The sequence below is a fragment of the Gossypium raimondii genome, chromosome 9 (genome assembly GCF_025698545.1).
Source record: "Gossypium raimondii isolate GPD5lz chromosome 9, ASM2569854v1, whole genome shotgun sequence".
In the NCBI taxonomy this organism is placed as follows: domain Eukaryota; kingdom Viridiplantae; phylum Streptophyta; class Magnoliopsida; order Malvales; family Malvaceae; genus Gossypium; species Gossypium raimondii.
Window position 1 is genome coordinate 46,458,000 of NC_068573.1, and position 68,578 is coordinate 46,526,577.

A 68,578-nucleotide genomic window follows, 5' to 3' on the forward strand; every position below is an offset into this window, starting at 1 on the left:
GATGAAATGAAATGTCTTTAAATTAATTTGTAAACTCAAGTAATGCTCTATAACCCTATTCTGGCAATAGATATGGGTTAGGGGTGTTACAAAAACGGCTATGGTGTTCGTTAGAATTTTTTCAAGTTCTTTAACTTATTGAATAAAAGAGAGTTATGGTAGAATTTAATTGTTCTATTTGATCCAATCACATGAACAAAAGAGAGTTTTTGTAGAATATAATTTTTCTTATTTTGATTGTTCAACAAAAATTTAAACTATTTTATTTATTATTTATCTCTTATTAATTTAATTAATTAGAAAAAATAATTATTTAATGTTATCATATAAATATTTTTATTTTAATCAGTAATAATATAATTTTTATTATTTATCTCTTAATTGATTTAAATTAATTAAGAAAAATAATTATTCTACAATTATATTATCAATAGTGTCAATATTTAGTAATATAAAGATTAATTTCATTACCGTTTGATTTCTTGGGTTATTTTATATTACCAATAATGTGAAAATTGGTTCTCACCCGCCTCCATCACGCAAATGTGCTTTTCCTGTTTTCATTTTTTGAAAATCGAGCTTCAAGGTGGAATGAATCAAGCTTTTCATTAAAAATTTTGTGGTTTATAGCAAGTAAGAAAATTCCAGAAAACTGAAAATTCATCTAAATTAAAGTGTTCAGATGATTTATGTTACTTAAATTGAACGGGATATTGTTTTTATTAATTTATCATTAATTTATTTTTACAATGTGAAAGTAATTTTTTATATTTAAAAAAATGAAAAACATATTTTTAGATACACTATAAAAGTTATTCATTTATTGTTTATTTACTTGAATTAAAAATTAAAAAAACCTTTGAAGCACTTTACCAAGTAATGTTCAAAAGGCATAGATAGAAACCATTGTTTTATGAAAACAAATCTAAAAGTTCAAAATAAAAAATAATATAGAAAAATCGAGAACCAAATTAAATTTTGATCAAATTAGGTACCTAAATTATAATTCGATAACCATTATGGGTCTTTTACCATTATATTCATTAAAAAATATTTTGTCAATTGAATCGTATATGGCATCAAGAAAAGAGATAAAGTGAATAAAAAGCCCTAGATTTTAATAAGTGTAGATATTATTTTGAAGGTAAATTTATTTTTCTATATAAAATCTAAAAATATTTACATGTAATGGAATTCAAACCCAAGACATTGAGATAATTTTAACATTATCATTTCAATCAAAATTAATTTTTATTATTATATTTATTTTTAAATTTTGTTACAGTCAGTTTTATAATTGTCTTATTACAAAATTAAATCGAATAAAATGAAGTGATTTCCTATTTGATTTTGTTCAACTAACATTGATATTTAAGTACTTAGCCAAGGCATTGAGCTCATTACAAATTCAACCTATATGTTGCAAATAGATTTTTTTTCGAATTGATAATCAAAATATACTTAAATTTAGAGTTATGTTCGTTTGGTGTAAAAATTTTAACAAAATATAATTTTGAAAATTTTGACATTTTCGATATTTGAATGATTCTGTGGAAAATTTTTTCCTTGTGTACTAAATTTTCCTAAAATCATTTTCGAAAAATGTTATCTTTTTGTGAAACACATTAAATTATGTTATCACAAAGCTTTACAATAATAGTTTAATATCTAAAAGAATATTTATTTTCTTAATTAATCTAGAAACTTAAGTTTAATTAAGTAATTTTTAAAAAAAATGTGTAATCACATTGGAGTATAATTCAAAAACATGGTTACCGATTAAGTCTTGGCTCGATTAGTATGGACATTATCATCAATACAGAAGGATATGGATTCGAGTACGCCAACGCGTATTATTTTCTTATAATGAAATTGTTAAAAAAAGAAAACAAGAATAATAGGCTGACAATAACTTAAAATTTAAAAGCTAGACCTTCGGTCAACTAAAAGCCCAGCACTAATTACTTCAAATTAGTAATTAAAACCCCACAACAGAAGACCATTATCATCTAATTATCTAAACTAAATCAAAGCACTGTCCAAACATCTAAGAATGTAACAAAATCGACCCAAGTGACTTGCAACATGAAAACACCCCCATAAATCAACAAAAAGCAATCATTATGAGGAGGAAAAAAAGGCAAAATGTTTAATTTATTTTATCATTATAACCGTTTTTAACTGTGTTATTAATACAACATAACCCATTAAATATTAAATATAACTATTATGATAATATATTATACACATTAAAAACTATTATTATAATGTTTAGTACCTATGCACATGATAAATATAATGTGTACATATTAAATAACTATTATTAAATATTATTTTAATATGTTAAAAATATTATTGTACCAGTAAACATGATAATATATTAACTCCAGATTTGTTATTATAATATTATTTTTTAAGTCATTTTAATTAACAATCTTTTAGTATAATAGAAAAAAAAATGTAAAAATTTAAGAGAGCCTCTCGCTTGGCACAAAAATAAATTATACTTAAATATGTATGATACGAAATGGTTGAAATTTAAGGTTGTGGTCAGAAATAGCCCTGCCAACTGTCACTGTTTTGAAGCTAAATCAAATATGACGCTGTTCATGTTTGGTAAAGGTTAAATAATAATGGACACGCTTCTGGAATTTGGATCATCCTATGATAATATCTCATATTGTTTCTGTTGGTATTTTTTGTTTTTCTTTCGTAATATCTTTAATCATATTGTTGAAAGTATCACTCGTGGAGTTGGTATGTGTGGTGGGCTAACACTGGCTATTGGGTTGTTGAGTGGCAACAATGTCATTTCACTCATACCAACCTCCTTCCGCCTCTCATATATACTTCTCGAGCTCGATTTCCCAAACCCATTCTCTGCCTTCCACATCTCATTTGATCCCCCCTTTTGTGAGTTTTCCTTTCCCTTTCATATTTTCCGGGAAAATTTCTTGATCACATTTATGTTGTATTTTTGCTCCATGATTTTGGGACAATGTAACTTGTTAGTATTAGCATTTCATTTATGTTTCAGCTGATCTGATCTACTTATATATGATTGATATAATGTTTTTCAATCTTTAGAAAAATTGGGTTTATCTTTGAATTATCAGTTTTTCATTCAGATTCGGGCTTGGGTTTGATGTTTTTTTCCTTGTCTATGTCTTAAAAAAAACTGGGTTTTGATTTTTAGTTATTGAATTTCACTTTTTGCAGCTGTTGCCGGTACTGAGAGTCCCAGATCCGATTAAAAAAAAATGAAGGTGATAGATAAGATCCAGTCTTTCTCACAGGACCAAGGGAAAGTGGTTTTTTCCTTTGAGTTCTTCCCTCCAAAGACTGAGGATGGAGTGGACAACCTGTTTGAGAGAATGGATCGAATGGTGGCTCATAATCCATCTTTTTGTGACATCACATGGGGTGCTGGTGGTTCCACTGCGGATCTCACTTTGGACATTGCTAACAAGATGCAAAACATGATATGTGTGGAAACAATGATGCATCTCACTTGCACCAACATGCCTGTTGAGAAAATTGACCATGCTCTTGAGACCATTAAGTCTAATGGCATTCAAAATGTTCTTGCCCTTAGAGGTGACCCTCCTCATGGTCAGGACAAGTTTGTTCAAGTCGAAGGCGGCTTCTCTTGTGCCCTCGATTTGGTAAACACCCTTGTGTTCTTTTTTACTGTGTTCTTCTTTGGTTTTTTGGATTATGTTACTAAGTTTTGTTATAATACTCTAGGTGAAACATATTAGAGCTAAATATGGTGACTTCTTTGGTATAACAGTTGCTGGTTATCCAGGTACTTTTGATCTTCTTTTAGTTGTCTGCTACAAATAGGCTTGTTTTAATGGTGTTCTCTTTATGCACAGAGGCTCACCCTGATGCTATTGGAAGTAATGGTGTAGCAACACCGGAAGCTTATCAGAGCGATCTTGCTTACTTGAAGAAGAAGGTTCTACTTTTAACTCATTGGTTAATTTGAAAGTTTTCTTCTACTTTTAATTGTTGTTCTAAAACCTCTTTAATCCGTAGGTTGATGCGGGAGCTGATCTTATTGTTACTCAACTGTTTTATGATACTGATATCTTTCTCAAATTCGTCAATGATTGTCGCCAAATTGGAATTACATGTCCCATTGTGCCTGGTATTATGCCCATTAATAACTACAAGGGTTTCGTGCGAATGACTGGCTTTTGCAAAACTAAGGTATGTGGTTATATAACCTGTTTCACTTTTCATAACAAACATTTTCATAATTATCATGCACTTGTCCTGTGTTTCCTTTTAGTTTGAGAAAATTTTGTTTGGGGACTTATCGGATCATAAATTTTATCGACAAGGTGCATGTACTAGTTGAGTATTATATTTTCCCGAATTCATTTTGCAAAGATTACTAGCTAGTTTTTCAAATAATTCTCCAATCAGTGGAGATCTTGTTGAGGTAAACCCATGCTTATGGAAAAATAATGCTAGCATTTCCTCGGTAAATTTTTCGCATAATGAAAAGGGTGTCCCATGTAATCATAATGCAATGTTTGGACTGTTTTGTTCTTTAGACTGTGATTGAATATGCTCATTATGTTTGTTTAGAAGACTGAATATGAAAGGCTATTTGGTGGTTTACTTCCTTTAATACTTTTCAAATGTAACATTGACATTTGATGGCTTATTGTAGATACCGGATGAGGTCACTGCTGCCTTAGAGCCTATCAAGGACAATGATGAAGCTGTCAAATCCTATGGAATCCACCTCGGAACAGAAATGTGCCGCAAGATTTTAGCTCATGGGATTAAGACGTTGCACCTTTATACATTAAACATGGAGAAATCTGCATTAGCTATACTAATGGTTGGTTCATATTACCATATATTTCATCATTACTTTTGCATGTTAAAGATTTTATTACTGAATATCATTTGACTTCTTGAACTTTGAAATTTTAAAAGAAAAATCTTGAATAAATATGTTGAGTTCATGGTTACTTGCTTCCTCAAATTGAATGTTCATAATTATAGGGTCAATGAAGACTTGCTAAGGTTATGTTTTTGTTCGCTTATTGAAGAAAAGAATATTGAATTATCTATTGGTCTTAGTGTCATACTTTTTCATAGATTTATTTTAAATAATTAAGTAAATATCAGTTGAAATAATGAAGGAAAGCAAAGACATGCAAGTTTGGGATTTACTTACAAATTTCATGTAGTACATTGTTATTCATTATGATTTATTTGCCCATACTAATTAAAGGCTTTTGTTGGCAGAACCTTGGACTGATTGAAGAGTCCAAAATTTCTAGGTCTTTACCTTGGAGACGCCCTGCAAATGTCTTCCGTGTTAAGGAAGATGTTCGCCCAATATTTTGGTATGTGATACATGTTGATCATCCCATTTCTTGGCCAGATACCTGCAGTTTACTAGTTTGTACTATAATGTGAACATTCCTGGATATCTGATCTTAATGGCTAATGATGGCAGGGCTAACCGTCCGAAGAGTTACTTATCTAGGACTATTGGTTGGGATCAGTACCCACAGGGGCGATGGGGTGATTCTCGAAATCCATCGTATGGTGCACTATCCGACTATCAGGTATACAAAATGGTTGAATTTTGCACTTTTCTTTTTTTCTTATTGATGACATTCAAATAATTTTTTATCCATTCAATATCTCTTGGAGGAAGTGCAACTGCAATTGCTTTCTGGTTCAATCTTGGTTTTCTCAAAAACAACCTGATGTGCCATATTCTTTCATTGATAGGAAACACCAAATTTTGATGAATTTATGACAACACCTCTATATTCATACAGATGAATTTATTTTATCCTTTTATGCTCTAGTGGTGATAATGCGAACTTTTGTTTATTGGTGAAATATCCTCTCTACTTCCTCTTTTTGATGATATAACCTGTGTATGACCAAAGTGATTTAATTTCTCTATAGTTCATGAGGCCCCGTGCACGTGACAAGAAACTTCAGGAAGAATGGGCTACTCCTTTGAAAAGCATTGATGACATTCAAGAGGTGAAATTTCTAGCTTGGAATCTATTTGGTCTTTTCTCTTCTCTTCCCTCTTTTTAATTCAACCGGATTTAATCATGATATTATTATTCTGGAATTCGGGTTTATCAGAAATTTAAAAACCATTGTCTGGGTAAGTTGAGAAGTAGCCCTTGGTCCGAGTTGGATGGTCTTCAGCCAGAGACAAAGATCATACATGAACAGCTAGGAAAGATCAATTTGAAGGGCTTCCTTACCATCAATAGCCAACCAGCCGTCAATGGGGAACGCTCTGATTCTCCATCTGTCGGTAAGTATAAGTATCTGACTGGTTGATAGATAGTTTATATATAATGTGCGTGTGTGTTCAGGTTAAGCATGGTGGTTTGCCCAACTCCTTGAGTTCTCCACCTTCTTCCCTTAGCTTTGACTTCTTGTTGTAAAAGCCGGCGCTATGTTGGCTCTAACTCATTCTCTTATGATGGCTTGCAGGTTGGGGTGGCCCAGGAGGGTACGTTTACCAGAAGGCTTACCTCGAGTTTTTCTGCTCACTGGATAAATTAGATGCACTAGTGAAAAAGTGCAATTCCTTTTCATCATTGACCTATGTTGCTGTCAACAAAAAGGGGAATTTGTTATCAAACATTGGCCTCACAGATGTGAATGCAGTAACTTGGGGAGTCTTCCCTGCTAAAGAAATAATCCAACCAACTGTGGTGGATCCTGCCAGTTTCATGGTGTGGAAGGACGAAGCATTTGAAATCTGGTCTCGATCATGGTCCGCCTTGTACCCAGATGGTGATCCTTCTAAGAATTTGCTCGAAGAGGTTTGTGTTAGCTAATGAACTTACAATAATTGGTCTACTTTGCTGCTCACTCTTGCACTTCAATTGCTACTAGGTCTAAACGTAATATTTGGACACGAGTACGGGGAGTAGGATTATTCAAATATATGCACGAGTTGGATACATACATCTCGGAATTCGAGTAAACATTGTCTAATAATGATGCTTCTTTGTTGTTGCAGATTCAGAGCAGCTACTATTTGGTGAGCTTGGTAGATAACAATTACATGGATGGTAATATTTTTGGTGTTTTTGAAGATCTTTGAAGATGAGATTTGAGATGTTATTATGCTGCAGTGCAGTGTTTTGCTTATGCTTATGATTTAATGTTTATGTTGTCTTTCTCCTTTATTATTGTCTCTTCGTGGTTGAATTTTCAATTGTAACTTTATTTGTAATAATGACTATATAAAGAGAATTTATATCTTCAGATAGAGATCGTAAAATTGGCTGCACATTAAATGTTTATGTTTATTTTCGACATTTTAGATTTAAATGCTTCTCATCTTTATAAACTAAGAAATCATATGAAAATGTGGACTAAATCGCATGAAAATTGTAGTACGATTTAAATATTATGTAAAATATTTCATGAATTCAAACATAATTATTTTTTTAAGCTAGTAACTATGCAACTTACGTAAAATAAATTAATATGCAAAATAACTGAAACATGACATTTATTCAAAAAGCACGAAATATATTTATAATATTTTAAATCTACGAGGAAACCAATAGGGGCAAAGCCAAAACAATCTTTAAGGGGGCCGAATAAAATTTTAATTTTTTGTAGTCTATGTTTTTATAAGTTTTAAAGGATTAAATCAATTTTTATAATTTTAGGGGGCAAAGTATAAATTTACCTTTACTAGTTTAAAAATTTTTAAAAAAATTTAAGTGCTTAAATAACAATTTTACATTCCGCCCCCTCTAGATTCGCCACTGTAAATCAATTGCAAGCAAATCATGAGGTCACCTACAAGTCTCCTTTCCAAAATCATCATTCGAATAAGTGTGAGTCATTTGTCATCCGAGTCTCCAAGCTTTCATTAGATTTTCTCGTCCCATCAAAGACATCCACCTCACGCGTTTCGTAATGATTATTAAATGAAAAGTTCACCTCATGCGTTTCGTAATGATTGTTAGATGATAAGTCTAACACGTTAATATCACATTATATGGGACTCCGCTTATAAATACCCTCAGCCTCAAGAACGATAAAGAACAAATCAACTCCCCTTAGATACTAAACCAATACTCTGTCAACAAACCTTAATTCTCAACCTTAGCACTCTAGTCACCACTAGTATTTACTACCTCTAGCCCTCTATCCGACTGAGTGAACCTACCTCTGCATTAACTACCACTCTCTCATTTGTATCTCCATGATGTATGTTATACCAACAACTATTATTTGAAGGCTTGATTGAGTTTAAATAATAATAAAAAACTAAAAATCGAAATTTTGGAAAAGTTTAACTCGAAAATTTGGGAAAAAAATAGAAATATTGTAGTAATTTGAAAGACTTGCCATATATATAATTTCTACAAAAATTCTTAATTCTTTCAATACTAAAATATTTTTTTGTTTATTTTGGAATATATATTTTTAATTTCAATAAACATGAATCTCGTGTGTCACATTTTAAATAGTTGGAGATTTCACATAACTCATTTTAATTGGTATTACAAGTCTATTAATTTTTCATATAATTATTATTTCAAAAATTTATAATTCTAAAAATAAATTGTGATTTTATTTTTCATGAAATGTTTTAATATTTAATTCTAAAACATGTCATCTTTCATTACCGGAGTAACAAAGTTGATGAATGAGTATTCGATATAGCTAATTAAACAATTACTTAATTTTTGAAAGTTTTAAAGTTCAATGATCAAAAATTAATTTAATCAAAATTTAGTGGTGGTTAATGGAATTTAACCAATAATAAATTAATATAATAAACTATTTAAATAATAATTACATTTTTTAACAGAAAAAATAATTATATTTAAATCATATAAATTTAACTTGTATTAATATCCAAATAAAGTTATGCTAGAGTTTATCTAAAAAAAATTTCCTTTAAAAATTCAATACCTCTTCTCATCTCTCTTAACGCATCCCCGCCGCCACCACTCTGTCCCAGCTTCCTCCAGTGGCTGATCTTAATCCCTCTCTTGCATTCAAGTTTCCGGCAGACCCAGCAAATTAAATAAGGTAAATATTGAAACCCTAAACGTATTTTGAGGATTGATTTCTACTTTAGATTTTGAGTTATTTACTCTTTGCTATGTTTTCTGTTTTCGATCCTACTTCTTGCTACTCTATCTCATCGATTTTTTTTTTAAAGCCACGGGATTAGTTGAAATAGCAGACTATTATCGCCGTTTTTTCTCCTTACAGTGCTATTTGGGGCCGCGATTTGCTGCCATTGATGTGATTTTTTCCCTCACCGCTGTTGAGGTCTTTAGCGGGTGCCACTTTTTGAAAACCCTAGTATTGATGTCAAAATGATGTATTTTTTTTTTATGAAATCTGGACTTAGTTTCACCTTTGTTGAAATGCCATTAATTTAACTCTTTAAAGTATTTATTTTTTGAATTATATCTTATCTGTGAACTTGCCTTTGCCCTGTCATTGCTATTTTTACATTAAGATCCTTTGACAATTCAGGAGCTCTGGTTGTTGCTTGGATGCCTTTGCACCTGCTTATGGTGCTTTTGAATCGAGGCAAGCTCAAGCCATAAGAAGCTTAAGTTTAAGTGAAGCTTGAGCTTAGTCGAGTTCCATTTTTAGACCTTGAACTTTTACTGTTAGAATTGATTAATCTCGCTTGAGTCTGATTCTTATGCTCAATTTCAAATCTGATTACTTACGGTTGAACTTGAATTTAAGTTAGAATTGAGATTTTTCAGTACTAATAAAGAATAGAAAAGACCCGATTAGACTCACAAGTTACTCGCCTAACGTATTTGGGTGTTCAAATTCGGCCCATACCATAACTTAAGCTAACTTGCTAATGATTGAGACAAATTCAATTTTTTGCAAATTGAACTTGAGTAGCTTGTGTTCACTGGTGTCTCATTTACATCTTACTATGAGTACATCTTAAGATCCTTGGACAACTATCCTTTTGCTTGAATTCCGTTTCAGGATCGGGTTTAGGTCAAATAATAGAGAACCCATTAATTAGTTTCTGTGTTGGAACTTTGACTTTGCAATGAAGTATGTGAACGGGTATTGCTGAAACTATTGGGGTAGGGAGAGGGTGGCAAAGTTTAAACAGTAAACCATGTATTTATCGGATTCGGATAGCATGAAAAATAACTGGGTTAGAATACGGATATCCTAATTGTTGTTATCCCTACTTTTACTTCCTTTGAATGAATATTTGTTTTTTTCTTTTCAGTGGGTTTTTATATGACTATCACTTGTTCAGGTTGTTGATTTTGATCATCATGGAAGCTAAATTCTTTCGCTTTCTTAAAATCGTCGGAGTTGGTTACAAAGCCAGAGCTGAAGCCGAGGGAAGACTCTTATTTCTGAAACTAGGATACAGTCATGAGGTTGAACTCCCCGTTCCTCCTGCCGTCCGCGTTTTCTGCTTCAAAAACAATGTTGTTTGCTGCACTGGACTCGACAAGCAAAGGGTGCATCAATTTGCCGCTACAGTTCGAAGTTGCAAGCCTCCAGAAGTTTACAAAGGCAAAGGTATAATGTACATTGATGAAGTTATCAAGAAAAAACAAGGTAAAAAATCAAAATGATTTGTTGAAGTGCTTGATTTTTACTTGCCTTTTTGTTAGTGGTATTGCAGTGTCTCATTTTGTATTAACTTGGTTGAATACCCAAACAATGTAGGCATGTTGGAACCTATAACATCTGTTCAACAAAATTTTAGGGTCATTGTCTTCAATAAACCACTTATTTTGATGTGTTTGATCGATTATTTTCTGAATCAAAATTGGATGATAAGTGATTCTAAAGCTGGTTATTTTTCCAGACTTATGGAGTTTGAGGTTATGTTTCCGATTTTTCTGGACAATTGTTCGGATATGGGCGTAGAGCATGAGACTCGAGTATATTTGTGTTAGACACATGTTCCACCGAATGTTAGTTTCTGTATTTGAAGCTAGTATACCTGAATCCGGAACACATACTCGTATATGTAGCTGCAGAATTGAAAGCATAAATAAAACAACTCCGTGCAAATAATAATACAGAGATGATTTGCAAAAGATGACCCTTTTATTTACCAATTATAAACCCAAATTTCTCGTTTATTGGTAATTAAAACCCTAAACTTTCCAGCCACAAAAACAATATATAAAATTGTTACATAGTTTTTATAGAAGCTCTCACAAGTGATGGGCTTAAAAAACTTGAAAAAAACATACCATAGATGGAAGCCTTTACTTCATTTTCTTTTCCATTTTTTTTTTCTAATTTCAACTCCTTGGAAATCAGCAGAGACAAATTTCCAGATGACACATATGCTGATAATAATAGCAATAAGCATGAATAAAACCATAAATATATATAAGATCTAATTCTTGTACTTCATTTCGGACATCTTGAAACCCGGCATGTCAAATGAGGATGCAAACTTTTCGACATCAGCCTTCAGTTTTTCGATCTCCTTGTTGTTCTCCAAACCTTTGTTGAAGTCCTTCAAGAGCTTTCCGTACTGCTTTTGGATGTCCAAGGTCATGGTCACCGCTCGGTGGAGGAACTCACCTATCTGTTCAAAGTCTTTCTCAACCAAACCTCTCGAAGTCATGGCAGGGGTACCTGTTGACAGCAATTAGCATCATCATGTATCGGCATCAAACCAAATTGGACTATTTTAGCGAAAAAATTTTACCAAGCTTGTACGAGTTAGGCCACCCCTCACTACCTAAGACGAAAACCGATAAGCAGCACTCAAGGGAAGATGCATAGAAAACAACTTCGAAGTTATCTTTCTGTTTCTAAACTATGCATAAACAAACTACACATGCAGTCGTGAACATCGAAACACACAAGATAAATCACAAGTCATTCCAAGCCACTTCTGTGTTAAACCCGATCTTTTACAAGAAATGTAAAAGCTCTAGAAAATTCGATGATCCACAGTGATTCTAGATTAGGAAATTGATTAATGCAGCAAGTCTCACCAATTCGTACTCCTCCAGGTGCCAACGCACTGCTGTCACCAAATACAGCATTCTTGTTGACAGTGATGCTGCACAGGTCACAAAGTTTCTCAACCTTGTTGCCTGTAAGAACAATGAGAAAACAATCAGAATTGAATCAAAAGGCAATTAACCAATAACCGTAAGGCCAAGTGATTCCATTGACATACCAGTCAATCCGAGAGGTCGGAGATCCCAAAGAACAAGGTGGTTCTCGGTTCCTCCTGTAACAAGCTGGTATCCTTTGCTCATAAGGTACTTTCCAATGGCAACTGCATTGGCCTTAACTTGTTTAGCGTAAGCCTTGAACCCAGGTGACATGGATTGTTTCAAGGCAACAGCCAAAGCACCAATCTGGTGATTGTGCGGACCACCCTGAAGGGATGGGAAAACCGCAAAATTGATTTTGTCTTCAAAATCATACACCGCACCTTCAGGTTGGCCCTTCTTTGGGGGCCTTGGTCCTTTGCGGTAGAAGATCATACCGGCCCTAGGACCCCTCAAGCTCTTGTGGGTGGTGGTTGTAACAAGGTCACAGAACTCAAATGGATTCGCCGCCTCCTACTCAAACAATAAAGCCAAAACGAATTCAACAACCCGTAAGAGGGAAAAATGAGGAGGCCGGAAAATCAAGAACTACTACGTAAAGTAACCAAATAATGCCGAAATACTGATCGGATAAGATGTGAAATTTTGTAATTCATGATATCTAATAAACTTCATGTCAAAACAGAGATTATAAGAGATCATATTTTACATGTGAAAAGTGTAAAAGCATGTGAATTCATGTTTAGATCCACTCACATTTTCCTCCCCTATCTCCAATTATTACTGCCATAAGATTTTCTTAGAATCCAAGCATGAAGCTAACCCGCAATAAGGATTCTTAGAGGTGATTCATGTTTAATCAAAACACTTTAAATTCATAAAATCCATTCCAATATTGGATCTCCAAACCAGAAAATGCTTATAAGCTATGATTACAGTGCAGAAAACGTCTCATAAAAATTAAAACAAGCTTTTAGATCTTGAATTATGGAAAACCAGTCTAAATATCATAAACCCGAGATCAAATTCATGAAATTTTAATATCAAAGAAAGCATTGAAATACTAACTAAAAACCCAGATCGAACACCACCAATTAACAACAAGCAAGATCAAAGAAAACCAAAATACCTGAGCAGCAACGAGGCCGCTAATGTGAGCCATATCGCACATCAAAAGAGCCCCGCATTTATCCGCAACAGCCCTGAATTTAGCGTAATCCCAGTCCCTAGGATAAGCACTGCCACCGCAAATGATAAGCTTAGGCCTAAAATCCAATGCCTTTTCTTCCAACTTATCGTAGTCGAGGTACCCATTGCTGGGGTTCACCTTATAAGGCAAACTCTCAAAGTAAATTGAAGTAGCAGAGATCTTCTTCCCACCAGAGGTATAATACCCATGAGTTAAATGACCACCGGAGGGTAAATCCAGCCCCATGATCCGATCATGCGGCTCTAAAACCGCCGTGTAAGCAGCGAAGTTAGCCGGAGAACCGGAGTACGGCTGCACATTGACACCCCACTTAGTGGGGTCGAGATGAAAAGCCTGCAAAGCGCGAGACCTGCAGAGATTCTCGATCTCGTCGATGAATTCGTTGCCACCGTAGTAACGGTTACCGGGCATGCCCTCGGAGTACTTGTTGGTGAGGGCACTGCCGAGGGCTTCGATAACGGCGAAGGAAGTGAAGTTCTCGGAAGCGATGAGCTCGATGCCGCGGCATTGACGGCGCTTCTCTTTCTCGATGAGGTCATGCATTTCTGGGTCGACGGATTCAAGGGAGGAGTTGCCCCATGTGTTAACTGGATCCATTTTTTTCGTTAAGAGAAATGGAAACGGAAGGGGGCGAAGATGGAGAAGATTGGTGGCAAAGAAGGGGCGGTTTTGTTTTGGTATTTATAGAAGTGTTTGATTGGGGTTGGTGGCAGACCGCCTCGGTTCATGCTGTGTTCGGTTCGGTTCGGTTCGGTTCAGCATGTCTCAAACTAAAATTTTAATAAATTTAATTATAAAATTTAAATACTTTACTCGATCAAAATGTGCTCTAATATACAATGTTATAGACTTGGATTGGAATTCAACATATTAAATAATAAAAAAATAAGTGGCTCATGTCTTTTATTGTTATATTACTAGTTATTATGTGATAATAACCAAAATGATAATTAAAATTTAATTTTTATAATAAAAAATTAATTGGATAAATTTAAAATAATAATATTTTAATTTAATTGTTTATGCAAACTTTTCATGTTTCTTTTCCATAAATATGATAAAAGATTGTTCTTTATATAAAATATAAAATAATAGACAATATTTTTAAATATGTTAAAATTGCCTTAAACATGATTCTATCAAAGCAAAAATATTATCCTAACACTTACAATATATAGATTTTTTATTTTAGAACTCAAATTAAGATTATTATTTAATTCATATATAATACAATTAATTTATTTATATTAATTTTCAGAGATCAAATCCACAATTCAACTTGTTATGAGTTTTATATACTTTATTAATATTTTATAATTTTTTTATTAATATTGTTCAACCTATTAAATTAAGAATCGATAGTTGATCGATTCTTCCAACATTGTTGATTTGAAGTTTTGAAGTGCTTTGGGTACATTCAACAATCATTATAAGCTTTAGATTGATGGTTCAAGTCTCATTGCATGCACGGAGCTCCATAATTATTACATGTCAATGACTCCTTAAGCTTTGCAGTCTAACAATTGAGACATTCCAAACTCTATGAACCAGACCAGCAGGCAACCACTTAGGATAAATTAACTCTTGATAAAATACAAAAGACAAAATCGTTATTCAACTATTGAAGTACGACCGACTATTTAATGAACAACACTTTAAAAACTTATATAGAAATGAAAGAGTCATTCTCCTCAACAAAGTTTATATCCTATCAGTGAATATTCCATGACAGATTATTAATAAATAATTTAATATATTATATATTTTAGCAAGTTGCATTTGGTTTACTCAACCTATGAACTTACTGCATGATGTCAATGTATCAAACATAATAGTGAACTTGGTTTATGTAACACCCCTTACCCGTATTCGACACCAAAATAGGGTACGAGGCATTACCGGAGTTTACTAATTAATTTTCAGACATTTCATTTTTATCTAGCATTCATATTTATAACCAATCAAAATCAATACATTAATGAGCTAACGTTAACCAATTTAACTTATACATGCCATTATAACTAGAATCAAATCATCCAAAATTACCGATAGAACCAATGGATACTGTGATATATCTCCAACAAGCTTCCAACTCAATTTAGCTTAGATAATCATTAAATGTATCAAATAATTATACATATTACCAATAATAATTTAATTCCAACAATAATACACACATATATATAATTTTCATTACCAAATAGCATTCACTTCAATTAAAATTATTACGAATATAGCTCATTCGAGCTTACTGGACTAAATTGCGAAATACCAAAATTGGGGATATTTTGAAAGTTTTCTATTTTCTCAAAATTTAACCCAATCTTGATCTAAATTAATATTTCATTCCATTTACTAATTTAAATAATAAAACAATTCATTTCATGCAATTTGGTCACTTTTTGATATTTTTACAAATTTACCCTTAAAGTTTTACTTTTATTCAAATTAGTCCCTGAGTCTAAAACGTGCAAGTTATCCATGCTAACTGAATATTCATATATATATTTTCCTCCTCCTCCTCTCCATTCCACATCCTTAATTTATAATACATGCTTATAGGTAACATTATCTATGGTTTCACAATTTACTTGTAAATTTATTCAAAGCTGTCCATTTGAGTCATAGCCACTAGATGGATATGGAAATTCTTTTGATTTCTAGATAAAAATGATGAATTTTTGGTGGAAGGACTAAATTGTAAAGAAAGTAAAACTTTCTTTCTTCTCTTCTCTTCTAACGTGAATTGCATGGAAAAGATGGTGGGTTGGATCCTTCTCATCTTTCTTTCCACATATATATATATATATATATATATATATATATATATATATATTAAAATAATAAAATAATAACATATCATTTAAAAATCAAATCAAAATATTAATAAACTAATATTTATTTATTTAATTAATCTAAAATATCTCAAACATCATCATTATCTTCTAAATTTTCTCTTCTAATTGATCATTTTGCCTTTCATGATCTTTTAAAATTCCATATTGAATCATCACTGTTTAAAAAATTGATAGTTGAGAATAAATAATTAATATTTAAAACCATATTTTATTTAAAATTCAAAAATATTTAAATATAAATTTAAGAAATAATTAATATTTTTCCTTTACATATATGATGTGTTGATATATGATAGGGGAAAAGACATTTGAAAAGCAAGTCATCGGCCTTGAATTTACCTAAAATTATCATAATGAGAAAAAAGAAAAAGGTCTGAAAAAGAACATCAGAATAACTCCTGATTTAAATTTTATACCTGAAAATCCTTTTCTTAATATTATTTACAGATTTTAATTTTACTGATTTTTTTAAATGCTTCAAAATAATGAATGAACCATATATCTATATGTTGGTATTAAGTCCTTGCTAGTGTGAGGAATTTTCAATTTTCAATAATAAATAATTTTAAATTAAATATTATTAAGTAAGTATTATTCTTTTAATTTTGGTTAATTATAAAAATTAAATTTATTATAATTCTTTAAAACAAAAAAATACAGATCAAACCCTTCAAATGCATAATTTTAAATAAAATAAAAATATATATTAGACTTTTTCTAATTAGTTGGATGTAACTCTTAAATTAACCCAGGAATCAATTTATTTACTTCAAATAAATTATTTTAAAATAAAATAAAATATTTTTTCTGTGAATAATCAAATATAAATTATAGCAATTCATATAAATACAAAATACAGGGGTCAGGGAACACAATTTCTTTTTTCTCTTTTTTTTTTTTTTTTTTGTGTCTATTTGTTTTCTCTTCATGTCCCACTCGAAAAGCACAAAAGTAAAGGGAACAGGTGTAAGATGCAGAGTAGGCACATCTGTGCATACTGTATCTTCAATCAGGTTTCATGGATATATATATATATATATAATTCTTTTTGTTGAAAATGCTTCAAAAATAATAATAATAATAATAAAATGAATGGACCACATCTTCCTTCAAAAAGAAAAAATGAAAAATATCTATATTGATATGTGGATGGTATTATCTTATTTTTGTATACTAATCATGGCTCGAGCCAATACAGAATTTAGGTTTGGGTATTCAAAAAATAGGTCTAAAATTTTATCTAAATTTGATCCGTCTGTCTGTATTAAAATTTTTAGATTATTTTATATAAAACAAATTTTAAAAATATAATACATTAAAATCAACGTTTCCCAACAAATTGAAATTACATTTTAAAAAAAGTTTTTATACTCAAATAACACTAAGATAATTACAACTTAACAAATAAATGTCTCTAAAATAGTAGCAAATTTAACAATAAGAGTTATATAATATCCAAACAAAATAGTAGCAATATAATAGCGAAACGACAATAAAACAACAACAAAAAAGAAAATTTAGGTTGATTCGGACCAGGTTAGGTTGGGCTCGGGCAAAAAAATCCTACCCGATGCCCGATCCATTTAAAAAAACATACCTTATTTTTTGTCTTTTTTTCGGGATTATATTTTTTGTCAAAACCCTCCTTTTTTTGAGTGGGCCTCCAGACCTAAGTGAGTGGTCTGACTCATGATCAGGCCTAATATATACTAGATATAAGGTTTTTAGCTGAATTAGTGCAATGGGTCAATCATACACCATCTTAGTTGAAAAAAAAAATCTAAAATACCATTCTAAGGGTAAATTGCACGCAACATTACTAAGTTGTTAGTAAATTTACGTTTTGGTCATTCAATTTCAAAAGGTAACAAAATGATTCTTGAATTATTCTAACGTTTTTCTTTAAGTCACTGGACTATTAAAATTATTATTGCATGGCCTTCGTTATTTGCACCATTTGCACCAATAGAATGCTCTTATTCTTTTTCTCTTATACAATTAAGTTTTTTATTTCATGAAACAACTTTAAATGTCACGAATCTACTAAACAAAATCTGAACATCTTTCTTCTATGATCTCTGACATTGACAATTAGATCAACTTGGCTCTAAGGTATGTTCATTTACTCATCGATGGGTATTGATCTATCGTATCGATAATTGAATCGTTGCTTAGAACTCGCTAGCCGAACTTTAAAAAAAATCTTAACAACCCAATAACTTGAATGAAAACTTTTGAATAGTTTAGTGACCATTTTTATAATTTTTTAAAATCGAGTGACAAAAATGTAAACTTACTAATAGTTTAGTGACACTGGGTGTAGTTTATTTTGTTTTTAAAGAAAACAAATAATATTAGAAGGATATTTATGTTTTTAATAGTTTATATAAAATCTTTAAAATAATCTACTTAAAATACAATACTCAAGTTTAAACTTTAGATCTAAACTAGCTTCTAATGTCACATGCATTATATGTGATTTTACATGTATAATATTTAATTATTTTTAAATATTATATTTTTAATTGTAATAATTAACCTAATATAATATTTCTTGAATTACTGAATATAATTAAAATATGTTACCTTATAAATTGAATATTATAATAGAAAACTTTCAAATCATAATTAAAACCTATTTAATATAGAATATAATTTTACTTTATATAATTAATGCAAAGTATTAGTATTCAAAAAATATCTAATTAAGATAATTAATTCTAACATATTAATTAAAAGATAATTAAGATATCATCCGCATCCTTGTTTCCTTCTCGATAGACTGCTTAATTACCACTGTCCAATTATGCTTCAAGAAGCTATGGATATCTCTAGTAAATAAAATAAATTTTATATTTAAAAATAAAGTACGGTAAACTATTTTCACGTGTTTCCTAAGTTTAATACATTATTCGGTACTTAAATTTAACACATTTTTAATGCAATATGATACTTATATTTGACAAAAAAATATTTTTAGTATTTAAATATAACAATGTTAATTTTTAGAGTTTAATGCGGATTTTAAAATTGATTTGATGAAAGTTAATTGTTAATATTATTAAGATTGAATTTTCATGATTTTATTAATAAAATAAATTTTGTGTTGAAATTGTTAAATACAATATGTTGGGTTTTTTTTTTGAAATTTTGGATTAATTTAATGAAAGTTTATAAATTACAGACGGGTCTAAAGAGATATTTTCTATTTTAAAGTGTCAAGGGTCCTACCTATTCCTACTACAGGGGCATAGCCAAAGAGGACAGGTAAGCCTTGGTTTCCTTGGTTTAATGGGTAATTTGCTTTTTAGTCATTTCTCAAAACTAAAAGATTCAATTTGAGTCTTTTTAACCATTGGATAACATGAAAACTTTGTAATTTAAATCCTTTTGAAAAATTAGTAATTCAACTTAAACATTTTTAATACAAGAATTTTAACTTTGTCCCTACCTACTACCTCCTCGAGCATAATCAAAATGTCAAATATTAAAACTTTAGTTATCTTATTGTACGATATTAATTAAACATTTATCTTTTTCGAGATCGCAAGATTATTAATTGTAATTCATCCATAGATCTATTTATTTAATTGAGTTGACAATGGCTTTGCTCATTGTTGCTTATATTAGACATAATATGATTATGTCTTAAAAACATGATGCTAAAAATAATTAAGATGTAATAAATGAATATAACGTAATTATTATTCAAAGATCTTAAAAATTAGGAACATAAATTATTATAAAATATAAAAATAAATAAAAGTTCTATCACCTACCCGTAGTAGTACAAATGGGGCTGATCTTGAGCCTATTTTTGGTTTCAACGAAAACTGCGCCACTATTTTTGAATATGGTTATTTTCATATATTTATATACTGCTACTTATTTTTAAAAATATTAAAAATATGAAAAAATAAGTAGAAGAATGTATAAACTCACCTTTATATTTGTATACTTTGATTTAGACAAATCTCCAACTTTATAGGACCAATTTGAGTTATACTTGCTTGTAGTTTTAAATCTTGCTTTGAGAAATTAACGTAATTTTGATTTTCGCTTTAGGCTATTTCGATCTACCAAAAAAAAAAAAATTCAACCCAGTTTTAAAAAATTTCACATACAATTCTAATGAAATTTCAAGCTTTTAGCATATTTAATAATAAAAGTTTCAATAGTAAATTAAATCTTTAAGATTATGTACAATATAATTCAATAATTGAATCTTTCTATATCATTTTCAAAATAAAATATGTAGATATTCATAGTATGAATGATTCATACCACGTATAATAATTTTCTCATTCACAATCTCAATACGAAATCCATTACAATAAATGTCTTTCAAAACTAAATTAAAAATTCAATAGTAAATCAAAATTTTAAGCATACAACTCTCATTAATATAAGTTGTTTCAACTTGCTAACATATTAAATCAATTACAATAAATTACTCCATCAAAGTAACCGTGATAACAATGTTGAGAATATCTTAATAAAATCTAAAATAAATTAAGAATTTTTAAGATATGTTTTGAGTTACTTGATCTAATCTCTTTGAAATAAGGGACCCGATTATTAATTACACTATTTCAACAAATTTATTTTTTTCAAAAAAAATTGAGGATGCAATATTTTTTAGGTTTAATGGTGTAAAAAACCCTCGAGCTTTTTTAAGAAATGAATTTAAACCCATTCTTCTTTTTTTTTTTTTTGCACTCAATTGAACAATTTAACTTTCAAAATGAATCAAAAAAACCCTCAAACTTCTTCAAAACAAGCAATTAAGCCCCTGTCTTTTTCCACTTAATTGGGTACTTGAACTTTTAAAACGCATTAATAAGACCCTCAAAATTTTTCAAAAAAGCAATTAAGCCTCTGCTCTTATTAAAAATTAGAAATATAATAAATTTTAGAAAAATTATTAAATTTTAATAAAATATAAAAAATTAAAATTTATTAAAAAATAGAATTTTTTAATAAAAATTGTAAAAAAATAAAAATGCAAAATTTTATAAAAATCATAAAAAAAATTAAAGACCCCTAGTTTTTTTCAATTAAAGTCATCACGTGTCGCAACACAGCATGACGTGTGACGGAAAATGATAATAAAAATAAAAAAAAATAAAAAAAAATCAAAGTGATAGAAAAATTATAAAATGCTTATTTTGGTACGATAATTTTTATAATTTTTTTTCATGAAATTTATATTTCTTTACATTTTGTATATTTTTCTTACGACTTTATAAAATTTTATAATTTTTATATTTCTATATATTTTATAATTTTTACGATTTTTATAAAATTTTACAATTTATATATATTACAATTTATATATATATATTTCTAATTTCTCATATTTGATTTTTATTACATTTAATAATGTTTATATATTTTAATTTTTATATTTTTTCTAAGTTTTAATAAAAATAGTGGCTTAATTGCTTTTTTTTTGAAAAATTTGAAGACTTTTTATACCCTTAAGCTTATTTTTATTCACTTGCTATATATAAAATATCCACCAAATATAAACATTTTATTATGACCATATTTGGCAATATTAACATGGCATGATTATAAGTCATAAACATGATCAAAATTGTTAAATATGATTTTAGTTGAAATAATAAAGATGAGATTAAAATTTATATTATTTTTATTTTAATCCCATTATTTATAAGTATTTTTTAGATTTTATATAAAAGATAAAATTGTACTCAAAATAATATTTATTGTTTTTTAAAACAATAAATTTTTAGTAACTTTATGATTGAGTCTCAAATATAATACTAAATTATAACACATTAACGATTAGGGTGAAAATAATTATGTAATATATTTATTAAAATTTGATATGAAAGTTAAACATTGCTTTGATTGAAATGGTAAAATTGAGAGATTATATTTTTGATGTTTTGGGTTCAAATTCCATGTGACACCCCTCACTCGACCCGGTTGCCGGATATGAATGTTTAACATTTCATTACGTTGTCGAAACAATTCCAGTCTAAATCACCACAAATAACATGTTATGAGATATTCAAGTAATTATATTTCCATACATTCTCAAACAATCATATAAATAAATTAAATGGATACACATTAAACATATTCTAAATATTTAAGGGTTATCCAAGATTATAGATGTAGTTAGGATTCGCATCTAAACCCTTATTGATAAAGTTCAACATTGTGTCTTGCGACAAGTAGCTCCATGTCTCAAGACATGTCTCTTCTTCTTCTTCTTCTTATTTTGTATTTTTGTTTCAATGTAGATATATCTTGAGACCTTAAGATTCATGTCTCGAGACAACGCCCTTCCAGTCTCAAGACTGGTCTCGAGACTAACCTCCCATATTTTCTTAATTTAGCTTCGATGTTTGACTGTCTCGAGACGAGGGGTTCTTGTCTCGAGACTTGGAACAAATTTTAGTTTTTGATGTGTTCTTGTCTTGAGACAAACGTTATTCTATCTCAAGACCTTACGCAATCTGTTGCACTAAATGATAAATTTGTTCTTAAAATCTTGAGACATGTTTTTACTGTCTCAAAACTCTTAATAAAATGACCTAAAATACAAATATAAAAGCATTCAAAACTCAACCAAATCACACCTAATTTACCTGAATTTCATGCCAACACAAACTTACCAATTTAGCATATAAAAACACGTTAAAACACTGTCCAATTCATCAATAATGGACAAAGTAAAATGCATAATCAAACATATATAATCATGCATATATATCTAATAATCAAGGATTAAAATTCATTTCCCAAAACATCAAAATATATATTAGGCTATAAAGAACAACCTTTGTACATGCCATAATTCTATACATGTAAAACCGAGTATAAAATTGGTCCGAACTGATAAGTCTTAAATATTTTAGAGAAATCTACGAAATTAAATTAAATCAATGCACAAAAATAAATAAATCATATGCTGAATATTAAGTGATACTAATATGATTTGAATTCAATAAGTAAATATTAAGATGAAGGAAAAATTCACTTATATATAAAAATACTTAAAAGTATAACACCAAAATAACTTTACTTTATAACCACATCACTAATACTCGAATTAACATGTCATTTCACTTATAAAACACCTTTGAGGAATTAGTTTAATACAATCGAAGCTCGTAATATCGACCCACCTTCTCATGATTCAACTCAATACTTATTTATAAGTTTAATCAATTAGCATATATATATATATATATATATATATATATATATATAACACATTTACTTTATTAATTTAACTCTTATTAATTAATTCGAATTTGAGGACGGATACACGGATCGAACCACCAACACACTAGTATATGCACCGAAGTGCTAGTAGGACATAAGTGTGTCGAATCCACTAACTACACTAGAATACACTCATACCCTTAGTGAATTTGAGCTTGCGGTACATTCTCAACCCTCATGGAATTAAAGAATTATTGCAAAATAACAAGCGCCTAGCACTAAAATCTCTTTCCTATCAAGCGGGCCTTATGACATATCAACTATACTCAGTAACTCTATTTGACATTGTTAATAGTGCAATATCTACCTATTTTGATTCATGACAACATATTAACACATTTTGACATACCAAGACTTATTTTTCTTTTCTTTTTTCTACGGTGAGGAAGATGTGGAAAATATGACTTATTTTTCTTTTAATTTTGTCTTATGGTTGTTGTTTAATTTTAATTAATCAAATTAAATTAATTAACCTTTAATTAATAAGCCTTGAGCATGATTAATAAGCAATTAAAATGGTGTAATTGCTCATCTAGTCTTTTAGCATTTAAAAATTTATTATGATAAATTTTTATAATTTAGTCATTATACTTAATTAACTACCAATTCAACCAAATTATTGGACCAAACTTTAATATATTTCTATATTAACCTCGTAATAATAAATATTAATATTTAAGAACTCAGTTTATTGAAACAGAGTTTTAAAACCGCCGTTTCCCTCACCACTGAAAAATTGACTGTTACACGAAAAATAGGCTTGAGTAAAAAATAGGACTATTTAAGGTATAGATTGAGCTCGAGTTAAAATATTCAAGACTCGAGCCTTGCTTGATCCTTTTTTTATGTTTATAATATAATATATTATGTTATGTTATTTATATATATATATTATAATTTATAACACATAAAAACTAAAATATATTATATATAATACTATAATGTATAAATTAAAAAATAGTTATGAAGCCTCTATAAATAAAATTTTAATAAATGAAATAACATAAAATTATGAAATATTAAATTAAAAATAATGTAAATATTTTTTTAAATCAATAAAAGGGTGAATCTAAAACGGACTTGAGTTAATCATTTTCAAATATAAATGTATTTAAGTAAAATTTTAAGTTGGGGCAGACTTGAAAAAGTATAAAATTTATTAGTGTCATATTTAATCTCATCACGAACTCATGAATTATATTTATGTTTTTATTTTATTTTAAAATTAAAATTTTATATTTAAATAAAAATGCATTTTGTTCCAATCATATTTTTCTTAATACATATATAAAAGAGGAATATATATATATATATATATATATAAACAATTAAAAAAAAAATCAAAAGATATACGAAATTATGGGATTTATCAATTATCTAAGTCCTAGAGGAGATGAGATCCACCAACCTCACCACTAAATCTGGTCCGTTTGATTTCACCCTCTTCGTTTATATATACCATCCTTACTCCTTCACGTATTCCTCGCCACTTACCACTCTTCAATTCCTCATTTCAAGGGAGAGAGTGTATCAGTGTTTCTTCCCCTCTTTTACTTAATTTCTCTCCGCCATGGCTCTCTCCGTCGAGAAAACCGCCGCCGGCCGTGAGTACAAGGTCAAAGACATGTCTCAGGCTGACTTCGGTCGTCTCGAGATCGAGTTAGCTGAGGTTGAAATGCCTGGTTTAATGGCTTGTAGAACCGAGTTCGGCCCTGCCCAACCTTTCAAAGGAGCCAAAATTACTGGTTCTCTTCACATGACCATCCAAACCGCCGTTCTTATTGAAACCCTTACCGCCCTCGGAGCTGAAGTCCGTTGGTGCTCTTGCAACATTTTCTCTACCCAAGACCACGCTGCCGCTGCCATAGCTCGTGACTCCGCCGCTGTTTTCGCTTGGAAAGGGGAGACCCTCCAGGAATACTGGTGGTGTACTGAGAGAGCCCTTGATTGGGGTCCTACTGGTGGACCTGATCTGATCGTCGATGATGGTGGTGATGCTACTTTGTTGATCCACGAAGGTGTTAAAGCTGAGGAAGTTTATGAGAAAACTGGTCAACTCCCAGATCCGGCTTCGACTGATAACGCTGAGTTTCAGATTGTTTTAACCATTATCAGAGATGGGTTGAAAGCAGATCCCAAGAAGTATAGAAGGATGAAGGAGAGATTGGTAGGTGTTTCTGAAGAAACTACAACTGGAGTTAAGAGGCTTTATCAGATGCAGGCCAACGGTACCTTGTTGTTCCCTGCCATTAATGTCAATGACTCTGTTACTAAGAGCAAGGTATTATTCTTCAGCTTTTTATTTTTTATTTTTTATTATATATTGTGATATAGATCTCTTCTTTCATATGCAGATCTGATGAATGGGTTTCTTGTTTTTGTGTAAATTTCTTCAGATCTAGTGTTTGATTCTTCTGTTCTAGTTGTTACTTATCTTTTGATTGATCTGAAATTGGGAGCTTATTCTATGATCTCTATATGCACATACTTGTTTATTGCAATGTAAAATTTTGCTTCAATGACATATTTTCTGACATGGATATAGAGATATAGTCTTAATATAGGAAATAAAATGCGTATATCTGTTAATATCTGAAAATGGGTACGGAGATATAGTCTTATATATTTAATCTTTAACAGGCTTTGCTTGAGTGATTGAATTGTGGTTTTAATAACCATTTGTGTATATTGATGTAATTTGCTTTTATTATTTGATCTCTTGGAACAGTTCGATAACTTGTATGGATGCCGTCACTCACTTCCCGATGGTTTGATGAGAGCTACTGATGTGATGATTGCCGGCAAGGTCGCCGTTGTCTGTGGTTATGGTGATGTTGGAAAGGGTTGTGCTGCTGCCTTGAAGCAAGCCGGTGCTCGTGTCATTGTTACTGAGATTGATCCCATCTGTGCCCTTCAGGCTCTTATGGAAGGACTTCAGGTTTTGACCCTAGAAGACGTTGTCTCCGAGGCTGATATCTTCGTCACCACAACTGGTAACAAGGACATCATCATGGTTGATCACATGAGGAAGATGAAGAACAATGCCATTGTTTGCAACATTGGTCACTTTGACAATGAAATCGATATGCTCGGTCTTGAGAACTATCCTGGTGTTAAACGCATCACCATTAAGCCTCAAACCGATAGGTGGGTCTTCCCTGAAACCAAAACTGGCATCATTGTGTTGGCTGAAGGACGTCTGATGAACTTGGGATGTGCCACTGGACACCCAAGTTTTGTCATGTCCTGCTCGTTCACTAACCAGGTGATTGCCCAGCTCGAGCTATGGAAGGAGAAGGCAACTGGAAAATATGAGAAGAAGGTTTACGTATTGCCAAAGCACCTCGACGAGAAAGTTGCTGCACTTCACCTCGGCAAGCTCGGAGCTAAGCTCACTAAGCTCACTAAAGATCAAGCTGATTACATTAGTGTGCCTGTTGAAGGTCCTTACAAGCCTCCTCATTACAGGTACTGAGGGGGACAGTTAATGAGTTTTTATCGAGAAAGAAAAAGCATCCGGATGGTTTGATTGTTTCTTGTTTTACTGAAATTTCATGATGGTTAGGTTTTTGTTTTATTTTTGGAGTTCTTTTTTGTGTTTGGGTGATGGGAAAGTGTCTGGGGATGGGAAAATGATGTGGGATTTGGTCTCTTCTTGTTTGAAGATGACCAAATGGTTTGAAATAAAAGTGTTTTGAGGTATGTGTGGAAGAATATATAGTATTTGCCATAATGCAGTCATGTTTTGCTGCATTGCTTTTTTTAAAGCAATTTCATTTTATATACTTCAATACCAACATATGAGATATTCACTAGAATTTGATACAAATAATCAATATAATGTGTAGGTATGAAACTATTAATAATTTAAGTATTTATTAGAAAATCTCAATTTTATAATATTTTGCTCATTAATGATGTGACAAATTGTGATGCACTAAAGGTGTATAAGGCATCAAATATTATCCCATATAGAGAAATATATGTATATACATCATCTTTTAGATTAAAAGTCGATTTTTCTTATACAATATTAGGGGTAGGGAATGGGTCATATGATTTGAATTCTATCAAATAGGTGGCCGACAAAAGTCTTAATCACTGCTTTATTGAAGTCAATAATTGTAAATGAAATATGTATTCGTGGAAATTTGATTGACGTATATGATGATATATACAGCAATTCTTTTAACTATTTTTTTACATTAAATAGTACATGATTCTAACTTAGTGTTCAAAACCCCAAAACTTCATAGGCATATTATCAGTTCAATTTAAAAATTTCACGAGTAATCATAACCCTAAAACTTCATATGTGTACTGTCAGTTGAATTTAAAAAATTAAAAGCAAATATATAAAAAGGGAAGTTAAAAGAATATTTTTGAAGGAAAAGATAAGATGCTAAAAATGAAATATTAGATGGTAGTAAGTAAATAGGTAAACAAACTAAAACCCAAGCTAACAGATTTTATCCCATCCACTCGGTCTATGTCTACCTCACCTGCTGTATTAGAAGATAAATCCGAAAAGAATCTACCTCAATCTCGACATCCTCAACCCATTTATTTCATAACCAACTAAGAGCTTCCCTAACTGCCACAACCTCCGCCATATGAGGGGCTAGGATCGCCCGAAGTATATCAAACAAAGTTGCTATCAACGTTTTGAATAACAGCTCCCTAGCCCGACACATTTCCTTCTTTAGACACCACAACGTTAACGTTGCACTTAAGCTGACCCGCAGCAGGTCTCGACCAACGAACTGTATCAGCAACAGATCATATGCCCATTCCCTGTATGCGATCTTGTAAAAAAATGGAATTCTTATCATAAAAATTAACATAATAAACCAAAGCATAAATCTTTTAAAAAATAAATTGATATAACCACAAATGTGCTCATCTGTTTTACGATTTAAGATTAATCTTTTTTGAGCTGAATGTAATATTCGATTTCCAACAACGATAATTTTAAAATTTCAACTTAATTAAGAAAAAAGTAACCATTCATTTATAGTTTATATAAAGAGATAATTAAAACTAAAATATTTTCTATATTATATGATTCTCTGCATTTTGAAGTCATAGTTTATAGGTATTATTAATTAACAAAATATTATGTTTACCATTGATTTCGAATACAATTTTCTTGTTTTGATATCTTATTAAATTCAGCATTTGTTGGGTCAATATGTTGAATTTAAAATTTATTATTATTATTATTATTATTATTATCAAATTTTCATTATTATGAAATATTTGGAAAAAGAAATGTAAATTGATTAAAAAAGTGAGCACAATATATGGAATTAAAAGGTAAATCGAATAATCAGTTAGTTTTTCAAAGCAAATAAATATATATAATTTATTATATAAAATAATTGTATGACAAGCGACGAAATTTCATGTTTTCCACGTGTTAAAAGGGTAAATCTTTTAAAAGTTGTTTACATGAGAGTCAAATATTTCAAAATGGTCATATAAAACGTAACATTTTACAAAAATACTCAAATAAATTTTTTTGTGCATTTTAACCCAGTGTATAATAAAATTAGGTAAATATTGATATGCTTACGATATAACACATAACAACTAAGTTAAATATTATTTAAAGTGTGCGAAAACTATATTTTAAACACTTTTGTAAAGGTTAAGTCCTTACATAATCATTTTGAAATATTTTATTTTATATGAACAACCCTAAAAATTGAGTCCTAATTTAAGCATTTAATTTTTTATTTTTTAAAACTTCAATTTTAAATATCATATACAATTTTTTAAAATTTATTATAATATTAAAGGAGTTTAAATTGATTGGCATACATTCAGTTTCTTTTTTTTTTGGATGTGATTATATATGTTCTTTTTGATATAATACCTAGAATTATTTGTAGTTCCTCCTCAACTTATAAGTAGGAAGATAATGCACTTTAACCCACTTAAACCTACAGCATCCTACATTGACAACAATACTCATACCAATCGAATTAACATTCAATCAACTCACATATAATTTAAACGTGCAATCATATACTAAAAAGAAATCGAATGTAAACGTGGTTGGTGGATAGGAAAAGTTCTCACATATTATGTGAAAAATGCTATTTCAACAGATTTTTTCTAAAAATTTTTGGAGAAAAAGAAGTTGGTGGGGTAGGTTCTGTTTTGTTTTATTTATCTGTTTTAATATTTTATATTTGAGATATTTTCCATAATTGCGGTTGGTGGATGCTAATCTTTTTATCATTAGAAAATGGAATGAAAATGAGTGGTTTACTTTTTTTCATTTTTCTGGTTTTCATGTCAAAGAAAAATATTAAATTTATATACTTTCATTTCAATCGATTAATTTGATGAGAACATTTTTTCGAGTTTGGGCTAAGAAAAGATTTTGGGTTTAGGGCCAGCTTTGGATTGAAAAAGTAAACACCTACAACATGAATAGTAGAATGAATATGAAACATACATGAGGAAATATGTTATATGAATCTAACATTCTCACATCAACTAACAATGAATCAAACAGAAACAATCTCAAGACTGATCTAACAAAAGGAAGCTAAACCCCAAAATGTATGAGATGAACTCTCAGATTAACATCCAGTTTTAACATTCAACTAAGCAGCTGGATTTCAACATTGTGTTATTCAAAATTGTATCATAAAGCAGGAAAAGGAGTAAGAGAGACCCTTGTAGACTTCTGTCACTGGATTTATGGAAAAGAGACAACTTTGCAGCTCAAAGACTAAGCTGCTCCATGTTCTTGGCATTCCTTGCTAGTCCGTAGGTCGAGCTTTTGTCTTCTTCTTTGTACGGGTTTGCTTGATGGTCAGAATTGGACTCTTCATCGTCGGAGGAATCGGGTCTTTCTGTAAGGAACCGTTCCCAAAATACATCATTCACTCTAACTGGTGGAGTTGCAGGCTTTTGATTTGTATTAAGGTCTTCTTTTGGCGAAGATAATGTTGCTTCCCCATTGATCATGTTTCTGCTGTTTCCGTAAGCTCTGGCATCAGAGTCTTTAGAGTTGGCATTAGACCTTGACTTAGGGTCTTTTCCGATTTCTTGACCGAGTTGGGACATCATAGTTAAGCTTGGACTTCTATTGACTTGTGATGAAGAAGATGCCAGAGTTAGATTCAACAGACAGGAGATATGATTATCGGGTTCGTCATTGGAGTTTAATCTCTGTTGCAGAGTAAAAGATCTGCTTGATTCCGAAAGGTCTAATCTTTCAGGTGCAAATAAGAGGCCCTCGGATCTCATATAAGCATCCTTTGGTTCTCCTTCAGATATCCTTATCCGTGGACTCACTCCATCTTCATCGGAACTTTGTGTGCTTTGAGAAACCACGTGAATATCTGAAACAGCTGGTGATAATTCCAGTCTTAGCTTGTCTGAGAAATCTTGGTGGAAAATGTTTCCAAACTCGGCTCTAGAGCTACTGTTGTTGTTGTCCAAAAGACAAATTTCTCCGACTGGCTCGATTCGGTCAATTTGAGGCAGTCTTCTTTTCTTATTATACGCTGCAACATCCAATGATTCCATTGATTCAATCTTACGAACGAGATGCTCAACGAAAGCAGGGTCTTGAACAGCCTTGTCTAAGAAGTTAAACAAAGTTTCCTGCCTCTGCTCCATTTGATCAGCTCGCAGTGTCAGCTCTTCGATCTGATGCTTAGCAGCCGATCGTTCTTCTCTAAACCTCAAAACATTAGCCTCAAGTGCAGTTTTCTCACGTGAAAGCCTCTCGATTTCTTCTTCGAATCCAGCTCTTTCGGGATCTACGAAAGAACCCTGAGGATTACTGTGGCTGTGAATGGGCTTTTTCCGGTGGATGTTCTTAAGAAGATGCTTTTGACCTTTCACAAAATCTTCATTAGCAAATTCCCATCGTTCAGGATCGATCTTACGGAATCCCTGTTACCAAAACATTCATATGCACTCAGATCATGCTTAGGCACACCTGGAGATAGGTATACGATATACTCCTCCAAGGACTCTCTAAATACATGAAAATCTAAGAAAAAAATGAACATACAGGTGTCAGACCAACGGATAGATACCCTTGTCCGACACACACAACCGAGTCCGAGTAACATAATTACCTACTAAGCAAAGTAAAGCACATTCCCTTGGTGAAGAATCAGTTCTTATAACAAAAGGACATCAATGAAAAATGAAAATCTAAAACAACATAAAAAGAATTACTACAATCCCCAAATGTTCTTCACTAGATTGATTCACTTCTATAGGTCATTGACTAAGAAAATAACCCTAAAACTTTCATACAATTCACCTCATGAATGCCAATAGAAGACTAATTCACAGTCAGATTGAAATCAAACTTGTTTAATCAAATTTCAGGGAAGAACAAAAAAAATGGATGAAAACCCATGAAATAAATGAAATTAAAACGTAAGAAAAACCTATAATTTCTCAGAATTATTAAAGAATTCAGTCAAAGATAAATCAATCAAACAATAAATAAACCCAGAAAAAAAAACCTAAAGCAAAGGAAACCCACATAAGTATTAAGCTGCCTGATGAAACTGGAGAAGTTATTGTGCTTGAAATAAGTGGGAAGCAAAAGACGAGCGAATTCAGGAGGGTTCCAAACAACAAAGCTGTTATTGTTGGAGCTCCATGACACTATGTCGTCGGTCGCAGAGTCGTCCACCATGTCGTATGTCTTCAAAAGAAAAGGTGCAACACCACAGCCGCCCCCTCCTCCGCTTCCGGCGGCCGATGCCGAGGGTAATGTTGAGGCCATCAAGAATTTTTTGGTTGAAAAAACAAAAACGAGTTTGCGGAAAATGGAGTCAATGGGAGAAAGCGTCGACCTTTTCGACTGTTATATTCGACGAAGTTTAAAGAAAACGAATACATTTATTTAATATTAAAAATTTGTTCGAACTCTACTCAGAATAACTCATTGGTTAAATTAGATTGCAGGTCATTCAACTATGCTTGAATTTCTTTTTAATCACCCAACTTTTACATTTTCAAATGATCAACCAATTAATCGAGTTTATTTTCATCTTATAATAATAAATTTAGTCCTTAAATTTTACATATTGTATCAATTTGATCATGATTTTAAACAATTAACCCTCAACCTTATATATTATCTCAATTTTTAATTTTTATAATTTTTCAATTTTTGTGATTTTCGAATTTCTCTTTCATAATGATTTGAGTGGCTTTAATTAAATATAGATTTAGAATTCAACTCCAATAAGACTTGTTTTTAATTTTAAATTTAATTTTAAGTGCCGAATAAGTGGTTAGATAAAATAAACGTTAATTTTTAGATAAAATATACTTTTATATTCAAATAAATAAAATTATGAGTAGCAAACATAAATTTATGTAGTGGTTAAATTATAATATAGATTAATAATTATAGTCATACATGAATTTCAACTCTTTTATTTTATATAATATTGAATAATAAACATTCCCGAATAAATTTTAATGCATTTAAAGTTGAATTTGAATTAAAATTGATTTTATTTCTCTATATATATATATATACATATTCCGTCTCACTTTTATTATATCTTACATAATTAGATTTCGTTGAAGTTGGTTGTTATTCGTTTCTTCAACAATGAAATCTTTTTCATTCTTCTCTTTTTTCCTCTTATTTTTCTCTGTTAATATCGCACTATCATATCAACAAGTGAATTACAATGAATCTATGTTTAGAAATTATAATCAAATTAATATCACTCAAGGCATCGGGCCTGAAAGTATAGCTTTTGATTGTAAAGGCGAAGGTCCTTATGTTGGAGTATCCGATGGAAGAATACTTAAATGGGAAGGACCGAAATTCGGTTGGAAAGAGTTTGCTGTCCCTTCTTCATTTAGGTGCATTTATAAATTATTCATATTAGTCCTTTCAGTTTTTATTTTCATAACTTAATTTTTTTTTGATGAATTTTATTTTTTTGTTTATTTTATTGGATTAGGATAAGGAAATTATGCGATGGCTCAACAGATCCGAATCTTGAACCAATATGTGGAAGGCCATTAGGTTTAAAATTCCACATTGAAACATGTCATCTTTACATTGCCGATGCGTACCATGGTCTTTTAGAAGTAGGACCTTACGGTGGCGTGGCTGAAAAACTTGCTACTTCAGCTGAAGGAGTTCCGTTTAAATTCACAAACGGATTAGATATTGATACTAAGACTGGAATGGTCTATTTTACTAATAGTAGTACCGTCATTCAAAGAAGGTAATTTTATATATTCTATGTTTATCATTATTAATTAAATTTGTTTTACAAATTTTATTTTATATTAATTAAATTATTTTTATGATTGTGTAGGAACGTTGATTCTTTGTTAAGGTCCCTCGATCAAACAGGAAGGCTGCTAAAGTACAAACCTTACACCAAAGAAGTATCTGTGATATATAAAGGTTTAGTTTTTCCTAATGGGGTCGCCTTGAGTAAGAACAATTCATTCCTTTTAGTGGCCGAATCAACTAGAATGCGAATTTTGAAATTTAATCTCGAGAGTGGAGCAAAAGCTAAAAACATGTCAAAAGCATTTGCTGACCCAGAAGTATTTGCCGTATTACCTAGAGTGCCGGATAACATCAAGAGAAATAAAGACGGTGACTTTTGGGTGGCTTTAAATACCGGAAGATCAGAAAGTATTCAATCGGATGCTCCAGATCCGATCGGTATCAAGTATAATGAAGAAGGCAGAGTTCTGAAACGTTTAGATGGACACAATGGAATGATCTTCAACTCTATTAGTGAAGTTAAAGAGTATAACCATAGATTATATATAGGTTCTGTCACTAAACCTTATGTCAGCATCCTAAATGACTATTAGGATCTATTTTAAAATTTTTTCAATAATTACAATTTAGGTTTATTTTTTGCTAAATTTAGGAAAGGAGATGTTAATACATTTTAGGATTACAGCTTTTATCATATATTTATTTTAAATTTATTATGATGTGATCTCTTAATAATAAAGTATTGCATTAGAGAAAGAAAGTGGCATGAATGACAGAAACTGAAGACCAAAGTAAATTGACTTTACTTATATTTAAATGAATGTCACAATTAGCTAGGAAAAAAAAATATAATATTGGACCAGCTGTCCTCATTTGGGTTTCATAAATAAAAGAATCTTCACAATAGTTTACAACTTTTGAAAAAAAAAGAAAAAGGTAGAATAGCATAAATAGCCCCTGTACTTTTCAGGATGGTCCCTGTGTCAATTTTTTGTTAAAAGTTTTATTCTTTTCAGAATTCCATTGATTGCTAAATCAAATGCATCATCTATGGTCTCTAATCTAGACCTAGGATCACCATAAACGATCCCTGGAATCAATTTTATAACTTCTTCTCTCATTGCCAATTGTTCATCCTTCGAAACTTGAAGCAATGTTTGGTTGATTGTAACTTTTCCAACTCGTAAATCCTTTGATGAAATGAACACTGAATATCTGTTGTGATCCTTTGGTAAATGCCATACATATTGTGTATAAGCACTCCCTGGATGGAAGAAAACTGGGATACAACCCGATAATATCGAATCGAATGTTGATCTTCGGGTTAACGAATCTCCCGGAGGTTGCAAACAGAAGACTGAACTTCGAAATAGGCTCATTAAGTTAAGTGGATCGTCGCATTGATTGAACAAACTACAATCCATGAAGTTGCATAACTTGTTTGAAGCTTGGCATTGGTCGATAATCTCGGCACGGATTGATCCTTTTTGTCTTGATCTTCGAGCACCTGCGAACGAGAATAAGTAAGGTCTGTTTTGTTTTCTGAGGAATTCTTGCCATTGATGAACTTGGAAATCATTTGCAGGGTGGAAATACGTCGGATACGGTACCGCAATGTCGTTTTTTGAGTACCCTGTTTCGATTGTCAACATTGTTATGTTTTCCGACTCCGGCAAGAGCCTGAAGTTGCTGCCCCAGTCCGATTTCCGGTTCGATTTTCGTCGAAAATCTCGAGCAATCCGACCTGAAATCAAGAAATGATCCATACCCGAATTCCTTTTCCATTCAGACTTTCTTGCAAGCCAAGCAACCAAATCGATCCCCGACAAATCTCTCATCGACGTATTGAATCCCCACAAATATCGACGAAGATCCAAACCAGAATAGTACGGCACGAAAACGGCGGAAGCAAGAGCCGAATCGTCGGTTAAACAGTCGTATTTCTTCATTCGATTATGAAAAATAACCTCCAACATGAACTGATTCGTAGAAAACCAACTATTCTTCCATAAATCCGAAGCATTTAAAGCTTCAATCCCAGGGCCTAAACCCGAATTTTCCAAAGATTTGCACATACTGTATTTATCAGTTGATCTTGTAATCAACTGACAATCTTTGATCACATCTTCATTGAATCTCTCGGGAAGATCATGGATATAAATGTATCGACCCAAGCATGAATCTTCGGTTTCGTTCAACTTTCCAGGAAAATAAGTTACAGAACCAGTTGATTTTCCGTGAAAATAAACGAACCCTTTAATGTTCTCAAAGAAGAGATGATTAAAACAGAGTAACATGAAGAACAAAACAACGGGGAAAAATAGAACAAAACAGAAGTGATTGCTGCAATACTTTCTTTTCGGTTGATTCTTCCATTTGATATTCTTGGTGGGATTTCCTGCACAAAACTCTGATATCAATACATGGAGTTTCATCGCAGATTAAAGGAAAAAGAAAAAGAAATAAGTGAATGAATGGATGAGAGCGTGTTCATGAACTTTCAAGCTATCATAAGATATTGAAAAGGACTGACTTGATGATGGGGGGAAATGATTTTCAATGGGCAAATGCATGTAAAAGCTAGGGATGATTCATGAATCAAGAAAAATGATTTTTTATTTTGAGCTTACCCGGACTGGAAAGCAAAAAAGGACTGGTTGACCAAGTAATTGTTCATTTTTCAAAGGTCGTCGGAAAAAAGTATTTAGCAGAAAAGAAAATTGAAGAATAAAATAATATAAAAGAAATTAAATTTTATATAATACAAAATATTTTTAAAAACTAATATTAAAAAATACATTAAAGCAATCTGAACACTACAATTGTCAAATTTATTTTTTTGGACATTTATTGATGAAAGAATATGTTAATTATATTTGGTTTTTTTTAATATTTTGTTATATTATAGAGCGTTTAAAAACACAAAAAAAGTGGTAGAAAAAGTGTTCGGGACGAAAGTCAGTGGCGGTGGGCGACGGCTAAGTTCGAAGTTCAAAGTTCAAACCATGTGGCCTTTAAGCTATCGAGTTAATTCCACAAAAAGTCCTCAAGCTATAGTACATATTCTAAATTAGTCTTTAATCTTCAAAATGTTTTATAAATCTCGAGGTATTAGTGTTGTATCCATCTAGGTCACATATAACATTAGGTACATTTAAAACATGTGTAGGAAATTGTAAACATGTATGCCTATGATAGCGATAACTTGGATAAGACATGTTAAAAGAAAAAAATATATTTTTTAAATTTTTTATTGACATTGTATATTTTTAACACGTTTGCTTCAAGTTATTCATGCAGTAAGTATATACGCGTTTATCATTTTATTTCATGTTTAAACATGCTCCATGTCATATTCGAATCAAAATTTAACGCTTAAATTAATAGTTAAGTTGACTGAAAAACTTGATTGATACCATACTAAAACCTTGAGGATTCAATCAGAATGTTTAGAAGTTCGGGTACTAATTTAAAATATGGGTAACAGTTTGGGATGTTTAGTGCAGTTAACCCTGTATATAAATTATGAATTTTCCAGAAAAGAACCTGTGAGATGTTAATGGCAGGTTTAGGGTTTAGCTGAGTTACGTTACTACTAAGGGAGGTTATATTAGAGGGAATAAATATGAATATTTTAAAATTACTAATAAAATATTTTTCAAAAATTCTAATATTATTAAGTGAAAAGTTATATTTAAATAAAAGTTTATTTTATTATCACTAATACCCAACTAAACTCTTTTAATATTTTTAATTTATGTATTTGTATCGAGATCTACACATTCCAATATTTTAATAGTAGATCAATAATTTTGGTTACCATCAGAGCACACAAATTATCATTTTATTTTTATTAAAAAATATAATTCTCTTTTATAAAGCGTATGATTGAATAAATAATATATTTTTTTTTTGGTAGAAGCCTAAATAAATATCCCGAACAAAAATTGGCAGTTCTTCAATGACCATCAATTGATCCAAGTCACTTTCAACAACTGCCTTAGCGAGGCAATCTTTGAATATAACTGAAATTAATCTGCCATATTTAGCAGTAGTATTCAATTAATTTGCATATATCATTATTGGGTTGTGATAGTATTTAAATTTGTTTTAAAATTAATTTAAAATTTAAAATTTATTAAAATTGATTTATTTTTTGTAAAAAATGGTTTAAATTTGGATATCAGGTATTTAAAAATTAATATTTGATAATGTCCTTTTTAAGGAAATATTTGATTTTGTCCTGTTTTTTTGGAATATTTTACAAAAAGAAAAAAGTCATTTTAATTTTAATTTGTAAAAGAGAATATCCAATTTATTTATTTTCATCTCTAATAAATTATAATAGCTGTGATTATGTTGACGATGGTTATAGAGGTGTAATTAAGATATTGGTGTTTATAAGTTACTTGAGTTTGATTTGAAAATAATTTAAAGTCGATTCGATAATAATCTAGCTGAGCTTGAGCAACTTGAGCTATTGTCAAGCTGAATTCAAGTTTAGTAGTATTCAACTCAAATGGCTCACAGGTTGTATTGAACTTTTCATTTTTAATATATATTAAATATTATTAAATTACATTATTGCTCTTAATATATATTATTACTCTAAGCTTAATTATTGAGTTGACTTTAAGCTCGAGTTTGAATACATACAAGCTTAACCGAGCTCGAGCTAAGTAACAAGCTTTAAATTTTGAGTCAAGCTTGAGTTTGATAATATTTGAGCTTGGCTCGCCTCAATTGTACCTCTGATTATATAGTGGATTCGGATATACTTATAATTTATACATATTTATTTAAAGAATAATAATACTTTGTGCAAAAAAAATTCAAATACCAATTAACAACTTTGGGACAAGTTAAAAGGGGAAATTACATATCAATCCTCGAAAAAGGTTAACTTGGTGCTTTTATATGGTAGTGCACCCAAAAGAGTTTTTAACCCCCGTTGAAAAAGCCAACTTCAATGGTTGAAACGTAATTCACTAAACACCATCTAAATACAATGTTACAATGCAGTTATGAAATAAATAAACAAGGCAAAATGGATCTCACTTATATCTACTATCAATCTAAAGGAGGCCTAAATATGATATTTTAAACGGAAGGTAAATCTGGATTTTGTATGTTTAATCCTTTAGGCGCCATGTTGGTATAGCTAGAAGATGGTTGGCTCTAGGACAAACAAGTCCAAAATCTTCACTCATATCCAACTCACTTCCCAACATATCATTCGGAAGCTTCCAATTAAAGCAATGAACCAATTGTGCCACCACAAGCCGAACCACGCTGAGACCTAATTGCATTCCGGGACAGCCTCTGCGACCAGCACCGAATGGAATTAGCTCGAAGTTGCATCCGCGGAGATCGATGTCGCTTCCAATGAATCTCTCCGGATAAAACCTTTCTGCATTAGTCCAAACCCTTTCATCCCGACCTATGGCCCATGCGTTTATGAAGATGCGTGAGTTTTTCGGTATGTGAAAGCCATCCACGGTGCAATCTTCCCTGGCTGCATGTGGGGTCAACAACGGTCCAACCGGATGTAGCCTAAAGCTTTCTTTTACAACCATGTCTAAGTATTCCAATTTCTCCAGGTCCGATTCCTTGACCATCCTTTCCATGCCTACCACGTTTTCGAGTTCCTTTTGGACTTTCTTCATCACTTGTGGATGTCTGATGAGTTCAGTCAGTGTCCAATCGATCGCAACTGCTGAAGTATCCATTGAACCTGCAAGCATGTCCTGTAAGAACAAAATTCAGTGCCTATAATGAATGATTATGATTTGAATTATTTACCGAGATATAGAAATGTACCAAGATAATTGCTTTGATCGTGTCTCGCTCGACGCGGTACTCATTGGTTTCTTCAGATCCCATGAATCCCAACATGACATCAACAAAGTCCTTGACTCTGTTTTCATCTTTAGATCGAACATGCTCGTCGATTATCTTCTCGAAGAAGTCATCAAAATCTTTGGCAATAATTTTCATACGCTTTGTTAGTCCCTGGAGATCAAGTGCTCTAATTTGAGGAATATAATCAGCTAAATTAAACGTAGCTGCAATCTGCATAGCCTCTCGAATCATAACTTCAAACCCCTTTTCACTAAAATCGCCACGATCATACTTCTTTCCGATGATCATCCTACACGAAATCTCGGTACTAAACGACGAGACCATAGAACTAAGATTGACAACACCAGCAGTAGCAGCCACCTCTCGAATATATTGCACACAACCATGAAGTTCTTCCATCCTCATGGATCTAAAAGAATTGATTTTGTGGTTACTAAGCAATTCCAAAGTGCACATCTTACGCATGTTGCGCCAATACGGACCGTAGGGAGAGAACACCAAGTTCTGTTGATTGTAAGAAATATGTTTGGAACAATCATGTGGGGGCCTGCTAGCGAAGACAAGGTCATGCGTCTTGAGGAATAGCTCGGCGGCTTCGGGAGAGGAAACGACAATCACCGGCATCAAGCCGAAGCGTAAGTACATGATGGGACCATACTTCTGAGCTAATCGTTGAAAATCATGGTGAGGGTTCTTCCCTATCATCAAAAGGTTTCCGATAATTGGAAGGCCTTTCGGACCGGGCGGTAACCTCTTGCTTTTAGCCATTCTTGTCCATGTCAAGGCTTGAAAGAAAAAAACAAGTGCAACAGCAACTGCAAGAAGTGTACCTGCCATGTCCATGGTGGTCGTAATTTGCTGTGGTTGATCTTGAAGACAGACAAGTTCGTATTGGTTTAGAGCTTGAAGACAGACAAGTAAAACAGGCAACAAACGTTCAATAATCAATATCCATTTGATTTTGTCAATCTAATAATTAGCTTAATTAATTATCCAATGCATAGAGTCTATCAAATGACGCATAATAAAGGAAATTTTTTCAATTATTCTTGCATCAAATTGCATTAAAACTAAAATTTTAAAATGACGGTAAATTTTTAAAAATTTTATTAGCCTTTCAAAAATTTTAGAATTTTTATTAAGCCCTCAATTTAAAAATTTAATTAAATCCTCAAAAGTTTTGATAATTCTTATTAAGCCTTCCAAAAGTTTTAAAAATTTAATTAAACCCTAAAAATTGAAAATTTTAACTAACTCCTAAACATAACACCAAAATCTACCACTACGTGACCCCATCCCCTACCCAAAATTGTATAAAAAAGCAATGGAAATTATATATTATATATTTTCTTCGTATTGGTTTCATCTACCTGGATTTGGTAAAGACATGGCATAAATTTATTTTCGCTTCATCATATTAGATTTAATTGCATTAGACTTTCCTAAATTACAATCTTCATTTTAAATTGATCTCTAAATTTTAAAATGTTCTAATTACATATCTGAGCTATCGATGTTAAATAAATCATGCCCTGTAAAATCTTATATGACATAATTTAAAAGGATAGCTTTTAAAGAGAAGTAAAATGTTCACATAACTTTTAAAATTAAAACTAAAAATAAAATAAAATTGAAAAACTGAACGGTTATTTTGTAAAAGTTCCAAAAATCTCAAAATCAACAATTTTAATAACAAAAGACTTCATTAATATAACATAAATAATTTAAAGATATTATTAAAATATCTTAAACTTTAAAAACTAATTTAAAATTAGATTCATAATTTAAAAATATTTATTACAATTAACTCATCATATTAATTACATTTGTTTCTCGTTAGAGAAGCTCAAAGAATTTATCGCATGACTGAAATATTCAATAAATCCAACTTCTATTAAAGAAAATGTCAAACACTTACTTTGCCGTCCAGCTTTAAAAAGTAACTCATTTTAGCTTATTATTTAATTTTTGCCTCTTTTAATTTTTGAGCTTTTGTTTTTTGACAAATCACCCTAAAATAGATAGAAAAGCTAATGTTTGTTAGCTTTGTGACATGACATGGACATGGATTGCCACATGGATGACATGTCAACATTTAATTAATTTTTTAAAATTTAAAATATATTAAAAAATACTTTTATAATTTTTTTACTTTTTAATAATTTTAATGATTTTTAATTTTTAAAAAGAATTTTTATATTTTTTGAATTTTAAAATTAAAAAAAACAATTAAATGCTTATGTGTTATTTACTTGACAATCACGTTTATGCTACATCAATAAAGTTAAAATATGTTAACATTTCCATTTATTTTAGGTGATTTGACAAAAACGTAAGTTTAAGGTCTAAAATGATAAAAAAAATTAAATGAATGGCTAAAATGACTTTTTATAGAGTTGGAGGGCCAAAAAAATCAATATACCTTCTACTTTATGTCATTTTACATAAATTCGGCTTTTATTAGAAAATGTCGAACACTTTAGGGTCATATTTTACATGTCATTTTACTTTAAAATTTCTTTTTATTTATTTATTTATTTATAAAAGGTTCGGTAGAGGTGCTCATGAGTCGTGTCGAGCCAGTGCAAGGTATTTAGATCATTTTTTCAAGTTCGGTCCAACTCGATTTAAGAAAAGTAAACACAGGCCTGACCCGACCCACATTTATTTTATTTTTTAGATTAATTTTTATTTAAAATTAATTTTATTAAAAAAATATATAATACACTGAATGCATTAAAGAAGATTAAAATAAAAGTTTTCTAACACATTAAAAATACATTAAAAATATTTATATTAAAAAACTACCATAAATATTATAAATTTTTATTATATTAAAATACAAATAAATATAATAAATATTTTATTTTATTAAATGAACTTTAAAATTTTATATTTTGACTTGGTTATTTAGTTGGGTAAGTTGTTTTTTTAAGTCTTGGACAATATATTTAATTGTTATTGGATTAGTGATTTAATATAAATATAAATATATAATTATTATTTAACAAATATAATTAATATAATATTATTTTATAACATAATATTTAGGTCGGGTCGAGCCAGATTCATAGGAGTTTTTAACCCCAGTTGAAAAAGCCAACTTCAGTTGCTGAAACGCAATTCATTGGACATCATCCAAATACAAGGTTACAATACAGTTGACTGAAAAATATAAACAAGGCAAAATGGATCTCGCTTATAACTAAAGCTAATTATGGGTCAGGTCGGGCCAGTGCAAAAAATCAGACTCATTTTTTTGGTTTGGACCTAATCTGGCCCAAAAAATAGGTTTAAAATTTTATTCAAATCTGATCCGGTAAACTAAATACATTAAAATAAATGTTTCCCGACAAATTGAAAATACATCTAAAAAAAGTTTTATACTTGAATAATACTAATATAGTTATAACTTAACAATAAAACAACAAAATAGTAACAACAAAATAGTAGTAATATATTAGTGAAATGGTAGCAAAACAACAACATAACAACAACATAACAATAACAAAACAACAACATAACAATAGTAAACAAAGGCAACAACAACAGAATTTTTTTGGTCAAATTTGGGTCGGGTCGAGTTATGCCCGGGCCAAAAAAATCTTGCCTGAGGTCTAGCCCGTTTTCTAAATAAGCCTTATTTTTTGGTCTAAATCTATCTTTCAAACTTATATTTTTACTCAAACCCTTTCACTTTTCAAGAAAACCTTCGGGCTTAAGTGAATGACCCAGCTCATTATCAGATCTACTTAAACCTACTCTACATATAAAATGGCCTAAATCTGATGTTTTAAACAAAAAGTAAATATTGATGTTGTATGTTCAATCCTTTAGGCGCCATGTTGGTATGGCTAGAAGATGGTTGGCTCTAGGACAAACAAGTCCAAACTCCTCCCTCATATCCAACTCACTTCCCAACATACCATTTGGAAGCTCCCAATCAAAGCAATGAACCATTTGAGCCACCACAAGCCGAACCACTGTTAAACCCAACTGCATTCCGGGGCAGCCTCTGCGACCGGCACCAAACGGGATTAGCTCGAAGTTGCGTCCGCGGAGATCGATGTCACTTCCAATGAATCTCTCCGGATAAAACCTCTCTGCATCAGTCCAAACCCTTTCATCCCGACTTATAGCCCATGCATTTACGAAGATGCGTGCACCCTTGGGTATGTCAAAGCCATTCACCGTGAAATCTTCCCTGGATGCATGCGGTGCCAGCAATGGCGCTACTGGATGTAGCCTAAAGCTTTCTTTCACAACCATGTCCAAGTACTTCAATTTCTCCAAGTCTGATTCCTCGACCATCCTCTTCATGCCGATCACGTTTTTGAGTTCCTTTTGGACTTTCTTCATCACTTGTGGATGTCTGATGAGTTCGGCCAGTGTCCAATCGATCGCAGCTGCTGAAGTATCCATAGAAGCTGTAAGCATGTCCTGTAAGAATAAAGTTTAGTACTTGTAATGATTAATTATTACTTGAACTATTTATCGAGATATAGAAGAGTACCAATATAATTGCTTTGATCGTGTCTCGCTCGACACGGTACTCATCTGTTTCTTCTGATCCCATGAATCCCAACATGACATCAACAAAGTCCTTGACTCTGTTTTCGTCTTTAGATCGAACATGCTCGTCGATTATCTTCTCAAAAAAGTCATCAAAATCCTTGGCAATAATTTTCATACGCTTTGTTAGTCCCTGGAGATCAAGTGCTCTAATTTGAGGAATATAATCAGCTAAATTAATCGTAGCTCCAATTTGCATACCCTCTCGAAGCGTAGCTTTGAACCCCTTTTCACTAAAATCGTCGTGATCATACTTCTTTCCAATGATCATCCTACACGAAATATCAGTACTAAAAGACGAGATCGTGGAGCTAAGATCGACAACACAACCAGCAGTAGCCGCCTCTCGGATATATTGAACACAACCATGAAGTTCTTCCATCCTCATGGACCTGAAAGTATTGATTTTGTGGTTACTAAGCAATTCCAAGGTGCACATCTTACGCATGTTGCGCCAATACGAACCGTACGGGGAGAACACCAAATTCTGCTGATTGTAACAAATAAGTTTGGAACCTTCATGAGGTGGCCTGCTAGCGAAAACAAGGTCATGTGTCTTGAGGAACAGCTCGGCGGCTTCCGCGGAGGAGACAACGATCACCGGCATCAAGCCTAAGCGTAAGTGCATGATGGGACCATACTTTTGAGCTAATCGTTGAAAATCATGGTGAGGGTTGTTCCCTATCATCAAAAGGTTTCCGATAATAGGAAGGCCTTTCGGACCAGGGGGTAATCGCTTGTTTTTACCCCTTCTTGTCCATGTCAAGGCTTGAAAGAAAAAAACAAGTGTCACAGCAAGTGCAAGAAGTGTACTTGCCATGTCCATGGTGGCTCGGAATTTGCTGTGATTGAGGTTGAAGACAGACAAGTTTATATATATCATGGCATAGAGGTTGAAGACAGACGAGTAAAACAAGCAACAACAAAGATCAAGAAAATAAGAAATCAGATTTAATGTCATATAAATTAATAAAGTTTAAGTTCAATTATTCATCCATCAAATTAGTATAATAAGGTTTAATCCGCCGGCGGTTTGCAATTAGTGATGAAAATAAGATTTCATCGTATTAGTTTTATCTACCATCTACCTGGATATGATAGCAACATGCTATGAATTAATTTTCTTCATCCTATTAATTACAACCTATAATTAATAGTTTGGTTAGGATCATATTTGATCTTATTTTCCACAAATTTAGTACCATTAATTTTGTTTCAACTCCTTTTTAACTATTATTTTTAAAATATCACTTTAATTAAATATAGATTTAGAATTCAAGTCACTTTTAAATGTGGAATAAGTCAAACCAACATAGAAACCTTAATTATTCAGATAAAATACACTTTTATAATAAATTTATGAGTAGCAAACCATGGTTAAATTATAATATAGATTAAAATTCAATAATTATAGTCATACATGAATTTCAACTCTTTTTATAATATATTCATATTGTATTAAATAATAATCCTTCATAAATAAATTTTAATGTGATTAAAGTTGGATTTGAATTAAAATTGATTTTATTTCTCTTAATTACTATATATATACTCACTTTTTTATATCATACATAATTAAGTTTCATTGAAGTTAGTTGTTATTCGTTTCTTCAACGATGAAATCTTTTCATTCTTCTCTTTTTCCTTTTATTTTTCTTTGTTAATATAGCACTATCATATCAACAAGTGGATTATGATGAATCTATGTTTAGAAATTATAGTCAAATTAATATTACTCAAGGTACCGGGCCTGAAAGTATAGCTTTTGATTGTAAAGGCGAAGGTCCTTATGTTGGAGTATCCGATGGAAGAGTACTTAAATGGGAAGGACTGAAATTCGGTTGGAAAGAGTTTGCTGTTCCTTCTTCATTTAGGTATATTTATAAATTATTTATATTAGTCCTTTCTTTTCTTTTTTCAATTTTTATTTTTATAACTCATAGTTTTTTTTTATTGATGAATTTTAAGTTTTTTTTGTTTATTTTATTGGATTAGGATAAGGAAAATATGCGACGGCTCAACAGATCCGAATCTTGAACCAATATGTGGAAGGCCATTAGGTTTAAAATTCCACATTGAAACATGTCATCTTTACATTGCCGATGCGTACCATGGTCTTTTAGTAGTAGGACCTTATGGTGGCGTGGCTGAAAAACTTGCTACTTCAGCTGAAGGAGTTCCGTTTAAATTCACAAACGGATTAGATATTGATACTAAGACCGGAATGGTCTATTTTACTGATAGTAGTACCGCCATTCAAAGAAGGTAATTTTATATATTCTATGTTTATCATTATTAATTAAATTTGTTTTACAAATTTTATTTTATATTAATTAAATTATTTTTATGATTGTGTAGGAACGTTGATTCTTTGTTAAGGTCCCTCGATCAAACAGGAAGGCTGCTAAAGTACAATCCTTACACCAAAGAAGTATCTGTGATATATAAAGGTTTAGTTTTTCCTAATGGGGTCGCCTTGAGTAAGAACAATTCATTCCTTTTAGTGGCCGAATCAACTAGAATGCGAATTTTGAAATTTAATCTCGAGGGAGCAAAAGCTAAAAACATGTCAAAAGTATTTGCTGACCCAGAAGTATTTGCCGTATTACCTAGAGTGCCAGATAACATCAAGAGAAATAAAGACGGTGACTTTTGGGTGGCTTTAAATACCGGAAGATTGGAAAGTATTCAATCGGATGCTCCAGACCCGATCGGTATCAAGTATAACGAAGAAGGCACGGTTCTGAAACGTTTGGATGGACACAATGGAATGATCTTCAACTCTATTAGTGAAGTTAAAGAGTATAACCATAGATTATATATAGGTTCTGTCACTAAACCTTATGTCGGCATCCTAAATGACTATTAGGATCGATTTTGTTAGGTAAAACTTTTTAATTTCTTTTTTGCTACAATTAGAATTTCGGAAAGGGGATTTTTTTTTTAATTTTTAATTTTGCTACAACTAAAATTTAGGAAAGGGATGTTAATACATTTTAGGATTACAACTTTTTATCATATTATTTGTTTTATTTTATTTTAAATTTATTATGGTATGATCTCTTAATAAAGTATGAAATTAGAGAAATAAAGTGGCATGAATGACAAACTGAAGAACAAAGTAATTTGACATTGTATTAATAAAGTGTCACAATTACTAGGAAAAATAATAATATTGTGTCCATTTGGGTTTTATAAATAAAAAGAATATTCACTATAATGTACAACTCTTTGAAAATAAAATTAAAGGTATAATAGCATAAATAACCCCTGTACCTTTCAGAATGGTCCCTGTGTCAAAATTTTTATTCTTTTCAGAATTCCATTGATTGCTAAATCAAATGCATCATGAATGGTCTCTGGTCTAGACCTGGGGTCACCATAAACATTCTATTTTTACATATTACTCATTTCTTTTCTATTTTTTCAAACTTCTATTTTTACAACTTATTAAGGTTTTTTATTGACGAGTTTTTAATTTTTGTTTCTTTGTTAGATTAGGGTAAGGGAATTATGCGACGGTTTGATAGATTTAAAATTTACATGCATGATAAGTATAATTATATTAATAAATTTAATGATTGAATCATTAAAATATTAATCATACAAAAAATATGGAATGGTATAAAACTACACTTTTACACTATAATTATGTTTTTGATGCAATGGGCTTGAAAATAGAATTAGAAAGGAAAAGGGTTTGAAAAGTTATTTTAGAATTTTATGAAAATTTTAATTTTTAAACATAATTTTATAATTTTAAAGAATAAAATAATGAAATTTCAGATTTTTAAATAACTTTTGATATTTTAGTATTTTATAAAATTTAAATTTAACCTAACTCAACTTTGGTTAATTTTTAAGGATTTTAGGTTTTTATTTTTATTTTTACATAATTATAATTTAGAAAATATTTTTATAGTTTAAAAATAATTAATTAATTTTCTGAAATTTTAAGAATTTTTTATGTTTTTAAATTTTAATAATTTTTTCAAAATTATCATTATAGACAGTAGTAAAAGGACCAAATGAATATTTTCACAAGGGTCAAATTAGATAAATATTATAATTTAGGGACATTATTATCGTTTACCCATATTTTTAATATTTGATTTAATGATAAAATTGAGTTTCACAAAATTTTTTCCACAGAAAGATCCTTGGCCCCTCATTTAGTACCAGCAGCAGCAAGTAATTAACTTTATTTGTACATTACTGTGACAATGTCGGTGGGAAAATTAAAAGAAAAAAAAAGAGCCAATATTGTAGCTTAATTCACTGGATCATTCCATCAGTCTCAATCTTATTACATGGATCAGCGCTGAATGGAAGGAACTTCATACATAAGAAGAAGAAAGAAACCACACAAACCTACAGTGCATTATTATTGTTGATGATGACATTGGTCAATGCCTGCACCTGTAAATCGAAGAGCAACCTCTCGTGTATCGATTTAACGACTGAGGAAGACAAGTAATGCTGTAAGGCTTAGCTGATCCAGCCGAACTATCACCGCAGGCCGGTAAATCGCGCCTGATAGCTCCGTAACTGATGCTATTACCCCAAAGAACCCTTCGATAAGACTCGGATTCGATTACGAGTTCCTCATTGATGTCGCCACCACTGCATGAATCTGCAATTGAACCATCACGTCTGTTATCAGCAACAACCCTGTAATTGGAGCTAAGTTCTTGAAGCAACAGCATTAGTGCAAGTAAATAAGACATTGAATAAATCAACTTATTTTAGGTTGGGATGAAAAGAAATTTTGTTTTCAAGCTTGGGTTTTAGCTTTTGTAGACACTTTCCGATCTTATGTAAGATTCGGAATTACATTTCTAGAGTTGAAAAATCGACAAAGTGGTGACCACCAATGATTGAAGTGTTATTTTCTCTTTGTCCTCGAATATAAAAAGCTACAAATTACCTCGTGAATTGTATTGTAGTTAATTGATTTGGGATTTAGTTTTATTTGGTCTCTTTACGAACATTTATATACTAAAAATAATAATTTTATTTGTTGGGAATAGATTTAAAGAACCGAAAGCTTAATATTTTTTATAAATGTCAAGCCTTTTATCCTTAAAATCAAATAATCTGTCACTTGATAGATACTATTTCAATACCATTAACTATGAATTTATGGAATTTGGTTTAATTTTCTTTCTATGATAAGTCAACGATAAAATACAACTTGCTTTAATGTAGTAACTTCATTTTCATTCCTTAAAACGATCTAAAAGGTTGTCTAATCTTTAGGTCCGCTTGAAAAGTAAGAAGATTTTGATAAATAAAAAAAATAGGCCTAAAAATTGAGATTGAGTAAAAAAAATAAGACCTGTTTAGAAACCGATCCGGTCTCGGGTTAGGGATCCAATGGGAACTGGGTTGGTGATACGAGGGTTCGAAGGGGATCAGGAAAGGAGTATTAGGTTATGTGATGTGTTTACTGGAGTTCCTATATATTTTTATGGAGTTCCCGTTATTAGAGTTTTGTTATAGGTCGAGAGTTCCTGCTTGACCTGGATTTTTGTAATGTATCGAAATTATTGAACTTTTCTAAGACTCACTAAGGACAATAAAAGTGTATGTGTATATGTAATAATATGAGAAATTAAAAATAAAAATGAACATGTGAATTAAGTGTTAAATGATATATGTAGATTAAGTGTTTATGTTATGTTTGTAAAATGAGAGAATAATTTTGATATGTCAATGTAAAAGTTAATTAGTAACAATATATGTTAAAGTGAAAATTATAAATTATAAAATTAATTTAAATGAAAAATTGTGCGAATAAATATTACTAAAATTAATTAAAATTTATATATATAGAATGTGAGATTGAATTGATTGAATACTTACTATGCGTTTTTTTTAAACGCATAGGTAATAGATAAGTTTTGAAAAGAACCGAAGATTACTACTTTAGTTCGGACTTTAGTTTGGCATGTATTAGGAAAAAATGTGAATTATATTTGAATAATAATGTTTTGTACTATAAGTTACCTCGATTATAATGAAATAAGAATATTTAAAAGTGACGAATTTAGTGTTTAAATGTAACCTCTCTAATTCGAATCGGGTAAAATATCTTATAACACCATATTAAGAGAGATAACTCTTAGCTTTCAACCTTCCTTAAGGAAGTGTCATCGGATTACTTGGGTAATTAGTAAACATGATCTCTTGAACTATCCAGCTTTTTAGTATAAACCAAGCTTCTACTTTGAGCTTCTATTAGCCGCTCCCAATTTTTGTAAGGATATTATATATTGCATATTTGTAAAACCATATACCATGAATATACATTTTATTGTTAATGCATTGTTCATGCAGTGAGTTAGATTAAATTGTAAAAATATGTTATTTAACCAACCCAGATCAAATCATCAAACAAATTTGTAATTCGAGTCTAATATTTTTATTTTATTAAAAGTAGACATGTTCAAGTGTCAAGTTAATAATATGATTTATTTTATTTTATTTTACGTAGGTTCGAATGTCGAATTTTTTATTGCAATGGGCAAAGACTTGATTGAATTTGGATGAGGATGAAGGTAAAAAATATGAGGTATTTAAAGGGTTGACTCTCCTTGGTTAATTTCTATGTTTAATCATTATTATTAAGTTGAGTTTTAGGATTGATCGTCACAACTTTAGAAATTGGGATTTAAATAAAATCTATCCTCATAACAAGCAATTCCCTCTTGTAGTTAGAAAATTACTGTTATTCCCTTAGAAAAATATGAGCTAACAACAAACATTAAGACCAATTTTCCTCCTAGGATTAATTAACTCCCAACAGCTCTTTTTAATTCCATGCCAGAAACCATAAGCTTTCTTCACACAGTCACACTTGGGAAATTGCAGCGTCCACGACCTGCTAAAAAAAACAATCAATCAGTTAATAATGGGATTTCAATAACAGTCAAAAACCAACCCGTCACTGACCAGAATTGACCGAGAACTTACTCGGGTCTACGGTTGTTTCTCGAGCTAATCCATTGAAGCTGCAAATTGCTCCCTGGCTTCGAAACTTGGCCCAATATGAACTAAATGCATAACTTGCATGCCAAACCACTGATACTGGCTCATAACAATCTTTTCCAGGAGCCAATGCTGCACAAGTTTCATTATCAATGCTGCAAACATTTGACAATGCGGCTGGCAAGCTCATTTCATTGACCCATGGAGCCACTTCACACCAAAGTTTCCCCTTGTAAGGTACATTGTTTACGGCCGGTGGTAGCGGTTTGTACTCGGAGATCTTCCGGTTCCCGGTGAGATCGATTTCGTAAACCGGGGTTCCGTTAGTGTGTAGCATGCCCCAATGCCTTTCTGTTTCTGGACCTATTTTTCGGTTTTCGTCATATAAGGAAGAAATGAATGTTGGTATGATTAAACCAGGACTTTTCGGGCTCCCTAATGGCTGTTTCGATGTCATTTTTCGGATGAGATTTCGGTTATAAGTGGCTGCATTGTAAATGTTTGCCCCAACTTGATCGATATCACCTGCGGTAGGCCAACCGGTTCTTGATATTGCTAGTCGGATGTTCCGGAAACCGAGCTTTTCGATAGCAAATGTGACTGAATCGAGCATTTGGTCTAGGAGATTTGTGTAGACTAAACCACTGCCAGGGTCAGTATGCGTTATGTTACCTCCGAAAAGAGCAAAATCTAAGCTGATGTTCGTTGGATTAGCAGACCACGCAAAATAAGGGTAAACATCTACGAAAACAACTGATTTCGTTCCGTTCACGAATTTCAGCAACTTTGGCATCACTGAATCTGAAATATCAGACTGAAACGTACTGTTCGAAGGCGGAAACCTTGTCTGCACCACGTCCATTCCTAACGTCGTAGAGACCTTGACGTTTTTAACACCATGAGCAGTCAGGGCACTCTTAATCCCACGCATTGCAGGCACAAGGCTCTGCTCCATTGTCCCATTGACATCCATGTTGGAGTTGACGACTCGATCCCCGACCAACACGAACCGGATCATGGTATCTGGATAGTGAGGCAGGATGTTGTTTCGCACCCATTGTTCGGCCATGGAATCGTTCGAACCAATTTGGATTATATCATCGTTAGGAACCGTAACGGCGACATGGATCTTGGTTCCTGACAAGAGTGTCAATATTTCAGGGTTGGAATCATTGAGCTTTATTTGGCCAACTTTAATGGATTTCATGATCTGAATTGATTCATATGGCGATGGCAAATTGTCCCCTTCTCGACCATAGTTTACTCCAATCTTGCCCGACATTTCTGCCACTGTTAATTAAAAGCAAAAAAAAGAAACCAGCTGAAATAACACTGTTGATATATGCATACATACACATATATAATATACATACATATAACATACATACATTTTTTATGGGATTTAAGGACTTACAAGAAACAACAAGAAGAGAAGAGAAGAGGAGAGGTAGAAGAGCCATTAGTGATGAAGAAGCTGTTTTTCAATTGTATAATGTAATGATTTTGCCCTAAAAGTGCTCGGCTTTTAAAGAGAAGAGAGGCAAGTCCCCAAGCCCCAAGAACATGGGATGAATTAAGTAGAAAGTAGCAAAGATTGCTCCATAATCAATCCGATTATTGTATTTTATGTTATACAAATGTACAATAAATTTCAAAATATATATATACACAACAAATATAAATATACCCAGAAATTATTTTTTAATATCAATTTTATATATAAAACTTGAGATATAAATATATGTAGCCCCTATGGTAAAAGTTAAAGGTGGGTATATTAATTTGTCAAACAAAAGCTAAAGATTATGAAGTAAAAAGTAAAAATGGGGTGTTCTTGTCTCATTGATATAATATATCCATTAATTATTTGGCATTTAAAGCGAGCCAGTTTGCCAAGGTTGGAAGTTAAAGATTTCTTCTTGAATGTCTTTTGAGTGCCATTTATAAAATCTAACATAAAATTGGATTAAATAATTTTATGATCCATTCCACACCATGATGGAGGTTTAAAAACAAGACCAAATTAAGGTTCGACTCTTTCAGATCTTTGGTTTTCGTATTATGGATTGACTTGTGATTTCCTAAACCCAATTTTAGGACTAATATCAATAAATAAAAATGGTTGAATTATAAGTTGCAAACTCTCACTCTCTTTAAATTTATTTCTAAATTCAAGAAGTAATCCATTCTATGTGTTTTAGGAAAGGGAAATAATTTTTTGATTACTGTGAAAATCGATCTGAAAAAAACTTGTTATCATCTTAAATGGGATTTCATAGAGTAAGTTTCTCAACCAATATATTAATCTCATTTTAAGTTGTGTCTCTTTCTAAAAAATGTCTCTTCTTATTAATGGTGGTGAATTTAATAGTTTTCAACCTTCTAGAGGAATAAGCAGGGTGATTCATAACTCCGCATCTATTCATTCTTTTTATAAAATACCTTAGCCTTATGGTTTAATATGGCGTCTATCACTATAAGGTTTGTTTTTCCTTGAAATACTCAAGAGTATTTTAGATTTATCTCACATTTTCTTTTATCAATGACATTATTATCTTTTCTAGAGCTGACAAGACGTATCTGTTAACTTTATCAAATTTCTCTCTTAAATCAAGTAAGAAGATCAGTCTTCAAAATAAATAAAAAATCTTTTGGGTCACTAATTTTCTTGGTATCCAAAAATTAAGGATTGGAAAGCCAATATGTTCTTTCTAGTTGGTAGACTTGTTCTCATTAAATCCATTATAGTTGTCATTTCCTTTTGTTTTATGTAATGTCAATGTAAATTTTTTTTTTAAGTGGATCTAAATCTAGTACCAAATTTCATAGAGTAATTTGACAAAAAGTTTAAAAGAGATAGGGGCTTAGTATTAGGCAAATGAGAAATTTGTTAAATTATGTTGGAGATTCATTAATAAACAAGATGATCTCTGGTTAAACTTCTCAAAAGCCAAATATTTAAACAATTCTACTATTTCTCGCCTCTCTTCCATTACTTGGAAAAGCTATTAGGAGTGCCCAACATATTATAGATCATTGAGAAAAATCTCCTATCTCTATCTCACTCTCACTCAAGTGAGATGGCTTCATTCTTCCGTTGGATGGCATAAGTTGAATGCTAATGGATCTTCTTATTGAGACTTGAGTGGTGCCGATGCCATCACCTGCGACCACTGTGGTAATTGGGTTGTGGAATCTTATTGTTTTAGTGGCCATACTACCAACATGGTTGTTGAACCATGGGCTGTTAAACATGTACTCTCCTTTGCTAGGCAAATGAGTATTGATAATATTATTGTTGAGCTTGATGCCGATGCTATCATTAATCTACGTACTAGAAAACAAAAAGTAGGGAACCATACAAATATATGGTTTGAACAAAACTGAAAACAATAATCAAACATTACAATAACAAATGTTAAAAGATTACAGTTCTTCTCTACTTTCAATTGCTCCACCAAACAAAAAATAGGGTTAACTAATTTTGAAGAATTTAATGAAAAAAAATATCTCTATTGGCTTAGTTTTAGCACAACAAATATAGGAGACAACAAATTGAATCAATAAATATATATATGTGACCACATAATAATATTTTGCTACCAACTCAACAGCAAGCTCGCAAACATGGCGTTTTTCAGATTCCCTCATGGTGTTTTTTCAACAGTCCGTACCTCTTTAAAAAGCCATTCCGGGTTGTTCAATATCCATCAACGTGTATCGTTCGAGCTCGACGTGTCCTGCGGTTCCGATGTTCTTGGCGAGATGCTCGACTGTGTCCCGTAACGTGACGTTGTATCACCGAACGTCGTCGAACTCCCTTCGGTTGTTTGCCATCTTTGTAGAGCCTGAGAGAGGCTCATATCGAGGTCAATGCCTACGGTTTCATCTTCCTCTTGGTTCGTTGGTTTCCATTGCTGAACAAATGGGCTCAGCACGTTGACTGCATGGCTCATGTCGGGTCTCTGAGATGGCTCACGAAGTGTGCAGTGACCGGCTAGCTCAGCCACCTTGAAGATGCTCGCCAATGTCTCACGGTCCTCATCGTTGTCCGCGTTACATTTGATTGTTTCGTCGAGGTTTTTCGGGATTTCGTCTTTATTGATTAGTATTCTGCGGAACCATGTCACCAAATGTGCTTCAGGTAAGGTTTCATCTAAAGCTTTTCTGCCTGTGATTAGCTCCATTAATACCACTCCAAATGCATACACATCCACCTTAGTAGTCACCCTTCCAGTTGCTGTTAAGATTTAAGAAAAAAAAATCAAAAGAAAAAACAAAGTACACATTTGTTCATAAACACTTTTTAGCATTTATCAAACAACAAACGGGCATAAATATCATATCATTCCCTTACTGCTACACTATGTTATTCCGACTCTTCGTACTTTCGTAAAGTACTAATATCCTATGCATATGCGAATATGATTTCCCGATATAATCTTCTAAAACTACTTAGCTGTACACCTATACTAACATTATTCTATACTAAAAGAAAATCGAATATACTCGTATCCAACATTCACTTAAAACAAATTGAGGGAAGGATCCACATACTAGCATATTCAGGAGCAAGATAACCAAATGTGCCAGCCAATCTTGTCTCCACAGAGTGTTTGCCATCAGGTGCATTTCTAACCAGTCCAAAATCAGCAACTTTAGCCCTCATATCATCCCCAAGAAGTATGTTTGAAGGCTTCAAATCCCTGTGAATGAAACTTTGTTGAGCCAAAGAATGCAAATATTCCACCCCTCTAGCAACATCCAATGCAATAGTGAGCCTTTGCTTCCATGTGAGCGGCGAACCGCCAATCCGTCGGAAGAGATGCTGACTAAGGGTACCACGAGGCATGTACTCATAAACCAAAAGCCTCTCATTACCATTGATACAATAACCTAAAAGAGCAACCAAATGCCTATGCCTAACCTTTGAAAGCACTGCAATTTCAGCTTGGAACTCAGCCATTCCTTTAGTACCTTTACCAACACATTCCATCCTTTTGACTGCAATTTGTGTCCCATCATGCAATACACCTTTATAAACAATCCCAAATCCACCTTTCCCTAATATATTAGCTTCACTGAAATTATCAGTCACTTCTCTTAAAACCTCAATGGAGACCACAATATTCCCACCATCAAACGCTTGTTGATTGCTTTGAACATTACTGGTTTGGCTTTGGTTTTCACTGTTATCCTTTCCAACACTCACTGCTACATCCTTAAAAATTCCTTTCTCAGTATCATTGTTCTTCTTCATCTTCCCACGTTTCTCATTTTTCTTTTTCATTACATATTTGTAAGAAACAAAGGAGATTATAGCAAGTAAAACTGCTGCACCAATAGCAAAGCCTACAATCATACCCTTAAGAGTCTTACCTTTGACAATGCCACTAGAGTTTCCAGAGCTTCCATCACTAGAATTTCCTCCACTAGAAACACTAGGACTACCGGAACTACCACCAGGAGGACTATAAACAACTGGTTTTCCAAGTAAGCTATTCCCTGTATGAACAAATTTCACTGAACTAGAAAATTGTGGTATATCTCCACTGAGATTATTATTGGACACATCAAAAAGCTGTAAATAAGTTAACTTAGTGAGACTATCAGGGATTGGACCAGATAACTTATTATCATTCAAATTCAGATTCTTCAACTCCTTGAGTCCCCCAAATGAAGGAGAAATCCTCCCAAACAAACCTTTTTTGGCAAGGTTCACTGTAATAACATTCTTTTGTACATCACAAGTAACAAAAGACATTTTACAAGCATCATTTCCTTCCCAACTATCAGAAAGCAAAATTGGGTACCCAAAACCACCCGCTATTTCAATCATTGTCGAAACTTGAGGATCACAAGGAGCCCCATTGCTATTACAGAAATTATTGCTTCCATTGATAGCAACTCTCGAAACTGAGCTAGGAAACTTTGGGAAAGGGCCTTGTAATTTATTATTATTCAATGAAACATTCTTCAAACTCGAAAGGTTAAACAAGGATTTCGGAACTGGCCCTGTTAATTGGTTATCTCGAATCTGCAGATCGAATAGGTTTTTACATTTAGACAAATCTGGGATTGGACCAGTAAACATGTTGACATGAACCCAAGCTTGAGCCAACTCTGTCATGTTGGATAAAACATCTAAAGTCCCCGTGAAACCAAACCCAGTATTTTGATTATTGATCCATAAGTTTTGAATCATGGAACCACCTAATGAAGATGGTAATGTACCGTTCAGATTGTTGTATGATGCCCTTAAACTTTGTAAACTGCTTAAAGATCCGAATATATCAGGCAAGGTACCATATATATTGGTATTCCCTAGTCCAAGCTCGACCAGGGTTGTCAATTTAGATATATTCGGGAAACTCCATGGACTTAGTTTCGGGTTTTCACTCAAACTCAGCGTTTGAATGCTTGATAAGCTAGCGAATGCATCGGGGGTGATTGAAGTGAAGGCATTGAAATCAAGGAAAAGCTTTTGTAAGTTGGATAATTCGCCGAACGATGGGATGTTCCCCGATATGGAATTGCGTTGAAGCGACACGCTTCGGAGCTCGGACAAGGTGGAGATTTCAGGTGACAGGGTACCCGACACTGATTTAGATGCCAAACTGATGTAAGTGATACGGTTGGATTTATCACAACTTATGCCTTGCCAGCTACAATAATTGTTTGCCGTGGAGGTCGACCACCCTTTGGGAGTGGGTTTGAAGGCTGCAGCTATCTTCAAAATAGCAGCACTGTCGTCCCCGGCGGAAGATATGACGGCCGAGATGATAAGGAGATGGAGGAGGAGGTGGTGACGGTGACGGTGACGGTGACGGTGGCGGTTCGGTATTTCCATTTTTTTAGCGATGAAAAAAAAACTGAAAAACTGGCTATAATGAAATGAACAAAGTAACAAACAGTGCTTTTACGTTAAGAGAATAGAAAAGGAAATTTTTATTCGTAAATAAAAAATTAAATTTATGAAAAAAGAAGGGTTTTTTGTTTAATTATTACTTAACATGGAAATATAAAAAACTAATATTTAACGCATTTTACTAAATATTTTAAGAACCTTCCATGCAAAAATATTTAATTGTTTGTTAAATATACTTATCGGAAAAAAAAACAGATAAATCGAAATATTTATATTAGTATTTATTACCATCTTTATTTATTATATATAAACTTCAAAAAGTAATTAATTATGAATTATTGGTTCTTAAGTCGATATTCCTTTCCTTAATTATAAAAATAATAATTTTTTAAGTGAATAAACATGTTTATTCTCTTACATTTAAAAAACACTTCAACTCCAACTCTACTTTAAACATCGATTGAGTAAAAATCCCAATTATTTTGGGATTAAAATAAAATAAATAATTTGACGATGTCAAATAATATGGAAGAAAAACAGGGCAATTTTATAGATGGTGTGGAGTTGGGAGATGTAATAAAAAGCGAGGATTACACTAACGAAACGACCGCCATCTTTATATAATTTATTTTCGCATCTTGTGTTTGACCCCATTTTTGAAGCCTCAAAAATATCAATTGTCCCACATTTAATTTTTTATATTTATTTTAAAAGTTGAGTTTTTCATGTTTCAATTTATTTTATATTTTTATTTAAAAAATTGGGTAATGAATATGAGATTTCGGGTTTTTAAAATAAAAAATCTCTTCACTTAATTTCATATTTATATGGTGATATTCATATGGAGAGATACGAAAATTGTATCAAAAAGAATATATATGATAAGTGCATTATCATAAGAACATATACGAAAATTGTGTACGTGGGTTTGAGTGCGTCAAAGTGTATTATCTTCTTATTTAAGGGTTGTGGAGAGGCTATGGCTAATTTTAGGTATTATATAAAAAAGAATATATATTATAAGAATCAATAACGAGATTTATGTTTAAAAAATTCAATTCTCTCATTTTTATTATTCATTCATTTTAATATTTTTATGGTTGTAGATTAAAGTTATTTAATTTTAAAAACATTATAAAATTATTGAAAATATAAATGATTTTAAAATAAAGTTTATTTTTAAATTTTTTAATTAAGTTGATATTATACGCTACTAACTTAGTCAAACACTTTATAAATAATATAAATCATCCCAACGTATTTTTATTAATTTATTGAAAATTGTTTTAATTAATCCTTCATTATTGAAATATTTTAAAGTTTATAAGCGAAATAATCAAAATTTGAATTATGAATCAAAATAATATAAAAATATCAAATTACTCAAAAATATTTATAAAACATACTTTTTATTAGTTGTTTTAAATGATACTTCAAAAAATAAAAATAAAAATAAAATTTTAATATTTTAAATGGTACTTCTCTAAGTTAAAATTATTTAAAAGTCAATAATTTTACACACTTCCGTAATTATTTATATAATTAATATTTTAACGATTCAACTATTGAATTTATTAATATAATTCTACTTGTTATGCATGTAAATTTTAAACCAACCCAATATCTTGATCGTATCAATCTAAAATATTATATATATTAATATATATTCAACAATTGAAATCTTTTACATAAAATAAATAATTAGAAGTGTCAAATTTACATCAAATTTGACATGCATAATATATACGAATAGACCATAAAATATGGCAATTGGATCGTTAAAATGTTAATCATATAAATAGTTAAGGAAGTGTGTAAAATTAGTTTAGTTTTTATGATGTGTAGGTGGATCCTTCCAAATTCTATTATTAGTTAAACTTTAAAATATATCCTTAGATTTGCTCTCAAAATATTTGACTTATAATATTTGATACTCAATATTAATTTACAACAATTTTTAATTAAAATAATTGAAAATAGTATAGTTGTATTTGCTTCTTAATATTAATTTAGAAAGAACTTGTTGAATTTTCTAAGGTTTTAAGATTTTACAATAATTTTTATTTTATTTTAATTCTTGTTTTTTTTTGTTTTTTTCATTTTAATTTTGTTTCTATTTTAATATTTGGAATGTCTAATGTTTTCTACCACTAAAAATATTAAAAATAGTTGCACTTATATTATTTTAAACTTTTCGGCAAATTAAAAGTTTTATCCTTTTAATTCACTTTAATAAAATAAAAATAAACAAATTGAGGAAATATTTAAAATACCAATATAACAATAGAGGATATGACAGAGTTTTATTATTAAAACATGATATATTTTAATATATTAAATTGTTTATATTTTTCAAATTTATATTTATATTTTTAATACTTAGGTTATTTATTTTTGTTCACAAGTATTATCATGTTAATTAGGTTCAAGATAAGCACTAATATTATAATAATAAATATCAAGATCGATCGACATCGGTATACATGAATGAGCAACAGTAACGTGATAAGTACTAGTACTACGATAATAAATATCATTATCAGCATCAGTAACATGAGACGAGCCGATAACCTATATGAGTTATAATAAAGAGTATTATCATGATAACTAAAATTATGAATAGTACTACCATTATAACCAAAACTTTGGTTTGGTGGGAGTGAAATTGTTTTTAAGGTATTTTGGTTATATTGTGGAAATTAGTGATTTAAGGATTTTAATTTTGAAGGTCATCATTAGTACTACATATCAATATTATGATACTCAGGATCAAGATGAGCATCAATAGTAAAAGAATTGTCTGAACTTTTGAGAAAGTTAATTGGATACATATAAAATTACTTGCTAAATTTATTGGTTACGTATAAAATTACTTCCTAAATTTTACTGAAAGTTAATTGTAAAAAGTAGCATAAATTCTTAAATTTTACTAAAAGTTAATGGTTTTTATAGTTGTTGTGTTAAGTTTTGTCTTTCGTTAAAAATATGTTAGCCTTTTATCTAAATCGAAGAGAGATTAGTTACCCTCTAACAAGCACATTAAGAGAGTACACTAAGCATACTAAATAATTTTAGTGGCACTACTGTTTAGCTTCTAACAAGCATACCAAAAGAGCACACTAAATACACTAAAGAATTTTGTAGAAAGTTAGAAACTAGTATTGCTCAAACTTTAATTTTTGGGACTTCAGGAGGTCCCTTTTATAACAATTAAGCCTCTTTGATCTAATAGTTAAGATTGATTAAAATGGACGATCAAGATCGCTTATAAAATAATGTACAAGGTAATATCTTTTTAGAACTTCTAAAATGATCTATTTGATTCTACAAGATTATAATATCTTCCTTAGACTTTTAAAGGTTTTTAAGGTTTTTTCACGCGTTCTAACATTATTTGAAGACTTTTAAGGGTTTCTAAGTGTTTTACCACTATTCAAAATGTTCAAAAAAACCCCTTTTAACTATTTCTTCTAAAATTTGCATTGTTTTGGGATTGTCGCACCTGAGAGGCCTTTCTAGGTCTTTAGTGGCCTTTGTCTATACTTGAGGGCCTTTGCCTAGACTTGGGTGGTCTACTCAACAACTTCGGGTGCCTTACTCACAGGCATGCCCTGATATTCTCCCTACTCGATCTAGCAATGCCGTCATTGCTAAGGGTGCTTCGCACTCAGTTTCTCATTCAGATCCAAACATGAACGATTTCTTCAAAGCTTCAACTCCAAGTGTTCTACACTTGGCTTCTCATGACTAGTTCCAATGCTTACAACATGAGCGACTTCTTCAAGGCTTCGACTCCAAGTGTTCTACCATCAGCTTCACATGACCATAGCTTCCTTTGATGTTTTAAAAATATTTTTATATAAAATATTTAAATTATTTCACATATTTTAATATAAATATTTTTTACATTATAAAAGTTGGTTATAAATTAAATAAAAAAATCATTTGATGTAAATGATCACAAATTTTTAACTTACTTCTTAAATAATTCAAACAAACTCGTATCAGTTTTCAATTTCACCCCTTTTTTCCCCCCTTACTTAGCCCTGCATTTGTCTTTATTGCATTAGGTAATAACACAATAAAATCCACCTGTCATAATTTTACTCTTTTTTTTAATACAATGGCAAAAACAAGACAAATCATGGATTTCCTAGTCTTCTCAATGCTTCCTTGGAAGCCCATTTCTATTCTCCAAGGTTCTCATTACAAACATCAATATATTGAAAAAGATTTCTTAGAACAAAGATGTCATCCTGAATTGGTTTAGCTTCCCAGTCCTCCTTGTTCTGCTTACCTCCAAGGATTTTGCTCACTGATCTGTCTTTTGTCCATATAAGTGCCGAGGTTATGGCTTCCGAATGAATCGGACCATAAGTATCTTCCGAATGACGCTGTGGCTTTGGTTGAATATTTCCCGCACAATTCTCCGCGTTTTAAAGTCGTGTGTCCTAATGCTTACCAAGGAGTTCCTTCTGCACCATCCAATGAAAACGTTGTGACTTGTAGTTGAAATAACTCTTGTCGATACTAGTGTTACTCTCTTCCTCTTCTCCTCTGGATGCTCCAGCTCGAGAATGCCTTAATGGTGTCATGCGTTGCAGTGGTGGCTAGGCTAATGACTAAAATCGGGTTGGGGGTTACACCTTCGAACACTACTTTATTCCTATGGACCCATATGTTCCATGGTGAACGCCCTGGTCTCTCCTTCCTGTCCTACATATCTAATCTTGAACTGAACTTGTATTCTGACAGCACATACGCAGTCCTAAGGGAGATTCAAACCAAACTGCCTAGCAAAAGTGCACTTGCGGAATAGGTGGTCCACATCCTCTTTTTCTTTATGGCATAAGGGACATTTTGGATCCATTGTTCCGATTCTTGTGTGAATTTTTTGCCGTGCATGATAATGCATTGTTGAGAAAATTTATAACTATGGTTTCACATCGATATGTTGTGACACGAATTTCTTATTTGAAGTTGCGATATAAATTTATTGTTTTCAAAATCGCAACAACAAAGTCTCAAAGCCATGTTCTTGTCGTTGATGTTGCGACGTGAGACTTTCATGGTCGCGATGCCAATTTGATAAAACTTGAAAATTTTACATTTTAATCCTCAAATGATTTTCGAGTTATCATAGGAACTTTTGTAAGCTCGTGTAATCCCAAATATGAATATAAAGCATGTTATATTGATGTATTGATTGGAATAAATTGTATAAATTATGGGAATGTATCATAATTGTAGTTGTAATTGTTCCAGCAACAAACGTAACATTTTATAACTTGAATCCGATAATCGAATCGGATATAGTGTTACATCTACTCTACTCATCGAAAATTTCCTAATTAAAAGATTGATTCCTTCAAAATATGATCTCACCTCACTCTATCTATTGTGGTGATGCTTTGTACCTCCCATCTGAATGTCATAATTTTACTGATTGGCTTATTAGATGTTAAATGTGTTAAACTCATGCCATTATAGTACACGAAATAATATTTTAAAAATAAAATACCACATTAAAAATTCGATTAAAGTAGACATACCATTTATGATATTATCTTTTAATTAATTCAATATAGATTAAAATATTTCCCATCCATCAAAGTCTTTTTTTCTTGAAAATTTCAATTGGTTTAAATAAAATTAAAAGTAAAGATTACTGTTAATAGTAAGTATTTCTTTTAATAAAACAAGCGGGTGATGATTTTAATTAGAGGCACACATACATCAAAATCATACATATTTATTCAAATACGGTTTAGATTTATGCTTTTAGATTTTAAAAATATAGGTTAAATTGTTAATATTATTAAAATTATTTTGTTAAATTCAAGTTTATTATAATGTTATTTTTTTTAATTAGGGTTAACAATTTAACTTTAATTTTAAAATCTAAAATTTAATAGGATTAAATTCCTGAAAATAAAAGTGCATGGATTAATTTCAAATTTGTAAAGAATATAAGGATCTATGACATATTTTAACCTTTCTCAAATAACCTGACTTTTGGGCTTGGATAAGTAACCATCTTCGAGAAATTTAAATTTAACAAAAATAAATCCTGATTGGGATAAGCCCATAAATTGTGTGGCCCAAACCCATATTATTTCCCGCCAAACTCAGTCATGGCTTTCCCTCCAAAGTTATGCTTATCATCTCAGTTCTGCCCGCCACTCGATCGCCTCTCTTTCTCTCTCACACACACAGTTTTTGGTTTAGGGTTTTAACAATGGCGGATGCAAAGGAAATCTCTAAGAAGCGGAAGCGATTATCCTTTCCTGTAACTCGTTCGTTAATTGGAAGCTTCATTAGTAGCAAATCCCAGATTCAAAGCGGAAGCCAATCCCAACACGGTAGAAACCACCATGATCAGCAACCCATTGTCAAGAAACTGAAAAACAGCTTACCAGATGAAGATTCATCGATGGGGTGCGGTTTATCCGCCGTTTCCATCAAAGATCTCCGTTTAAGACGGGTCTTCTCTCCCTCTTCCACCGATGGAGTGATTCCTGACAGTTTCGATGATACTGAGAATCTGGGGAAACCTCAGATTGCTAGGATTCACTTGGGTGTAACTCAAGAACCGTTGGAAAATGGAAGTTTTAAAAAGTTGGATATGTCGAATGAGAATTTTGTGCAGTCGACACCACCAGATGCTGAGATCTTTGGAGCTGAACCAGTGGTTGAAAGAAACGGAGGTGAATTTTCAGATCAGTTCTTAGAGAAGAAGCCATGTGAAAAAGGCTTTCATCAGCAGAGAGATGCCATGAACAATTCAATGAAATCAGTAAGATTTTAATATAATTTTTTTTCCGTTTAATTTAATGCTTGGTTGATACTTTTTGCTATTGGTTTTGTTTCTATTTTTGGAATTCCTCCTTAAATTGTATGTTTTTTTTTATACCCATATGAAAAATACACAAGAATTATTGTTGAGTAGAGCTTTTAAATTGAGTTATCAAGCGAGTCGAGTTCAAGTATTTTAATTGATCGAATTTGAGTAGTTCAGTTTTTATTGTTATGGATATTGAATCAAGTTTCGAGTTGAGCTTGAGCTTCATCTAGTTTTAACTTGATTCAGCTTGATTATTAGTGCCTATACATATATTGCTAATTTTGTTTAGTAATGCTGGTTGCTTGTGTATTGTGGACTAGGTTCTTAAACCTTGTTCTCGTGCGAGGCTTTTCAGAACTCCAGGCTCATTCAGCTACAGAAGATTGCTTCCTTACTTGATGGATATCGAAAAAGATCATTCTGGTAAATTCTCTGCAGTTTTCTCTTTGCTTTTTCTCTCTTTCCAAACAATCAAATGTATTGTCGAAACTGAGACAAACATTCTTGTATGTGATCTTTACAGGTTCCCAAACAATGGGTCACCCTCAAAAACCCGAGAAGGGTTTCGAAGATGAACATCTCTTGGCTTCAAATGGTCCAAAATCATTGCCAGATAAGACAACTAGCTGCTCCTTGGTGGTTCACGATACTGATTCTGGTGAGCCGTTAATTGCGGCATCAGTTGAGTCCTTTACCTCAAGGGACGATGAGGCTTCCTCGATGCCAGTGGTTAATGGAGAAATTGAGAAACTTGAGTTGCAAGATTCTTTTGAAGGCCAGAATCTGAATTGTTTGAAAAATTGTTCATCTTCAACTATAGAGGATTCTCATTTCAATGAGGAAGATTTAGTTGGTGTGGTTTCTAGTAAAAAAACATCGACAGACAACATCGAGGTTGCAAAGATTAGTGTTGAACATCCTTGCAATGCTCAAAGTCTTGAAGTTTTGGACCAGAATTTGTCTACACTTAATAATACGTGTGAATCTTGTGATTATGAAGTTACAGAAAGTTCTGAAGATGACACAAAGAGGTCTGAGATTCAAGGGATGCCGAAAGCCACCATTTGTAATTCCTTTGAATGTCAGCACCTGAATTCTGTGGATCCTGCATTATCTGAAACGGGAGGAAACGGAAAATGCAGTTTACAGCAGAGAGTTGACATTGATGGTGAAGTTGTGGAATGCGTTGAAGACTTAAGTGGAGAATGTATGTTGATGACACCGCCTGATGTCAATATGTCCTCCAAGTACGAGACTGATGGTAGCAGAGGCAACACAGTGGATAATGTTTCACAAGGTGTAGGTCAAGTTACTGAGAAGTCGACAAATGAAACACTTCACAGAAATAATGGTCAGGGCCATGCTAAAAGCCCAGACTCAAGTCCTAAAAACAAGATGGTAAGCTTCTATCTACCTGCCAGTGTTTCCGGTTATGGTAGTTATTTGCAGTGTCTAATTTCCTGACTCTATAGGTGCATGTTATACTAATTAAAGATGAATGTTTAAAGACATTTCATGCTAATGTCACTGTGGCTGTGATGTTTGATAGGCTCCAAACGCACACTTGCATCTGAAGTTATCTAAAATTCCGGGTTCATTCAGTTATAGTCGGTTGCTTCCGTATTTGATCGATATAACAAGTCAAAACTCCAGTGAGTCCTAATTCTCCCATTCACATAATACTGTTGTTTTACATTTAGATCAGAGCGTAAGTATTTTTAACCTTTTTCTTTGATTCTTTACTAGGTGCTTCTGGAAATAATCAGTCACTGAAAGTTGAGAAGAGTTCCAAAGAAAAGCCACTTTCACTGTTCATTACTCCTGCCAAAGACACATCAATGGTAACTTCCAATGACAAAAGGTGTCCTGTAGAGCGTCATAAGGGTGATGATATTAAGCTAGATGTGGTTGCAGCATCAGTTACGAGTACTTCTGACCATAAACCAACAGAGTCTCCTACTAAACAAGTAGCTGAATCCTCGATGATAATGAATCTACAAGAACCAGGACCACCTGTAAAACCTTCTGCTTTGGATACAAGTCAGAAGTTAGAAACTAGGCTTAAAGATGTGGTTGAGTCGCCAGCCATGTCATCAAGCTCTCCAAGAGAAGAAGGTGCTAAATTGGTGGCTAATCAGTTACCTCTTGAAATGGATGTGAACTGCATAAAGTCTACCGAGAAATGCGCAAACCATGAAAAGCAAATAGAAGCTAGCTTTGTTGAAGCCTCTATGCCTCCTAGAATTCCTTCTGCTAGTCTTCAAAAGGGGATCCTTAAAAGAAACCCACGTGGATGCAGAGGTATTTGTACTTGTCTGAACTGTTCTTCATTTCGGCTTCATGCAGAGAGGTCATTTGAATTCTCAAGAAATCAGATGCAAGATGCTGAAGAAGTGGCTTTAGATTTGATTAAAGAGTTATCTTACCTGCGGAATATGTTGGAAAAATCTGCTTTCGTTGCCAAAGATCAGACCAACATTTGCATCGATCAGGTGAATATGACGTGAACACTTATTCTTATACTTAGCTTTCAAATATAGTGAGGTAACTGGAAATCTTAATCAAAATAATTTGCAAGTATCATAAAAAACCAAAATGCCTGAATGTGTTAGATGCTTTGCTTCTTTACCATATTAGATCACACACTAATAGCGCAGATGTCAAGTCCTTCTCTAAGACATGAAGTTTAACGTTCTTACAAAGTTTATTTTCATTTCATTATTATCCATGTACCTGTCATAGATTGTTCTCACTACAGAAGTTCGTGCTAAAACTCTAATATGCTCGATTCAGGTCAAGGAAGCTTGGAAGAAAGCCTCTGATGCTGAAGAACTTGCCAAAACCCGACTCAGTGAAATGAACTATCATCTAAACATTCACTGCAGAATCCCAGTTAGTACTTTACACTTTTCACTCCATAAAAGAACATCTCTGAATCATTTATCTGCCATTGGCCCTCCCTCCCCCACTAATCTCCTGCTAAATTACTACGTATTAGTATCATCTGATTGTTTCTTGCATGCCAAGCAATCTTACTTCCATCTTGTTCATGTAGTGTGAGCAGCGACCAAGCGTGAGATTTGCCGATTATGTTGAAGAACACGTCATCCATCCAATAGCAGACTCATCGAACAAATAGTTTCAACATAAGAGTTGTTCTTTCTTTGTAATTGTTACTTTATTAGTTAGCTTTGATGATGATATCCCCGTTTCATTTCCAAAATAGCATCTGCTTATATTGATAGTGGTCACACAGACAGCATATTTGTACACCATTTTTCCATGTAAGAGAAACAAAAAAGTATGTGAAGAAAAAGGTGATTTTTGAGTCACCATTCGATCAATTTCATTAGGTTGAATCTGTTATGTAATAAAAATAAATATTAAATATGTGATTTTGATATCATATAAGAGTATTAAACATAGTAATTATTTTATAAAAATAAGTGTTTGACTTAAATGGTATTTATATTATTAAGTACATGTACAATTAGTTCAATTGGTGAAGATATGGTAAAATTGAGGCAATTAATTAATTTGAAATTTTATCTTTTCAAAATATTTAAAATTATCCTTTGAAGTAAATTGAAAAAAGAGAGTAAATGATCAAGTTTCTATAAAAGTTTTGAAAATCACAAAATTAAGATTTTTAAAATATTTATTTTTCTTAAAATGTTTATCTTAAATTATGTTACATAAGATCTAAGGTGTCATCTAACAATTAAATTAAGAATTTTAATAATGGAAGGACCTAATTGATATAACCTTAATAGTTT

The 68,578-nt window shown here is 31.7% G+C and overlaps 13 protein-coding genes across 15 annotated transcripts; 6 read left to right on the forward strand and 7 right to left on the reverse strand.

Moving 5' to 3' along the window:
* The first annotated feature begins 2,748 nt into the window (after positions 1-2,748).
* LOC105800384 (methylenetetrahydrofolate reductase 2) lies at positions 2,749-7,297 on the forward strand. Its single transcript, XM_012631490.2, has 12 exons — positions 2,749-2,913; positions 3,220-3,665; positions 3,748-3,808; positions 3,879-3,961; positions 4,042-4,215; positions 4,685-4,858; positions 5,272-5,372; positions 5,486-5,597; positions 5,950-6,030; positions 6,139-6,316; positions 6,499-6,833; positions 7,034-7,297. The coding sequence occupies exons 2-12, from the start codon at positions 3,261-3,263 to the stop codon at positions 7,115-7,117; spliced, it is 1,788 nt and encodes a 595-aa protein (XP_012486944.1). The 5' UTR covers positions 2,749-2,913; positions 3,220-3,260; the 3' UTR covers positions 7,118-7,297.
* Positions 7,298-8,915: 1,618 nt separating this feature from the next.
* On the forward strand, positions 8,916-10,804 carry LOC105800387 (60S ribosomal protein L6, mitochondrial). 3 transcript variants are annotated; one of them, XM_052620809.1, is made up of 3 exons: positions 8,916-9,072; positions 9,259-9,329; positions 10,295-10,804. In XM_052620809.1, the coding sequence occupies exon 3, from the start codon at positions 10,314-10,316 to the stop codon at positions 10,620-10,622; it is 309 nt and encodes a 102-aa protein (XP_052476769.1). In that variant the 5' UTR covers positions 8,916-9,072; positions 9,259-9,329; positions 10,295-10,313; the 3' UTR covers positions 10,623-10,804. The 3 variants fall into 3 exon arrangements, with proteins under 3 accessions (XP_052476769.1, XP_052476770.1, XP_012486948.1); XM_052620810.1 differs by having other exon boundaries at positions 9,259-9,318; XM_012631494.2 differs by lacking the exon at positions 9,259-9,329.
* A 280-nt stretch (positions 10,805-11,084) lies between these two features.
* Positions 11,085-13,941, reverse strand: LOC105800386 (serine hydroxymethyltransferase 4). Its single transcript, XM_012631493.2, has 4 exons — positions 13,207-13,941; positions 12,200-12,590; positions 12,012-12,113; positions 11,085-11,646 (listed from the first exon to the last, which is right to left on the reverse strand). The coding sequence occupies exons 1-4, from the start codon at positions 13,882-13,884 to the stop codon at positions 11,402-11,404; spliced, it is 1,416 nt and encodes a 471-aa protein (XP_012486947.1). The 5' UTR covers positions 13,885-13,941; the 3' UTR covers positions 11,085-11,401.
* Positions 13,942-24,881: 10,940 nt separating this feature from the next.
* LOC105800388 (adenosylhomocysteinase) lies at positions 24,882-27,175 on the forward strand. The gene is made up of 2 exons (XM_012631497.2): positions 24,882-25,689; positions 26,137-27,175. Exons 1-2 carry the CDS (start codon positions 24,979-24,981, stop codon positions 26,881-26,883), a joined length of 1,458 nt encoding a protein of 485 aa, XP_012486951.1. The 5' UTR covers positions 24,882-24,978; the 3' UTR covers positions 26,884-27,175.
* Positions 27,176-29,871: 2,696 nt separating this feature from the next.
* Positions 29,872-32,274, reverse strand: LOC105800389 (heat stress transcription factor A-5). Its single transcript, XM_012631498.2, has 2 exons — positions 31,936-32,274; positions 29,872-31,328 (listed from the first exon to the last, which is right to left on the reverse strand). Exons 1-2 carry the CDS (start codon positions 32,179-32,181, stop codon positions 30,147-30,149), a joined length of 1,428 nt encoding a protein of 475 aa, XP_012486952.1. The 5' UTR covers positions 32,182-32,274; the 3' UTR covers positions 29,872-30,146.
* Positions 32,275-33,111: 837 nt separating this feature from the next.
* On the forward strand, positions 33,112-34,259 carry LOC105797748 (protein STRICTOSIDINE SYNTHASE-LIKE 10-like). Its single transcript, XM_052621296.1, has 3 exons — positions 33,112-33,281; positions 33,389-33,652; positions 33,746-34,259. Exons 1-3 carry the CDS (start codon positions 33,112-33,114, stop codon positions 34,257-34,259), a joined length of 948 nt encoding a protein of 315 aa, XP_052477256.1.
* A 187-nt stretch (positions 34,260-34,446) lies between these two features.
* LOC105800390 (probable xyloglucan galactosyltransferase GT15) lies at positions 34,447-36,280 on the reverse strand. The gene has a single exon (XM_012631499.2). It carries the CDS (start codon positions 36,099-36,101, stop codon positions 34,650-34,652), a length of 1,452 nt encoding a protein of 483 aa, XP_012486953.1. The 5' UTR covers positions 36,102-36,280; the 3' UTR covers positions 34,447-34,649.
* A 2,229-nt stretch (positions 36,281-38,509) lies between these two features.
* On the reverse strand, positions 38,510-40,484 carry LOC105800392 (cytochrome P450 71AU50). Its single transcript, XM_012631500.2, has 2 exons — positions 39,487-40,484; positions 38,510-39,413 (listed from the first exon to the last, which is right to left on the reverse strand). The coding sequence occupies exons 1-2, from the start codon at positions 40,369-40,371 to the stop codon at positions 38,799-38,801; spliced, it is 1,500 nt and encodes a 499-aa protein (XP_012486954.1). The 5' UTR covers positions 40,372-40,484; the 3' UTR covers positions 38,510-38,798.
* Positions 40,485-42,964: 2,480 nt separating this feature from the next.
* LOC105800393 (cytochrome P450 71AU50) lies at positions 42,965-45,039 on the reverse strand. Its single transcript, XM_012631501.2, has 2 exons — positions 44,042-45,039; positions 42,965-43,968 (listed from the first exon to the last, which is right to left on the reverse strand). Exons 1-2 carry the CDS (start codon positions 44,981-44,983, stop codon positions 43,354-43,356), a joined length of 1,557 nt encoding a protein of 518 aa, XP_012486955.2. The 5' UTR covers positions 44,984-45,039; the 3' UTR covers positions 42,965-43,353.
* Positions 45,040-45,804: 765 nt separating this feature from the next.
* Positions 45,805-46,969, forward strand: LOC105797750 (protein STRICTOSIDINE SYNTHASE-LIKE 10). Its single transcript, XM_052621297.1, has 3 exons — positions 45,805-45,974; positions 46,102-46,365; positions 46,459-46,969. Exons 1-3 carry the CDS (start codon positions 45,805-45,807, stop codon positions 46,967-46,969), a joined length of 945 nt encoding a protein of 314 aa, XP_052477257.1.
* A 3,976-nt stretch (positions 46,970-50,945) lies between these two features.
* Positions 50,946-52,550, reverse strand: LOC105797752 (probable glucan endo-1,3-beta-glucosidase A6). Its single transcript, XM_012627675.2, has 3 exons — positions 52,505-52,550; positions 51,076-52,380; positions 50,946-50,983 (listed from the first exon to the last, which is right to left on the reverse strand). Exons 1-3 carry the CDS (start codon positions 52,548-52,550, stop codon positions 50,946-50,948), a joined length of 1,389 nt encoding a protein of 462 aa, XP_012483129.2.
* A 2,250-nt stretch (positions 52,551-54,800) lies between these two features.
* Positions 54,801-57,940, reverse strand: LOC105797753 (receptor-like kinase TMK4). The gene is made up of 2 exons (XM_012627677.1): positions 55,648-57,940; positions 54,801-55,330 (listed from the first exon to the last, which is right to left on the reverse strand). Exons 1-2 carry the CDS (start codon positions 57,938-57,940, stop codon positions 54,801-54,803), a joined length of 2,823 nt encoding a protein of 940 aa, XP_012483131.1.
* Positions 57,941-64,138: 6,198 nt separating this feature from the next.
* Positions 64,139-68,146, forward strand: LOC105800394 (uncharacterized). The gene is made up of 7 exons (XM_012631502.2): positions 64,139-64,754; positions 65,123-65,225; positions 65,326-66,200; positions 66,352-66,454; positions 66,549-67,294; positions 67,596-67,694; positions 67,858-68,146. Exons 1-7 carry the CDS (start codon positions 64,197-64,199, stop codon positions 67,939-67,941), a joined length of 2,568 nt encoding a protein of 855 aa, XP_012486956.1. The 5' UTR covers positions 64,139-64,196; the 3' UTR covers positions 67,942-68,146.
* Positions 68,147-68,578: the final 432 nt, after the last annotated feature.

What these genes read in the sequence shown, in the direction of transcription:
- LOC105797752 (XM_012627675.2), bottom strand. Translation starts at nt 52,550, where the DNA reads ATGGCTCTTCTACCTCTCCTCTTCTCTTCTCTTCTTGTTGTTTCTT. An exon ending in TTCTCTTCTTGTTGTTTCTT is followed by an intron (nt 52,381 to 52,504) that starts GTAAGTCCTTAA and finishes TTTAATTAACAG; the next exon opens with TGGCAGAAATGTCGGGCAAG. An exon ending in AGAAACAACCGTAGACCCGA is followed by an intron (nt 50,984 to 51,075) that starts GTAAGTTCTCGG and finishes TTTTTTTAGCAG; the next exon opens with GTCGTGGACGCTGCAATTTC.
- LOC105800388 (XM_012631497.2), top strand. Translation starts at nt 24,979, where the DNA reads ATGGCTCTCTCCGTCGAGAAAACCGCCGCCGGCCGTGAGTACAAGGTC. An exon ending in ACTCTGTTACTAAGAGCAAG is followed by an intron (nt 25,690 to 26,136) that starts GTATTATTCTTC and finishes CTCTTGGAACAG; the next exon opens with TTCGATAACTTGTATGGATG.
- LOC105800394 (XM_012631502.2), top strand. Translation starts at nt 64,197, where the DNA reads ATGGCGGATGCAAAGGAAATCTCTAAGAAGCGGAAGCGATTATCCTTT. An exon ending in CAAGTCCTAAAAACAAGATG is followed by an intron (nt 66,201 to 66,351) that starts GTAAGCTTCTAT and finishes GATGTTTGATAG; the next exon opens with GCTCCAAACGCACACTTGCA. An exon ending in ACATTCACTGCAGAATCCCA is followed by an intron (nt 67,695 to 67,857) that starts GTTAGTACTTTA and finishes TTGTTCATGTAG; the next exon opens with TGTGAGCAGCGACCAAGCGT.
- LOC105797750 (XM_052621297.1), top strand. Translation starts at nt 45,805, where the DNA reads ATGTTTAGAAATTATAGTCAAATTAATATTACTCAAGGTACCGGGCCT. An exon ending in GCTGTTCCTTCTTCATTTAG is followed by an intron (nt 45,975 to 46,101) that starts GTATATTTATAA and finishes GATTAGGATAAG; the next exon opens with GAAAATATGCGACGGCTCAA. An exon ending in AGTACCGCCATTCAAAGAAG is followed by an intron (nt 46,366 to 46,458) that starts GTAATTTTATAT and finishes ATGATTGTGTAG; the next exon opens with GAACGTTGATTCTTTGTTAA.
- LOC105800389 (XM_012631498.2), bottom strand. Translation starts at nt 32,181, where the DNA reads ATGGCCTCAACATTACCCTCGGCATCGGCCGCCGGAAGCGGAGGAGGG. An exon ending in TCAGGCAGCTTAATACTTAT is followed by an intron (nt 31,329 to 31,935) that starts GTGGGTTTCCTT and finishes TTTTGGTAACAG; the next exon opens with GGATTCCGTAAGATCGATCC.
- LOC105800393 (XM_012631501.2), bottom strand. Translation starts at nt 44,983, where the DNA reads ATGATATATATAAACTTGTCTGTCTTCAACCTCAATCACAGCAAATTC. An exon ending in CGATCAAAGCAATTATATTG is followed by an intron (nt 43,969 to 44,041) that starts GTACTCTTCTAT and finishes TTATTCTTACAG; the next exon opens with GACATGCTTACAGCTTCTAT.
- LOC105797753 (XM_012627677.1), bottom strand. Translation starts at nt 57,940, where the DNA reads ATGGAAATACCGAACCGCCACCGTCACCGTCACCGTCACCGTCACCAC. An exon ending in TCTTGCTCCTGAATATGCTA is followed by an intron (nt 55,331 to 55,647) that starts GTATGTGGATCC and finishes AAATCTTAACAG; the next exon opens with CAACTGGAAGGGTGACTACT.
- LOC105800390 (XM_012631499.2), bottom strand. Translation starts at nt 36,101, where the DNA reads ATGAAACTCCATGTATTGATATCAGAGTTTTGTGCAGGAAATCCCACC.
- LOC105800384 (XM_012631490.2), top strand. Translation starts at nt 3,261, where the DNA reads ATGAAGGTGATAGATAAGATCCAGTCTTTCTCACAGGACCAAGGGAAA. An exon ending in AACAGTTGCTGGTTATCCAG is followed by an intron (nt 3,809 to 3,878) that starts GTACTTTTGATC and finishes CTTTATGCACAG; the next exon opens with AGGCTCACCCTGATGCTATT. An exon ending in TTGCTTACTTGAAGAAGAAG is followed by an intron (nt 3,962 to 4,041) that starts GTTCTACTTTTA and finishes TTTAATCCGTAG; the next exon opens with GTTGATGCGGGAGCTGATCT.
- LOC105800392 (XM_012631500.2), bottom strand. Translation starts at nt 40,371, where the DNA reads ATGGACATGGCAGGTACACTTCTTGCAGTTGCTGTTGCACTTGTTTTT. An exon ending in CGATCAAAGCAATTATCTTG is followed by an intron (nt 39,414 to 39,486) that starts GTACATTTCTAT and finishes TTGTTCTTACAG; the next exon opens with GACATGCTTGCAGGTTCAAT.
- LOC105800387 (XM_052620809.1), top strand. Translation starts at nt 10,314, where the DNA reads ATGGAAGCTAAATTCTTTCGCTTTCTTAAAATCGTCGGAGTTGGTTAC.
- LOC105800386 (XM_012631493.2), bottom strand. Translation starts at nt 13,884, where the DNA reads ATGGATCCAGTTAACACATGGGGCAACTCCTCCCTTGAATCCGTCGAC. An exon ending in GCGGCCTCGTTGCTGCTCAG is followed by an intron (nt 12,591 to 13,206) that starts GTATTTTGGTTT and finishes TTGTTTGAGTAG; the next exon opens with GAGGCGGCGAATCCATTTGA. An exon ending in CCGACCTCTCGGATTGACTG is followed by an intron (nt 12,114 to 12,199) that starts GTATGTCAATGG and finishes TTGTTCTTACAG; the next exon opens with GCAACAAGGTTGAGAAACTT.
- LOC105797748 (XM_052621296.1), top strand. Translation starts at nt 33,112, where the DNA reads ATGTTTAGAAATTATAATCAAATTAATATCACTCAAGGCATCGGGCCT. An exon ending in GCTGTCCCTTCTTCATTTAG is followed by an intron (nt 33,282 to 33,388) that starts GTGCATTTATAA and finishes GATTAGGATAAG; the next exon opens with GAAATTATGCGATGGCTCAA. An exon ending in AGTACCGTCATTCAAAGAAG is followed by an intron (nt 33,653 to 33,745) that starts GTAATTTTATAT and finishes ATGATTGTGTAG; the next exon opens with GAACGTTGATTCTTTGTTAA.